At 44.8% G+C, this 72,089-nt stretch overlaps 1 protein-coding gene across 1 annotated transcript; it reads right to left on the bottom strand.

The window, feature by feature from the left end:
- Positions 1 to 4,036: 4,036 nt before the first annotated feature.
- Positions 4,037 to 48,006, bottom strand: KIAA1210 (KIAA1210 ortholog). Its single transcript, XM_058659155.1, has 12 exons — positions 47,929 to 48,006; positions 45,947 to 46,017; positions 43,227 to 43,392; positions 33,842 to 33,968; positions 33,252 to 33,386; positions 28,515 to 28,670; positions 17,177 to 17,338; positions 15,075 to 15,180; positions 9,937 to 13,338; positions 8,735 to 8,934; positions 6,617 to 6,710; positions 4,037 to 5,494 (listed from the first exon to the last, which is right to left on the bottom strand). The coding sequence occupies exons 2-12, from the start codon at positions 46,005 to 46,007 to the stop codon at positions 5,259 to 5,261; spliced, it is 4,845 nt and encodes a 1,614-aa protein (XP_058515138.1). The 5' UTR covers positions 46,008 to 46,017; positions 47,929 to 48,006; the 3' UTR covers positions 4,037 to 5,258.
- Positions 48,007 to 72,089: the final 24,083 nt, after the last annotated feature.

Below are 72,089 nucleotides of genomic sequence, written 5' to 3' on the forward strand. Positions count from 1 at the left end.
GGTGGTTTGGAGCAGGGAATCAGAGGGCATATTTGGGTCAGGCTAAGGCGCCCCAGCCATGATGTCAACACACTGCAAAGTGCTGGAATTGAGTGCCAGGCATGTCAGGCTGGACCACAGTACACCCTAGAAAACCACTCTAGGTTGGACCACAACATAAGCTCACATGAGGGACAGGACTGGAGGTGGGCTGGGCCGTGCTAGGCTGCTCATCCACTGGTGAGAGCTGAGACTGGGGGTGGGCCAAGATGAGCCAGGTTGCACCAACCTGCTGGTGAATGTTAAGATAGGAACAGGCCATGCTAGACAGCCACAGCACCCACTGACATGCACAAGACCCTGGTCTGGGAGTAGGGTCTGTAGGGGAACTTCAGAAGCTATCCTGCTAGGCCACTATTTCCACTGGTGAGCATGAGAGCTGTGACTGGGGGTGTGCCAGGCTGTGCTAGGCTGCTGTATTCACTGGCGCATTGAGGAGCCAGAATGGTTACAGGCTAGATGTCAATACCGACCGGCAAAGTGCTGGAATTGGATACCAGTCATGTCAGGCTGCACCATAGTACTCTGGCTAAGTGCTGGGACTGGGTGCCAGTCAGGCCAGGCTGGACCACAGTACACCCTAGAAAGCATAGGATCTGCACCTGGGAGTAGATCTGGTAGGGGAACTGTGAGCACTCCCATGCTAGGCTGTACCTCCTGCTGGTGAGTACGAGAGCAAGGGTTGGGGGCAGGCCAAGCCTGTATATGTGTGGGCCAGGTCTGGAGTGGATCGAGCTGAACTAAACCACAGCACCCATGGGTGTACACAAAAAGCAGACGGTATGTGGGATATACTGGGTAAGCCAGTATACACTGGCAAACCGGGCCTGATGGGAGTCATTGGGAGTCGCCTCAACTAGGCTGCAACACCCACTGTCGTGGTTGAGGACTAGTCCTGTGGCAAGCTGGGTTGGGAAATTTCCTTAGCACCCATGGGTCATTTCATATGAGATATTTGAGAACCACTGGTTTAGAGCAATAGGGAAGAGGCTGTTAGACACTCACCTAAGGTGAGGTAAGGCCGGAGTCAAAATTAACGGGCTTATGCCTGTTGCAGGTAAACTGAACAAGACATTGACAGCTGGGCAGGAAGTAAGCTAGAATTCATACAGGGAAAAAGACTGGTTGATGACAACAGAAAATACCTAAGGGGGCTAAAGGCATGCATATGAGATCTGCATGAAGATATGGTGTGAATAAAGGTGTACACTGGAAAGACAAACACAAGTAGGATGGTATTTACCTCTTAGGGAAAGAAAGGGGAAAGGGAGGATTAGGATTATATCAAGGGCTACATCTTGGATGTCAAGTACTAGTATTGTTACACGTTAAATTGGTGGATAAATAGATGTTTATAGTTGCATTTTTGTACAATGATGTGTAATTTTAAAATATTCCCAAAGGGAGAGGAGAGAAGACAACAGCCATTTCCAAGCCACTGAGGCGGAATCTAAAAGAGTCCATAAATTCTAAAACTCAACCTGACCTTTCAGGCCATTATGAAGATATCTTTGTCATGTAAGGAGATAAATCATGTTAAAATAGTTGGTTTAAACATTTCAGATATTTAGATATTGAAGCTTATGGATCTTGATGGAGCAAGGACACAAGCCTCAGCCTGCTTCCAGGAAAATAAATAGACAATCCAGGGTTGGTATACTGGTATAACAGACTAATCCTCTATCTGTGGTACTGGCATCACATATGAGAGCCTGTTCAAATGTTGACTGTTCCACTTCCGATCCAACTCCTTGCTTGTGGACTGGCAGCAGAGGATGGCTCAAGGCCTTGGACCCCAGCACTCACATGGGAGACCAGGAAGAAGCTCTTGGATCCTGGCTTTAGAGCAGCTCAGCTCTGGACATTGCAGCCATTTGAGAAGTGAACCAGTCATCAGATGGAAAATCTCTCTCTCTGCATAACTCTTACAAGTAAAAGTAACAATCTTTTTATAAAAGATTTATTGGAAGAAAAAAGATTTTATTGGAAGGGTAAATATTGAAAAGAAAAAGAGAAGATTTTACTGGAAAGGTAAATCCATAGAGAGAAGGAGAGACAGAGAGATCTTCCACCCGCTGGTTCATCCCCCAAGTGGCCCCAACAGCCAGAGCTGAGCCGATCCAAAGCCAAGATCCAGGAACCTCTTCCAGGTCTCCCACGTGGGTGCAGGGTCCCAAGGACTTACGATATCCTCTATTGTCTTCCTGGGCCACAAGCAGGGATTAAAACTTTTTTAAAAATGAAGAATTCCCACCAGGGACTCGTTCCTAGATTCCAAAAGACCAGTCTAATCTGTGCCTTGTGTTACCCCCCACCCCACCCTCTGCATTCCTTCCAACCCTCCATCCCCCAGGGAGCAAGGCCTACCAAGGTTGAAATGTCCAGAAAAAGCTACCTACTCCCTCATTTCTCTGAACTCTCCCACTCCTCAGAACATCAATAAGACCCTCAAATTATAAAAGTCCAGCTTGCAAAAGGTCTTAGCTACTGCCACGTATTCCTTCTGTTTAGATGCCAGCAGTTGGCTATCCTCTGCAGATTTATTTCTCTAATCAATTTGAATTGGGTTGTGAATTCCTACTCTGTCTCATTCTCTTTTTCTGTGTCTCTTTCCTAGCAGATTCCCAATTAAATTCTTGGTCTGAACTCTGAAAATGCTACGAGCAGACTATGCTAAATAAACCCCTTTCCCTTCCTCATTCTATGTCACTGTCACCTAAGCATGTGGGAGTCCAAATTTCTGAAAAGGGCTTATTCCAGTAACCCATCTTGTTATAGGACTTGGATCTAGTCTCTGAGCCAAGCTGGAGTACAATCACCTCTTCCTTCCGCTCACCCCTAACTGCACCCCTCTCCCACAAGTCTCATTTTACTTTCCAGGTGTTCATACGTATATCCTCTTCAGTAGCACCAAGCCCACCTGGAGGCTGTCAGACTTGTCAGACTCACCTGTGTGCAGGCCCCTCCTGTGCAGCATATCTCCAAGAGTATTTTGCTTCCCTGACCACCTTCAGGTCTGAGTTGTCAATACCGTATTTTGATTTCCCTCCCCCATGAACCAGACAGACTGAGATGATCTAAATACGCTTTAATGAGTATATTTGTTTTGCATATATGAAAGACCAAGAAAACTAAAATTAAAAGCTAAAAAACTTGACCAAGTATGTCATTAAGCATTTTAAACTGAAAACCTCATCAAATAAAAGAATTTTGTTAACCGTGGAAAATATATTGTTAATGCACAGTTATCAGAGAAGATAAACTAACAGATATACTCTGAGAAAAGGGGGAAGGAAGTATAACAGGTAATCTACCAGGATTACCTGGGTAAAGGCATCTAACTGGATGATTTGTTCACTACATAATACAAATGTAATAATATTCAATCTATCAAATCAAAAAACCTAGCTTTATCAATAAGGCAAAAGCACAGTATTAGAAAAAAATAGATGGTTTATAGAGAAAATGCAAAATCCAGCATGTTGATATTGTGTACATTATACCAGCTATCTGCGAAATCCAGAATGAGGTGTTTAAATTGGCTCTGGCTCCTCTGTGGGCTTTCTGGCGTGGGGCAGGACTCTATCTATTTCCTTAGAATGTAAAGACACATCCAGGCCTGCGTGTCTGTTTGAGCAGAATAGCCCCAAAACGACTGAGGCAGACACAGTGATAACTCTAATGAGAAGTCACTTCTGGGTCATCTAGGAAAATAAACCAGGCTTACTGGCAAGGCATCTAAGGGAAAAATCTCTCCATGTTTTGTGGGTTTGGGGAATAAAAGAGAAGTAAAAGGAAGACTTAACTAACTTCTGGTGACTTAGGGTGGCGTATGCCTCAGAAAGCAGCCAAATTCAGGGACTGATTCTGGGGATGAAGATGCTTATATCTTCTGCCTGGAAGTTTTCAGTGGAGGTGATGCTACCAAAGAAAAAGAATTCCTGGCAGGATGAAAAGGATAAATCATATTTGCTAGGCTACTTGCCCCCTATCCTATCACCCTGACTTTTCTTCCGCTGCTTTCCTTCTTCATGGTTGGGCTGGGTGGGGGGCTCTCCAGCCTAGTAACTTTTGGAGTATGTGCCTCTAGGATCAAGGGCATCCAGAGACCGACTTTATCACTTACGGTTTCCAGTTAGCAAGAAGCTCGTTTCTCTGCGGCTTTTGGGATTGCAAACTTGCTTTGGGCCAAAAACTTGTGAGGCAGAAGCTGCTAGGGATAATGGATGAAAACCTGCGCTACAAAGTAGAAGGTTCTCTAGAAGTAAGAGCCAGAGAAGGGAGCTCTCCTGTGGTCCCGGACTTGCATCAAGACAGTGAACTTGCTGTGTACTTGATGGTAAGTATGATTTTGATCTCTGTACAACATGGAATTTCAACAGGATCTTAAGCACTTAAACAAAGCGTGTATGAAAGGAGGCACAATTTTATTTCTAAGCAAATGGAGAGGACTGTAGTTATCCTGGGAAGAGAGGCCAAACACTGATAAACTAACCATCCAAAGGAGGGTGATCAACCTCCAGAAACATTGCACCTCTTGGATGGCACATGATATTGCCAGGCCTGCATCAGGTTAACATGTGGCATGTGCACAGGGCAAGCTCTATATAGGTGATCTGTGTATTGCTATCCCCTACCATTTTTGGAGGACTCCAAGGACACAAAAGGTGTTTCATGGGGTATTGGATTAGGAGACTGACTGTGCTAAATTATTCTTGGAGACCCAGATGTCTACTCACACTGTATCTTATAAGAGCCTTTATAAAGCTGAGTGAAGTGATCAAATAATTTTCAAGCATGTTCTCAGGCTCATAAATACTAAAAGCCAGTTTTGTAGCTAAATCACTTGTGTATTTCCATTAGCGTTACTTTATTTGGATGAGAAAAATGATAGCTTTTCAGTTGCCCCCAACCAAATGTTTTTGGTTTCTCTTTTCAAAAGCACATTGTCCAAAATTAAAACTTTCATGATTCTATTCCAGTGTAAGCACCTCCCATTGTTTTTATAGAGGAAATTCCAGGTTTGCAGACATTCTGGTAAGTGTACTGAAGGCTAGGCATTCACAGCACTCCTTTCAAATAAATCTGTTTTTAACTATCACTTCTAAGGCCTTTTGGTTGAATAAAAATGGTTGCAGTGAAGAAATCACTAACAGAATTAACACAGCTGCTGTCAACTAACATTTAAAATGTTGATACTTCACCTAGGACTTATTTCTTCACACGATCTCTTGTTTATGGCTCCATGCTTTGGCCTTCTCCTTGGCCATGGCGAACCAGACAGGCTCAGCTGATTTGACCAGCTCAGCTGACTCAACTGGCTCAACTGGCTCAACTGGCTCAACTGGCTCAACTGGCTCAACTGATTGTTTGGACTTGATTGGTAGAGCTGAAGATCCTTTAGTTTCCTTTTCCTTGGCAGGAGAATGCATTATCATTGGATCTTCACATGCAGCTGAAATCATAGCAAGCAACACACACAAACAGTAAGAAACCCCTGAGACACTGAGCATCTACAAGATGCAATAAGTGTTTCATCCTTTATAATTCCCCCTTACACTTGTTACTTTCCAGTTCCCTCTTTTGAGCTTCTAAAAGTCAGTGTCTGAGCCATACTACAGGTGATAGGTCAAAAGAGTAAAAATCAACATGACCACAGGGATATGGACAGGGGATGACTTGAAAAGTAAAACCTTTATCTGTTACTCCCAATATTTGTTTGCATGATTATTGGATTGTCTTACACTTTTAAGATAATATTTTTGCCTTACCAATTCATGGTGTCATGTGAAATGAAATGACTGATTAAAAACAACAACATAAAAAACCAAGGTTAGTGGGTAGCCCCACTATGTTCCTATTCCTCAGCTCACTGTCTCTTGCTTGATAGCTGATTGGCTCAGGGGCTTAGACTCAACTAGCATTTGTCAGCCATGACTACACAATAGAATCACTCAGGACTGTTTGTAAAGGACCAATGTCTATACCAACTCCTGACTAAATAAGAATTTGGTCTGGAAATCAAATTTGCTAAGATGACTAAGAATTTCTTGATGAAGCCAAGGCCCTTAGTAATTTTTTAAAAGTTTACTTGATTATTCTAACACACAGTGAGAACTGACAGCCACTCTACAGGAATATAGCGTCCATGTTGCCATTAATCACTATAAACAGGTCAACTGCTGGTCTGACAATGGGTTCTTAAATTCCTAGTCTAATTTATGCATGAGGGGAATTTTAAAAAACCCCTTGCCCGCAACTTACAGATTGAGATGACTTTCTCTGTGTCCCTGTACCATGCCTTTCCAATGGTCAACATTTCCCCACCTTTCACATCCCTGCTCAGATTACAAAGGAGCTGAAATAAAGTCTTTTAAATAGTTAAAGAATAATTCCACACCATCGAACTTTTATGGTGGATTATTTTCAACAGTGCCATTGGGGATGAGGAAGGCAAAGCTTTATTACAGACGTGAAAGCGGCTTGGTACTTTCTTCTTGAATCCCCAGCTATGAGAGCTGTCTGTGCCTAGACAGCTCCTTCAGTGCAGTAGGGGGATGGAAGCATGTGCTTTTACCTGATTTAATTTGTTTCGTCTGTGCCATCTTCTGTGGATGGACATTGGAACTCAAAATGTTTCTTGATTGGTTTTCCTTTTCAGGGCCAGCTCCCTTTAATCCAAGAAAATACAAACAGAAAAAAAGTGTGTAAGTCCTGACATTGAAACAATTAAAGATTTATTCAGGAGATTATAGATGCAAGCCCTGTCCTAATAACTTTGAGTTCATATTAATTAAAACACAACAAATAGATACACATATTGATACAGTTAGATAAGGAGAGATATCACAGTTTGTAATTTATGTTCACACACCCTAAGCTGGTTCATGTATACCACCTTACACAATCTGAAAGAAAAGGGTGCCTTGCAAATAGTATGTACAGAGTAACATAAAAATTAGTTAACTTGCAAACTTGCGAACTTTCTTTTCCTTAGCACTTTCCTGATGCTTAACAGTAAGATGACAGAATGTGGTGATTACAAACGAATCTGCTGAACTCACTGAAGTGAGTTCCATAGAATTTCTCTGCGTAAAATGTTCTGACATAACACTTGAAACATGCTTTGCATTAAAAAGTAATGCAACTGTAGAACTTTTCAAAATTTTGTACTTTAGGCTTTTCACTTCCAAAATGCCTCCCAGTAGCTGGGGCTGACCAAAGTTGAGAGCCAGAATGTCTATCCTAGTTTTCTCACATGGATTGCCAAGGCTCAAGCAATTGAGCCTTATTGTGCTGTCTCCTAGGTAAACGTTGTTAGGAAGCTGGGTCAGAAGTGGAGTAGTTGGAGCTTGAACCATGTGCTCTAAAGTGGGATGCAGACATCTTAAGCACTGGCTTAATGCCTCAAACAAACACCTGCCCCAGGGGCAAAATTTTTGCACAGAAAATTCCATAAATAAATGATTCAAGTGTTTTAAATCACATGCTCAATAGTGTGATGCACTCTCATGCCATCTATCTCTCTGTTGCCGGGGATATGAATCATCCTTTTGTCCAGAATATTTATGTCTTATGCACTACTGGCCTGTTACTCATTTAATAGCTGACTTGATCATCACATCAACTGTCATAACATCATAATGATCATGTCCAAGTCGCCCTTATTTTATTGAATAATGGTCCCAGGGCACAAAAGTAGTGATACTAGCAATTTGAATATGTTGAAGAGAAGCTATAAATGCTTCCTTTAAGTGAAACAGTGAAAGCTTTTTACGTAAAACGAAAAGAAAAAAAATCACTTGCTGAGGTTTCCATGATCTATGGCAAGCAAATATTTTCTATCCATTGAATTGTGAACAGGGTGGGGCCAGCACTGTGGTGTGGTGGGTTAAGCCACTGCCTGTAGTGCCATATGGACACCAGTTTGAGTCCTGGCTACTCCACTTTGTGGGCAACCCAGAAGAAGCTCCCAGCTCCTGTCTCCATGCCAGGCTTGGCCAGGTAGTTGCGGCCATATGGGGAGTGAACCTTGGATGGAAGATCTCTCTCTCAAGATCTCTCTCTCTCTCTCTCTCTCTCTCTCTCTCTCTCTCTGTAATTCTGCTTTTCAAATGAATAGAACTTTTAAAATGTGAAGAGGGAAAAAAATATGAGTGCTACTTTAGCTATTCCACCTAGGTTGCTGAAGTTATGGCCACAGAGCATAGTACATACTTAGTTAAGAGGCAAAAAAGGCATTGAATGACAGGATTTGTACTATCTGGGGTTTCAGGCATTCACTGGGGATCTTGGAATACATTCTCTGCAGAAATTTGAGACTAATATATTTATACCTTGATTCCATTTATAAGCATACATATACATAGTTATGAGCATAAAATATCTATAAAAAAATAATCATTTGGTTCTTACCCCAGTGGCTACATTTGCCATACATGGTACAACTTAATCCTTATCTCATAACTGATTTCATGGACCTCTGTTTGCATATTTAAAGTTTTGATTGACAGACTCTCCTCATGTCAATAACTTCCCACAACCCTTGAAGAGCATCAACTGGGACACATTTTTATGAGTATGAAATTCCCCCACCCCACTTCCAAAGAGTCCACCTGGCTTAATATTCCCAAAGAGGGGTCAGAGGTATGTTGGACAAGTTCCCAATGGAAGCTTAGTTGATGGCTCCAGAAACCTTTTGGAGTGTTTGCTGGGTGGCCCGGGGTCCTACCACATGACTAGGCTCCTTTGTTTCTGGCTCAGCTGCAGCTCCGATCTTGAATTTTGATTCCTTCATAGAGACAGAGTATGAAAAATCTCTCTGCTTCTGCTTTGCCACAGTTATCCAAAGTGGCTCGGAGACAGCATTATCTGCTTGTTGCCCAGGTGGCTTTCCTGGCAAAGAAATGAAAAGTGTTACAAGTGGAGTAAGTCAGTCAGAATCTTAGCCTAGCTAGGTTTGCCCACAGTCAGATCCTTATTAGCTGCCGAGTCAGATCCTTATTAGCTGCCAAATGGAAAAAAAAAAAAAACAGCTATGAAGTAGAGAAAGCCCTCCCCCACGTGAATCGACCCACAATCTAGCAAGGCAAGGGTTCTTGGGAAGGCTAAGGAGTTGAACTTCAAAATGGGCCTACTGTCCCTTAGTGAACCCTCCCTTTCCCTTGTCCATCTCACTTCCCATACCCAAATCAACATAGCAGCAGTGGTTGCCAATGGGGCTGAGGAAACTCCTCAGAAGCAAGAGGCTCTGGCCATGGATGTCATTTCTTTGACTCCAAGGAAAGTCTGGTATCTGTTACATAGTCATATCCCCTCAGGCAAGTGTGTGGTCACAGGTACACACAAAACTATATTGTGATTAATGCAAAGCTAAAAGTTTGGGGAGATATTAGTGTTCAAAATATCACAAAGCCCTAGATTCGTAGACATTTCAGGAAGTGGGAGAAGCTATGAACATGTCAACATTTCCAGTCAGTTCAGATTTGGGCTGAGAGTCTGAACATGGAGCTTTGCTAACGAGTTGCTTTTTCAAATGTAGATAGTGTTAGGGAGGGACATGACACACGTAAAAGTATTTTGAGAAATGCATCAAATGACAACCAAATGTAAGGAACACAGAGGTTAGGGAAAAAGCTCACGTCTGTTGCAGAATGTGAATGGCTGTGCAGAGGGAACCCACCTTCCCATTTCCCCACCCCCTCACCTCCTAGGAAAGGGAACTCTCAAAATTAACTACCTCCAGATCTACTAACCCAGAACAGGGCACTAGGCTGTCCCCAGATCCACTGCTGTATCAGTGCAGCCGGCAAGATTAGGGTGAATTTCAAGGCCCAGACAATGCTTTGCTTTCCGCGTCTTCCCCCCTCTTGGCATCTCCAGACAGAAAACTCTCACCTGGGATCTTGTAGGCAGCTGGGTTACTGGCCATAACTTCCGATTTGGGCCTGCTTGGCTGCTTCTGCACCAGGTCAGGTATGGCGGCAGTGCTGTCTGTGGTGTCCAGGATACCCTGGGAAGCACTTCTTTTCATTTGTTGTTGTCTGCCTTCAGAGAACGGCATGGAGAACGGGGACAGTGAAGGAAGCTGGCTGAAACTACTCAGCTTTGTACTGTCACACTTCTGTGCAGAAGAGGTTCTTCTCAGCTGGACTCCGAAATATCTTTCCCCCTTGATTTCATAGATGGTTAGTTTTGAATGGCAGTCACGATTGCCACCACCACTCTCAAGAATTTCCTTGTTGGAGTGAGTGTCTCCAGAAGAAGTAGGTGATTTCAAGGGCGGGTCCCCTCTGATCTTAGACCTGTTGGTTGGGGTGAAGGTACTCTTCAGGAGTGCTTCAGAGCCTGAGCTGTGTTTCTTGGTTTTGCTGGGGTGGGACTCGCTGCCAGACTTGTTCTCACACACAGTTCCCTTAGCAGAAGTGCTCAGGGACTTTGAACAGGTCGGTTCAGCATCCCCAGAAGCCGGAGCATTGCTGGAGTGCAGATGTGCTTCAGCAATGCTCTGCTTTCCACGTTCTTCCACTGAGCCCACCAAGGGATTCTGGGCCTGCCATGCTGAACCACTGGAGCTCTGGGCAAAGTGTCGGGAAGGCAGCACCTCTCTGGAACCCTTCCTCCCTTCGCTGGAGCTTTCAGAACCTTGGGAGACTTCTAGCATCTTCGAAGCACTGTCTCCCTTGGGGTCAGCGTTCTCTTGCCCCAAGACAATCTGGTGATCCATTTTAGACTTCCACAAAGGCTTGGAACGATGACTTGAAGGCGGAGGGTTCACACAAGTGCCTGTTTCGGTAGTAGGGCCCTCAGAAAAGATCTGCTGGGCCATAAACTTCACGAATGACTTGGATGGTTGTGATTTGACGATGGAATAACTGCTAAGCAGCGATTTCCCTATCTTAGCCCTGTTCATACTCGAGGACATCTCTTGTACTTTGGCCCTCACTGGGAACTGACTAGGCTGTTTCACAGGAAGCGGTTTCCCCGAACTGTGCTCCTCAGCTCTTGCTGTGGCTTGGGAAAGCGGTCCCCAAGGCAGGTGCTCTGTGGTCACGCCCCTTTCCGTGGCCACACCCTCTGGTCCTGGTGGCTTCCCTCGCTGCTGAGAAGTCTGCTCTTCCGCAGCGCCCTGCAGCACAGGAGAGACTTGGGGCTCCAATCTCAGCCTCCCCCGTGGCTGCATGGAATCACGCCACTCTGTGGAAGCACTCCCTGAACCTGCAGAGATGGGTTTCTTCATTGCTGCTCTCCTCGGGATCGGAGACTTCTTGAGAGGAGGCGCTTCTGCCAAAATGTGCCACTCATTAATGTTTTGCCCGCTTGTGGACATGGACTGTGGCTGCACACCCACGCGCCCCTCAGCCTCAACATTCTCTGGACCAGCAGAGACTTGCTCGAGGGCAGGCTTCCCCCTAGGCTGGAGACTGTGTTTGGGAGGCAGTGAAGTGCCGTGTGGTGTGGAAACATTCGCTGGGCCTAGCTTCCTGCGCAGCTTGAAGCTCTCCTTCACCACAGCACCTTCATTGACTTCGGGAGATGCCAGGGACTGCTCCACTGAAATGTCCCTCTCAGCCGGCAGTGCCTGTGACTCAGAGAGCATATCTTGTTGAGCTTGAGTGTCACTTAAGGGCTCGGAGGGACTCCGAGAAGGACACGGCCCCACGGAGAGCTTCTCCTCACCGGAGAGCTTCCCCTCACCAGCAGTGCTCTCTGCATCCGAAGCATCTTGTGCACTTGCTGATTTCAACAGGGGCTGAGAACGCTGCCTGGCAGACAGCATCTCCGTTAAAGTAGCCTCTCTCACAATCAAAGGGTGTTTCAAGGTCCTTCTTGGGGGTAGCGGCTCCATAGAAATGCCCCAGTCCATGGCTGCACTCTTTGGATCTAAAGAATCTTTCTGCTCGGATTTCTGACCCTCCCATGGCTTGAAAGCATCTCGGGCAGATACTGGCTCCCCAGAAATGCTTTCTTCTGCCACAGCGTTCGCTGATCTGCGGGAGCCCTGGTGCTGTGACACAGACTTCCAAGCAGAAGTGCTCCACTCTTTGGGGGCGTTGTGGGACATCCAGACGGCCTCTTGTTTGTCTTTGGGCTTCATCGCGGCCTGCCCATGAGGTCCAACAACGAGGTCTCCTTCCAAGCTGCTCCAGTCTTCAGCAAAGTTGTGCTTCTTGACGTGACTACTTGATCCTGTAGACACTTTCTCAACATCAGACTCCTCTGAAGTCTGGGAAGGGTACTGTGGAGCCGGCTGCTTCTCAGAACCGCTCAATTTCACAGTGAAATGCTTGGATTTTGAGATGACCTTTGACTTGTCTTCAGAACTGGACACAGGAGAGTAATTGGGAGAACCCAGTTCCCCAGAATTACTCTTCTCCTTTAGCGCCTTCTCTGAATTTGAGATTTCTGTAGCTTTAGGATTCCCCAGACACTGGGAAGGTTGTACATAATTACTGCTCTTCTCTGGAGCATTGGCTGAATCTGAGGGAATTTCCTTAGCTTCAGACTTCCCTGAGAGAGTAGAAAAGCATGGTGGCAGCAGCCTCTCTGTCAGAATGACTCCGCCTGCCTTACTGGGCATGCTGGAAGCACTTGGTGAGGCAGTCTGAAAGATGCTTGTGGGAGGATCATCTTTAAAGAGAGCTGAGACATCCTGGGATGACTCCACTTTGCATGGGGCATCCTGCAGAGCAAGACTAGAAGTTCCTTTGTCTTCTGACAAGATCTGAGAAGGCTCTGCCATCGCCTGCACTCCCTTTCTCACTGAGTGAATATTTTCTCCTGTGGTTGCAGGAGAGCTTTGCATCACTCTAGCTTGTGGCTTCTTGCCTGCAGAAGCTATATTTTCATAGAATAATGATAGGTCACTCACCATTTTCTTTTCCACATCTGCAGGTAGACGCTGGGGTGTTGATATATTTTTTGCCTCAAAATTGACTTCAGCACTTTTCTTTCCCAGGTCAGCTTTATTTGAGAACAACTCCTGAGCAGCAGTGGTTTCTACCTGTGGAGTTGTTTTCTGCTTTGTGACTTTGCTCTCCAAGTATAGGTTCCAGAAAGAGTAATCCCTGGAAAGCTTATTGGTAGGTGAGGACTTGCCTCTGTCACCCACATCAAATCCTTGGCTGGACTGTGTGACATTCTCACTCGTTCCTAAAGCATTTGATCCTATTCTATACCTTCTTCCATGTGCTGTTGATGTTGGATAGTTTAGGTTCTCAGAATTAGCAGTGTTTGAGGCCTGTTCTGTTATCTTATCAGAAACCTCTGTCTCACTGTTCTGTTTTTCGTTTGTGGGTCCTGTACCAAAGAGAAATCAGGAAAGGACAAATTTGTGTGCTGTTGACTTCATAGAATAAAAACACTCTGTTGTGACATAGTGAGTGGCTACTTGTTACTGACTTTTCTACTGTGAAGGCACAGCTACATAGAAGATAGGCACTTATTCACTATTCACCTGCTACAGTTGGAAAATTGTAATCAAAAGGAAATTTTAGTTTTATGAACTAATCCCAGGGTTGACTCATCACCATGTCATCAATTATCTGGTCCACCACTAGCTGAGATGCACTGAGAGGCCAAGTTTGATGAACTCTGAAGGAAACTGGGGCAATGGTCAGAGAAATTTTGACTTCCCGGTTAGCGTTTCTAATTTCTGCTTAATGTTTATGTGAGCTACTTAAAATTTCCTATTATGTGCACATATTTCTTTCTTTCTAGAAAGAAAGAGAGTTGGATTAGGGTCCCTTTTTTATTTTCTAGTATTAAAATGATCTGTTATATACCAAACAATCTTTGAATATATGCAGAAAAAAAAATCTTGAAATATCTGAATAATTGCATCAGTCTACAGGCTTAGGTTAAACACGTGGTAGCAGTTCTATAGATTGCTGCCCTTTCTCTCTGCTATTTTTTCTAAGGAACTTTGATCCACAGTTGGACTGGGCCCTTGCTGCCTTTCCTTCCCATCAGTTGTATCCCTGCCCCACTCAGTATTTTTATATCCAGCGCAAATACCGAGAATAACTGATTGTGCTCCACATCACCCTCATTATGCGGAAATATCTGCTCCCGTGAGAACTGATTCAGTTCTAGCCTCTGTGTAAAAAGTTACTTTCAATGTCTGTGTAAAAACAGCAAGGAAATAATAAAAGAGGCAACTATTCACAGATAAATCTGAAAACTATAGATGAAGGGTTACTCAGTTAATCTTCTTTTAGCAGGATGCTTGTGTTACTATTCATGGGGGAAATGTATTCAGGGATTTCCTGTTGTTAAACTCACACAGGAAATCTTCTGTGGCAAAACATGAAAGAATTATTGAACTTAATTTGTAGGACTGCAATTTTGCTTACTCAAAGATTGCTTGAAATTATCTTGCCATCAGCTGGGACCAACATCTGCCCATAGACACACACACACACACACACACACACACACACAGAGGCAGGTTTTCAGTCAGGTGGTGTTTGTTTTGAGGGATTTGACAGTTGTTGGCTGCCAAGGACATCTGTCTAAACTACTCAAGCCCTCTTTGCTCAGGGATATGGAAACTGAGCTCTCTGTTCACATAAGACCTCCTTTTTTCTACCAGAAAAGAAAGATAACTTTAACAAATTATTTTGGGGGCTGCTTCTGTCATCCCTGTCTGGTTCTGTTTTGAGGAACAACATTGCAGCAGAAATTGCAAGGTATATTCATATCTGGATTCATTGAGGAAATCACCATGGACACCAGTATCAGAAACGATTAAACACATCTAGAAACAAACCAAACTCGTCCTGGAAGTTTGAAATTCACATAGGTAAAGTAGCAATTCTTACATAATCTTTTATCTAAATGCCTTAAGTTTCAATTGTATTAATACAGCAGTCTAGACATGTGAATCTGAACATACTAGTATGCATCCTAAACGTAAAGTTCTCTGGGGAGGAAGAACAGCAGTCCTGAATAATCCTATCTCAAGTTCCTATCACATAGCACTGTGCAATAAAGCCTATAACATGTTTCTGGGGGAAAGATGAAAACATGCCAACCTTCATTGTCTTTTTTCACATTCTTCTGGTCAGCATCTTTCACTGCGGTCATGCTATTGTCTTCAGAAACCAGTGAAAAGCTTGGCTCATCCTGCACTGGTATCACCTAAAACAAGGAAAGAAACAGCTTCAAGTGATTTCTGTTCATTATTTTTTTAAAAAAAGATTTATTTATTTTTATTGGAAAGTCAGATATACAGAGAGGAGGAGAGACAGAGAGGAAGATCTTCCGTCCAGTGGTTCACTCCCCAAGTGGCCACAATGGCTGGAGCTGAGCCAATTTGATGCCAGGAACCAGGAGCTCTTCCAGGTCTCCCATGCGGGTGCAGGGTCCCTAGGCTTTGGGCCATCCTGGACTGCTTTCCCAGGCCACAAGCAGGGAGCTGGATGGGAAGCAGGGCTGCTGGGATTAGAACCAGCGCCCACATGGGATCCCAGCGCGTGCAAGGCAAGGACTTTAACCACTATGCTATTGTGCCAGGCCCCTATTCATTCTTGAATGTACACCAAGGAGTTATGCTATATTGGGAAAAGCAAGTCCTTTGAAGCAGGGTATTTAACAGCATCATTGAACATGAAAGTTATTTCCAATGCCTCCATTAGGAGATCCCTAGAAACCTTCTTACTTATTGGAAGTGGTGACTTTAGATCTGAAATTCCTAATCTGTAAATGACAGTAGGCAATGATCTAAAACACTCCAGAAACTATTGAACTAAATTGGAGAGCCATAAATCTGGAAAGTGGGCTGTTGCACCTGACAACAGTCTTGTGCCCTTGGCAACACTGTATTTCTCAGATTTTCTGTTTTCTTTTTTTAAAGGCAGAGTTACAGAGAGAAGGGAGAGAGAGAGAGAAAGTGTGAAAGAGAGAGAAATCTTCCACTAGCTGCATTGTTTCCCAAAATGGCCACAATGACCAGATTTAAGTGGATCTAAAGCTAGAAGCCAAGAAGGTTCTTCCAGATCACCCATGTGGGTTCAGGGGCCTAAGCACTTATTACATCTTCTGCTGATTTCCCAAACCATAAAGCATGCAGCTAGCTCACAAGTCAGGACACCATGGGATTCTGGCACCATATGCTGAAGCTTAGCCTACTATGCCACAACAGTAACCCAAAATTCTCAGATTTCATTCACCAGACCTGTGAGCCAATTCATTGTAGTGAAAACATGAACTCTATCTTTCCAACTCAAAAGAAGAAAACTGATAAGGGTTATGTTGGGGGTGCAGAGGCAAAAAGAAGTCCCAGCTGTTCCACTTCTGATCAAGCTCCCTGCTAATGAGCTTAGGAAAGCAGTAGGAGATGGTCCAAATGCTTGGATGTCTGCACTCATGTGGGATACCAGAAAGAAACTTTTGGATCCTGGCTTCACACTGGCCCAGCTCCAACCGTTTAAGCCATTTGGGGGGTGAACCAGTAGACAGAAGATCTCTCTCTCTCTTTCTGTTTTTCTCTCCTTTCTCTGTAACTGCCTTTCAAATAAAAGTAAATAAATCTTTTCCTAAAATTTAATTTTATTTCTTTGAAAAGCAGAGAGAGAGAGAGAGAGAGAGAGAGAGAGAGAGAGAGAGATAATATCTTCTATTCACTGGTTCATTCTCAAGTGGCTACTATGGCCCAAGCTAGGTTAGGCTGAAGCCAGGAACTCCATCTGAGTCTGCTCATGCATTGGGAGGGGCCAAGGTTGTCTTCCAAATGAGTGTAACAGTGATGCAATGTATAACTCAAAGATTTATCTGATCAATATAATGGAAAGAATCTTGATTGGGGCTAGGGTTGAATCTCTTCCTCAAAAGGGCTGATGGAATTCTCAGAGGATAACCAATAAGAAGAGTTTATGCAAGCATAAGTCATTGCTTCTACCTTCTTCAGTACCTTTTATATAAATTCCAATAGACAGGACACCCCACCCAACAGATGGAAGCTTTCTTACTCCTCTGGGGCATCAAGCCCAGGACAGTACCTTTCATTCTGCCATCTCCACTTAGGGTAGGAGTCTCATAAACCACACCAGTTCCACAGGGCCAGATTGCAAATGCTGGAAATCATCTCTTCCTACACAAGAGTTGACTCCAAGTCTTTAGAAGAACTCATAGTTACCTGGAAGTTCTTCTTTTGCTTCCGGGGATTCAAAGCCATCTTGTGTCGAGCAGCTGAAGAATCTAAGCAGCTCTGACTGGTAGATAAAGTGGGAAAGTCACTGAAATTCTGAGTGTCCAAGGACTTTAATACATCAGGTACAGATGATGACTCAGAGAAGTTCTGGAGAGAGCAGAAGAAAATAAACAGGTCAATTAAATGATCCCAAGAGTTTCAAATGCCTCTGTTCGAAGAATTCTTAAAGAAGAAATGCTTCATGAATTACTGTAAAATTTTGCTACATTTCTGGACAATATCTTGCAAAAGGGAAACTCCACATCTGTACAGGTTCCTTCTCTCATATTACAAGGATCTTACAGCTCTGGGCTTTTGGAACTAGATGGAACCGTTTATGTGCCTATTAATTTCATGTGATCTGTGGGTTGACCACATATGCTACCATTTTCTACTACAAATAGATACCACACTGGCTCACTGTTCTGCAAGCATTTCAGGCAAACTCTCCCCTCAGGACCTTTGCACTTGCCATTCCTGCTGCTGGGCAGGTTCTTCCTCCATGTCCATGTGAATAGCTCCTTCACTTCCTTTAGCTTTTAATTCAAAACTACCTTCTCATTGAGACCTTCCCTGGCCAAACTACTTAACATGTTTAGCCCTGACATTTAATAATCTCTCCATTGTTTTTATTCTTGTCACTTTCATCATCATCTAACATACTAGATGTTTCCTCTATTTATCTTCTTTATTATCCATATTCCCCACTGCAATATAAACTCAATGAGAAAAAGTTTTCATCTGTTTTATTTATCACTTTATCTCCAGCACACTGAATGGTGGGTACTAAATAAATGAGGTGTTTGTTGCATCGGTGAATTAATTCTTTACAAGCTTCCAGTAGAAATTGTCTTTCTGGCTTCAGAGCAATCTCCCTTATTTGTGAATCATTTTAATTGTTCCTTTTGAGTCCTGACTAGTAAATCTAAAAGGACAACAGGCAGATTGGCTTTGCACGAAATCTAATGTTTGATTACTAGACAGGAAGCAAACATTTATTTAACAATGATTTTCCACTAAGTTGGCCTTCCAAGCCTTAGAGTATAGACACTGCAAATAAAAGCATTGTTAATTGTCATGAAACTAATTCCATATTATTATAACAGAAACATCAGGTTCATAATAAAACTGTTGATTTGTGTATTGAGTGTGTGCAGCAGAGAACTTATCTATTCCCAATCACTGCCTAAGCCAAGAGTGCCTCCAATTGAATAGCAGCTACTTGTCCTGTGATAGCTTGATGTGCATTAACTATTCCTGGAAGTTGATATAAACATAGACACACAGCTGTCCTCAAACCCCAAGCTAAAATAAGAGGGGAAAAAAAGCCATCAAGTATCATCCCAATGAGATCATGGAGCTCAAGCCCAGACACGAGATTCAAAACAGCCTCAAGAGAATCTCATTTGTTGGGTTTCGAGTATGCTGTGAGTGCAGTATATATATACTGTATGAATTAAACAAATTATACAGTGTTCTTGAACTCCAAGCAGAAGTTCAAATATGGTCTGGGAACCTCCCAACATCAAAATCAACTGGAATGATTGTTGCAAAAGCACATTTTGGACCTAGCTGTAGGCAACTACCTAGGTTGTCTTGTACCTAAGCAAATGTTACATTACTGGGAGAAAAGCAGCCAATAGCTGGCAGGCATTCTGGGCCTGGGAAATGCCAAATTTGTGTTAACAATACCAATGTGCCAACATAATTGCTAATTCTTCCCCCCCTCCTTTTTTTTTAAAGGGGAACTGCATTTCGGTTTTTTTTAATAGCTGAGTAGTATTCCATGGAGTAAATGAACCATAGCTTTTTTTATCCAGTCCTCTGTTGATGAGCATTTCGGTTGCTTCCAAGTTTTTGCAATTATTGATTGTGCTGCTATGAACATAGGGTTGCATGTTGGTTTCTCATGTAACAGGTGTTTTGGATAAGGCCACAACACCTGTCAGTGTTTGTATGGACCAGAACTGGGGACAGGCCTGTCAGGGTCAGGCCCTAGCACCCGTTGGCATGCATGAGAGCCAGGATAAAGTGTGGGTCATAACCAGCTGCACTAGGCTGCAACATCTGCCAATGAAAGCTGAGACTGTGGGTGTGCCATGCCAGGCTGGTTGCAATACCCATAAGCGTGCACAAGATCTGTGCCAGGAACAGGTCTTGTAGGAGAGCTCTTGGGACTACCCTGCTTGGATGTAGCTCTACTGGTGAGTGTGAGAGCTGGGGCTGTAAACTGACCAGGCTAGGCAAGGATATAGCACCCATCAGCATGCATGTGTGATGGGTCTAGAGGTAGGCCAAACTGGGCTGGGCTCTAGCACCTGCTGGTGCTCATGAGTGCCAAAATAGGTGCAGGAAAGGACAGGCTTGGACACAGCACCCACTGGGTCATACAAGAGTTGGGTCTGGGCATGGGCCAGCCTAGACTAGGCTGTAGCATCCATTAATGAGAGCCAGAATGGGTACAGCCAAGTGGGGCTAGGTGGCAATATCCACCAGTGAGTGCCAGGACTGCAGACCGGCCATGTTAGTCTGGGCAACAGGACCCAATGGCACACATGAGATCTGGGGTTTGGAGCAGCCTTGGTGGAGGAACTTGGGCAACTCTACTGCTAGGCACAGCTTTCACTGATGAGCATGAGATTCAGGGCTGGAAGCAGGTTTGACCAGGCTGGGCTACAGCATCCAATAGTACATGTATGAGCTGGGCCTGGGGACAGGCTGGGAAGGGTCAGTCCATAGCACACAGAAGCATGAGTGAGAGCCAGGACAGGATGCAGCCCAGGCCTGGATGGAACTTAACACTCACCAGTGCACATGAAGGCTGAGGGTGGGCCAGGCTGGGGTAGGCTACTGTACCCACCTGTAAGAGCTGGGACTGGGGGTGGGCAGGTTAAGTCAGGCTGTAGTACATGCTGGCAAATGCCAAGACTGTGGCAGGCCATCTTAGACTGGACCACATCATCTGCTGGCACACATAGGACCTGAGGTTGAAAGTAGGCCTGGTAGAAGAACTTCAGGGACTCCATTGCTGGGCTGCTGTTTCCAATATTGAGTGTGAGAGATGGGATTAGGGATGGGCCAGTATGGGGGCAGGCCAGGCTGAGTTAGGCTGCTGTGCCTGCTGACATGCATGAGAGCCTAAATGGGTGTGGGCCAACAAAACTGAGTTGTAGCACCAGCTGGCAAATACCACAACTGGATGTGGTTTGGGCTGAGCTAAGCCACAGCATCCATGGGTGTACATGAGAGCTGAATGGAATGCTGGCTGGGTCACACTAGCCTATAGCAGAAGATGGCATATGTAAAAACTGCGGTTGAGGGTAGGCCTGGTGGGGTCTATCTGGAGTCGCCCGATAGACTCCCGATGTATGTATGAGGAACAGGTCTGTGGCAGGCTGGCTGGGCTGTGCTGGGTTGCAGCACCAGTTGGTTCATGTCAATCAATAGACCTTAGAAAGATTTTCTTAACCTTATAGCAACAAAACCAACAACATCTCTGATCTATCAAAATCACTGAAGTAACACCCTCGGAACACTCTTTCCGACATCAGGGTCTCTAAGGCATCATCAGGTGCTGGTGTAGTTTGACAGTAAGGAGTGGTCCCCTCCTCTCCTCCTCTGCAGACACAGGAGAAAAAAAATACTGAAACATGTGTCCCATCCACCTTCCTTCATACCTGACCCTTCCCACCCTAATCAGAGGCCCACATGGGCATGCATGCATAGTAAAAATGAAATTTTGAAAGTACATTTTTTGGGACATATCAAGACCCAATGAGTAAGAATAACAGAGGAAAGGCTTCAGGGTAGGCTTAACAGACTGTACATGTGAGCCTTTTAGGGGCCAGGGCTGAGAATCACAGGGCTGAGAATCTGGTATGAGGTCCAACACCCTCATTGCCAAACAAAGGCAGATATGCTTAAATAAGCCCATCAGTTGCCTTAGAACAGGAGTCCGAAATGTGGATTCCCAGTGAGAAGCAGGACACCCTCTTAGATACACTCTTTCTCTCAGCTCTGTTGGTTAGGAACAACCTAGAAAATGTACTGTGGAAGCCAAGCACAGAATTTTCTTACCCAAGAAAAGCAATCAAATCCCTTCCTGACAACTTCCTAAAAGAAAAGTAGGTGGAGGAAATGCAGTACCTTTCTCAACTTCTCTTACCCCATCCTGTCCAACCTACTTCTCCTTTAGTGAACTCTGAAAACCAATACACCCATTCTTGGTTCAGTGATCATATTGTAAAGGAAGGCCTAGATATTTTCATTTTTTCTTCAGTGTTTTCCAGGGTGTTCAGAGCAGACAGCTTCTGACAAAAAAATAGGCTCACTTTGCCTCAACATCTGAAAGGTATGCCAGGTCTGGCACATGCTCACTAGGCCTCTTCCTGGGGAAGGCACTTGAACTGGGCCTTGGGCCAGAGGAAGAGATCCCTTAGTAGTGCCTGATGGAGGTCAGGACTCCTCTTTCCTGTTAAGCTGGAGTGAGGGATGCTCTTTGTGAAATGAAAATACACATTAGCACTCTTTTTCCTTCCATCAATTTCCCAGATCCAGCACAAAATAGTTAATCATACACCTTTTGGTCATCCCTTCAACGATTCCTTTTTCTGTGGAATGAGACTAGGATTTTTCCCTTTCCATTTAACTGGTAAGTCAGCACCTGTGCAGGACTAGAAAACAGTTCAGTGATCTTCTTGGAACAAAGGAAAATACTGGTTATGTCATAAGAGCATTATCTGGTGGCTATCTAGGCCCAGGATTCATCAAACATTGGTTCACTCTGAAATTGCTGTGGAGCAGTGACTCTGGATGAGCTGTTCTGAGCTTTCAAATGTCTCCAAAAGTAGCAGCAACCCTTAGTTGGAAAGGTGGTCCTTGATGGGAAGTTTCAGCACTAAGAGGCACTGGCTCAGAGTGTGAAAGCCACCAATACTGGCTGTTAACACTTTCACTCCCTGGGTGGGTTAAAGTGGCTCATGTACTCATTCCTGAAGCTTCCTGTGAAGTTTCTGCTCCAATTCAAACCCTTGGTATGTAAAAGCTGTCATGGGGGAGGATGGGGAGGGGCTGGCACTGTGGCTTAGTAGGCTAAGTCACCACTTGCTACACCAGTATCCCATATGGCTGCTGGTTCAGTTCCTGGCTGCACCGCTCGTGATCCAGCTTCCTGCTTATGGCCTAGGAAAGCAGCAGAAGAGGGTACAAAGCCTTGTGCCCTTGCAATCAAGTGAAACACCTGGAGGAAGCTCCTGGCTTCAGACCGGCCCAGCTTTAGCCATTGCATTTGCAGAGTGAACCAGCAGCTGGAAGATACCTCTCTCTCTCCCTCTCTCTCTCTCTCTCTCTCTCTCTCCCCCCTCTGTCTCTATATATATACATATATATATAATATTTATTATTATATATACTTTTTTCTTTGTTTCTCTCTGTGTGTGTCACTCCTTCCTTCTATAACTCTGCCTTTTAAATAAAATAAATCTTAAGGGATCTGGCACAATGATTCAATTGGTTAATCCTCCTCTTGCAAGTGTAGGGATCCCATATGGGTGCCAGTTAGTTTCCGGCTGCTTCACTTCCCTTCCAGTTCCCTGCTTGTGGCCTTGGAAAACAGTAGAGGATAGCCCAAGGCCTTGACATCCTACACCTGTGTGAGAAACCTGGAACAAGCTCCTGGCTTCTGGCTTTGGATCAGCTCAGCTCTGGTCACAGCAGCCATTATGGGAAGATCTTTCTCTCTGTCTCTCCTTGTCTCTATAAATCAGCATTTCCAATAAAAATAAACAAACCTTAAAATTTTTTTTAAATCTTAAGGAAAATGCTGTCATGACCATAATTTTGGCAACTTAAAGTGTTATTGTGAGATTCAAGGGCACCTATACCAATAAAATTGCTGTGTAGGCTGCAAATTTCTATGCAACATTAGGGACTGGGGCATTATGTATCAACTTTTAAAAAAATTTCTGGCCTGTACTTCAGACACTTATTTGTAAAAATACTAGTAAGAAGACAACCTTACAGCATCATAAATGAAATCTTCAATGACTAATACAATGGGACAATTAACTGCTACTTAGCTCCCAATACGGTAAGTAGCAACATTTATCTCACAGTAAGACTAAGGCCATGGCATTTAATCAGCTCAAATGTTGAGCTGACCCACTCTTTTCCAAAAAGTGGAAGCAGATTTGGATGTATATTTAAATTGCTTCTTTTCCACACTGTTATTTTTAGCCTTAAAAGCAACACTGAAGAAAAACATTCTAATTACACAATATGAAATACAGACAGAGGTCCCTGAACTGTCCAGTTGCTGGGACTCAGGCAAAGGCAGGGCAGGAGCATCCTCTGATCCGAGACCCCTAGCACAGAGTACCTGATGGAAGAGGCCTGTACTTATCTCTCTGGGTGGCAAAAAGTTGAGGTCAGAGAGCATGGAGGCTCCTAATGTCACATGTGCCATTCAACAATATCTATTCATTCCCCCAGCCTGTCTTAGAGAAACAATGCCACTGCACTGGGACTCAGAGGGAGAGCTCACCCAGGGAAGCAGCGCTAAGCTTAGCTAATTAAACCTGAAGGGGACCAAGTACACAATTCATCAGCCGAGGAAACAGGCAGCCAAGGAAACTTAAGGCAGCCCTTCAACTCTTTCCCAAGGGATTTTGAGGCCTAAGAATTTCCTAGGGGAGAGGCTGAACTGGGACCAGAATGGGTAACTAAAGGACACCTCAGAGAGTTAATGGAGAAAATGTAGTTAGAAGATGCTAGTTTTGTTCTGAAATTTTTTAGTATGCACACAGCTTTTGCGTAATACAACATTTCCATTACCGTTTTGAAAACACAACATATACACAGATTTCAACTTTTTGCACCAAAACAAACCTATCTTTTAATTCCATGCTTTATGAAGCTTTTGAGGCACCCTTGTATACACCACCAGTAGGAGGCAGCAGCTCTGAAGGTTAAAAATAAATAAATAAATAAAAAACCAGCAACCCTGAAAGACACCTCTGAGAGGATATTTAGTTATCTTTTAATCTGACATTCCTGTTTTGATGCTTAGGTTCTCTGCTTAAATCCCCAGTTGCTGTTCAGTAAAAAAAAATAGGTTCCAGATTTATAGGGAGGTTCCCTGCTTATGGCCAAGGAAAGTAGCACATGATGACTCAAGTGCTTGGGCCCCTGCATGCACATGGGAGACTCAGGAGAAGCTCCTGGATCTTGGTTTTGGATCCACTCAGTTGTAGCTGTTACAGTCATTTGGAAAATGAATTGGCAGGTGGAAGATTCTCCTCTCTCTCTTTCCTTTTTTCTGTATAACTTTGCCTTCCAAATAAAAATCAATAAATATTGCTTAAATGATTAAATAAAAAAGAAAGGAGCTAAATTAAAATTAAAGGAAAACATTAAAACTTAGTGGGTGTAAAAAAATAGTTCTCAAAGAGAGTTATATATCTTTATGTCTTCAATACATTTATGGAAATTGTGTGTTATGAAAAAAAAATAGATACAAACATTAAAATTTTTCACATTAAAACAAACTTATCATTTATTTCTACTTTTCGTGAACTTTTTGAAGTACCCCCGTATATTGCTATGTCAAAGAAGATGAAACTTCTCAAATCAATAATTCAATTCCCACCTCAAGGAACTGGAAACTAAAAAAGTAAGAACAAATAAATCCAAGGATAGTAGAAAGAAGGACATAATAGAGACTATTTCTGCTAATAGCAGAAATGAATGAAATGTACATACAAAATTAATAAACAGAGAAAATCCACAAACCCAGAAATTGTTCCTTTAAAAAGATCAGCAGTTCGGGCCTTGGGTTTGGGGGCAAGTGCCGCTCCTCACAGTGTGGCGGCTGTGGGGGGTGCCCCTGCCGGGTCGGACCCAATGCTGAGGGCTCATGCCAAAGACATTGCCGCAAGGCAGTGAACGAGTCCTCGGCCTCCCCCAGGACCCAAGAAAGCTCTTTCCTCAGGGTAAGTGCGCCATGAGGGAACTTGGGAACTGGGTTAAAATTCCTAGCTCCGCCCAGCTGCTAATATCTTGTGGCTGGGTGAGTTTGGGAGGGGTTCCGGCCTTGGGTTTGGGGGCAAGTGCCGCTCCTCACAGTGTGGCAGCTGTGGGGGGTGCCCCTGCCAGGTCGGACCCAATGCTGAGGGCTCACGCCAAAGACACTGCTGCAAGGCAGTGAACGAGTCCTTGGCCTCCCCCAGGGCAGCCAGTGCACCAAGTGGTGCCAGGCTTTGCCTGCTGGCTGCCCGGCGGCAAACTCTGGGGTTTTTTAAGATATGTTTGCTGTTTGGGGACACCCATGACTAAGTCCAATTTTAGTGTAGGTGAGTAGTGAATCTTGGGTGATTCCCAGTGACAGGGTCATGAAAGTTTTAGGCATGCGTGGGGACTGAGACCTGGTGGTTTGGAGGGAAGTACCCAGGAGACAATTACGGTTAGTCAAATACACCAACCCAATTCAGAATACAGAAATGTTCTGTTTGCCTAGAACATCACTGATCGTCACACACCAGCCCACACCAATGCTATGGATGGGGGTCTCTTTGGCAGTGATGGGTACCATTACCCAACTGTTTGGAGTGGTGGAGTGGTCACATTTGGCAGGGCCAAGACTGTATCCAGCACGCGAGAGAACTTGGTCTGGGGGTAGACTCTATGGGGTTGTGTGGGCCCAACCCTGTGGAAATACAAGTCCCCCTGGTTAGCTCGCAAGCTGGGGTTGGGATGGACTAAGCTAGATGTGACCATGCCACCTGCCATCACACACGGGTGCAGGAACCCAAAACAGTCAGCGCAGGTCAAGGCAGCAGCACCTGAAAGTGCATCCTTTAACAGGATGTGGGGTGGGCCATGCTGCCACTGGAAGGGGACAGAATGGGCAGGGCTGAACAAACCTTAACTCACAAGAAACAACAGATATCAAGTTGGAGCACAGGTCATGCCAAGTAGGTCCTTGCACCTACTGATCTGCGTAAGACAGGAATGCTAAGCCACAGCATCTAAGGGACAGGACAAGAGAGGGGCTCTACCAAGTTGAATCAGAGCAACCACTGACCTTCACGAGATCTAAGGCTTTGAATAGGCCCGGTTGGGCAGCTAAGGGGATACTCTAGCTGGGCTGAGTTTCCCACCAATGAGCGCATGGGCTGTAAATGGGGCTGCGTTCCGATCAGGATACGAGTGTAGTCCCACTTGGCACAAGTGTGGACTGGGAATGGAAGCACCAAGCCAGGCCACACTCCAACAACATCTGGTGCTCTGCAGGACCAGGGGAAATGTATGACAGACTAGGCTAGGTCTCAGCCCTTACTGAACCATGTGTAAGCTGTATGGGGGTATGGAAGAGCCATGGCTGGGTTGAAACATCCAACAATAAGAACCAGATTGGGTTGAAGAACAGTCAGGAAACACCACTGTTCCTGCTAGGACAGGAGGTGAACTGAACAGGGCTGGCTCATGGACCCACTGGTATGCACGAAACCTGGCACTGGGAGAGTTTCTGATGGAGGAGCCTGGGCAACTCCTCTGGCAGGACACAGTCCCTGCAGGTAAGCGCAAGAAGCACAGTAGGAAACAGCCCAGAACAGGCTATGGAAATTATCCCACTGGTATACACATGGCATGGATTGGGGGCAGACCAGGCTGAACCTGTTCACATCACCCGCTGGTGAGTCCGAGCGCCAAAACAGAGTGTAGATCGAGCCAGGTTCGGCTGCGACACATACTAGTACACAATAAGGAATGCCAAGGTGAGATGAACCGTACCAGATGTGGTTGCAGCGCCCAAACAGCACATGTGATAATCAGTGGGAGGAGGCAAAGCTGACAGGGGAATGTGGGCTCCCCTGCTGGACAACTACTTCCATTGGAAGGCGTGAGTCGGGATGGGGGCAGATCAGAACAGGCAGGGCTGTTACACCTGTGGGCCTCATGTGGGCTAGATAAGGGAAGGGCCACGGTGGGCTGACTGTTTCGACTGGTGCAAGCAAAAACTAGAGTGGGTGAGGGTTGGTTGGGCTAGCCGCAGTACTAGCTGGCAGAGGCTGGCACTTGGAGCTAATTCTGTCAACTCAAATGCCAGAACTACCTGGAGAGTGCATAATCTGGGAGTGAGTGTGGCCTAGAAGGGAAATAGTGGGCACCTCCTTCGGGGCTACCACTCTCATTCATTGGACAGCATGTACACCAGGACAGTGGCAGGGGTGGCTGTACAGAAGGGCACCTGCCAGTAGGTGTGTGGGCTGGATAGTAGGTCGGTTGGGTTGAGCTGGGCTTCAATGCCCATCGACATGTGCGAGAGCTAAACAGGATATGGGACAGACTTGACAAGCCTGCGGTGTGTACTGGCAAGCATGGGAACCAGGGTAGGGGGCAGAACTGGTGGGGGTTATGGGGAGTCGCCCCAACTAGGCTGCAGCTCCAACCGGTTTGCGTGAGGACCGAGTATGGGCAGGATCGAACTGGACTACGACACCTGTTGGTTCACGAGGAAGACAGGCCTGGAAACAGAACGAACCCAGCAATCCCAATGACCAGCATGAGCATAAGCTGATTGGTGTGACGGACGGTGTTGGACTGTGTACTAGCAAACTCGAGCAAGAATCAGGCCTGGGATCATCTCAGATGAAGTTTCTTTGGAGATCCCTCCAACTGAACTGCTGATCTCAGAACCCCAACCATGAAGAGACTGTCAGCCAGTGGATCCTGAATAGGTTTCATTGCGATTGGAACTGAGAGATTGGCAGCAATCCAGAACTGATGAACTATCAAAACTGTATGAGCAGGACCCTCAGAGCGCGCCTCCCGTTGGGGATCTGGGATGGGTGGGAGGTTGGGTGGGAGGTTGGGTGGGACTTTTCCCTTTGTTTTTTTCCCTGACCCCAGATACAGGGTAAAATGATATTGGTGTGGAAACAATGGTATTACCCACTTTCACCCTGTAGCCCTTGACACTATGTTCCCTAATCAACTAAGTGAGATTATTAAAAAATAATTTAAAAAAATTAAAAGATCAGCAAAATTCACAAGACTTTTCAAATAGCTAAAATCAAAATGATATGAGTCTGAAGTTTTTTCTGAAATATTATTTTGCATTGCCTGTAAGTGAAATGCTTATTATTTGATTTCTAGAATTGGATGGAAAATATGAGCAACCATACGGAACAAAAGCTAAGAATGGCATTTCTTCTTCCACAAACACTTCCTCTAGCATCAGGATGAAACAGGAGAAAAAAGAATTCCCATAAGATGGGATGAATACCTTATTCAGTGTCAAGGTCTTGTATGATGAAGCCTTCACTGGTGAACTGTCAGTTGGATCACTGGCAATAGGGAGTTCTTTAAAGTCCTCAGAAAATATGTCAGGTTGGATAAGCGGTGGGCTGATGCCTGCTTTCCGTGGGGGTACTGGTGGAGGCTATCAAAAGGCAGAATGAAAGGAAAAAGTTAAAACCTGTGGGCTTTCATTTGGTGATCAATGCTCTCTTGCTCCTTAGTGGTTCAAGGACTTAGAACCCAAAGTGGGGGGGAAATAGTCCCAAGAAAGATTCTCCTGCCACCCAACTTTCACTTCTGGTACCCAATCCAAAAGCATACTAACAGCCTTGGGTTACTCTGGAGGTGTGCACTGCCAATCTCAATCACAGAAACTCCAAATAGTTTTAGCAAAACCAGAATCTTGGTGTTACCTCCCAATGGATGTTAACTTCAAATTGTACTTGACTGTGAGCTTTGTTTTTCATTTTGACCATGTCTTCTGAAGTTCGCTTCTTGGAGAACTGAACCTTTGGGTTGTGGTCTAGGGATGACATTGAAACTATAATCCTTGCTTCTATTATTTCAGGAATTGTTTGCACTGAATCTTGACTTATTTTAATCATTTCAAGACTGATTTCCTGGGGTTTTTGTTTGTTTTGTTTTGTTTTGTTTTTAGGAAAGCTAAAGAATTAGTTCTGGCTTCCCAAGGAGCTCAAATTTGGCCATTTCTTTTTTCTTGGGGAATTCAACAAACCAGTTGATTTCATTTGGAATATCGTGGTAAACTCAGTTTTGAGGCATTGATCCTTGCTATGACTCCTTCAATGCAGCTAGAATCCTTGATTTTATCTTTTAGAACTACTAGCTAAGTATCTACAAAGTATTACACTCTATTCTATGAACTGGGCCTACAACAATGAACAAAACAAAATTTTGGCTGTCGTTACTTCAGTGCTTGTTTCTGCTGTGAAGTTTTTAAATTGGGACCAATACCCTACAGAAATGGTAGCCAAAGAAAAGGGGCCACAATTAGCTCTTCCTGAAGTTTTGCCTCAGAACATTCCTGTTAGGAGTTTCCAGTGCTCCCTTATTAGTACCAGGCCCCGCTCAGGGATCTTGGGACGAGGCCAGCTCAACCATTCCTAATCCCAGCTCTAACAATGCAGCAATGGAAACAAACTTCTACTGAGGGTTTACAGTGTGCAGGCAAGGAGTGCTTTCCATTGAGGTACCTCACTGAAACCTCACAACAATCCTATGACATATTGTAGTATGATGGCTTCCATTCTATACACAGGGAGGACAAAGTTTTAGAGATGATATAAGTGACCCTATAATTCTCCAGTGGCAGACAGGCAGTGCAGGCATTTGAAAAGCTGGCCCAGCTTTATTTACCTGTGTTCTTAACCACTGCACCCTCCTATCTTCAAACTACAAGGTCAGGAAGAGGAAACTGATACTGAAGGTCAAGTTCAGAAGATGTAAAGGCAACAAATGGAACAGGTGATAAGCCTGCTTCTTTAAGGACAACATGCAGCAAGCAGGGCCTGAGGGCAATAAGAACAGGACCTTTCTGTCTCACTTTCTTCTTAAAAAGAAATTTTTACTTTTGTATTTGAAAGGCAGTTACAAAGAGAAAAGGAGAGAGAGAAAGTGGGGGTGGGAGTGGAGGGGAGGAGAGATTCTACCTAGTGGTTCATTTACCCAAATGGTCTCAACAGCTGCAACTGAGCCGATCTGATGCCAAGAGTCAGGAACCTCCTTGGAGTCAGGAGCTTACTCCAGGCCTCCCATGTGGATGTAGTCTCAAGGTTTTGGCTCTTCCTCCACTGTTTTCCCAGGTCACAGCAGGGGGGTGCATGGGAAGTAGAGCAGCCAGGACACTAACCAGCACCTATATGGGATGCTGGCACTGTGGGTGGAGGCTTCACACACTAAGCCATAGTGCCAGCCACTCTCTTTCTTAAATAACTGAATTCAATTGTTTTAATAAAAAAATGAAAGGTAGAATGAGAAAGAGAGGGAGAGGAAAATGCAAAATGCCTGCAATAGCACCCTTGCCTTAGTGCAATACTGGGAGCTGTCAGCTTGGTACTTACGGGAACTTGTCAACCTGGTGGGTAATGAATGATCCAGGTCTTATTCACACATTGTGTTGTCTTCAGTCCTGTTTTCCAGGGATCAGGCCAAAGTTCAGAGGTGCAGGCCCAAATCAAATATGTAAGGAAACTGACCAAAGGGCTACTATAGCCTTCATCACCTTCTTCAACGTGAAAATTAATGCCCCTGTAATTGTTTCCTTTAGTATCTCTTTCTCTCTCTCTCTCTCTCTCTCTCTCTCTCTCTCTCTCTCTCTTTCTCTCTCATACACACACACACACGCACATGCACGCACACACATCTAAAAACGGAATGTCTCTGCTTTAAGAGTCTGTTTCAGGGATTCTGAGAGAAGAAAAGAAGTCAACAGGTTTCCTTTTTCCTAATATGAGCAGTAGTCATGTAGCACCTCACTGTGCACATGAGTGTGGCCATCAAGCACATGAAAGCTGGTACTAATGTTGAAAGCTGAGGGCTGAAAAGCACATGACTGTGACTTTTCAAAGGTGCAACAGAGCAACAATCTGCTGGCCTAGGAGGCTGCAGTACAACCACGGGGTCAGCATCATTGGCCACTGTCCTGCTGTGTTTTCTATCTTTCATGGCTGATGTAGAATGTCCACATATCTGCAGAAAGCAGAGTGAGACATCTGGAGTCATAGGCACACATGTCAGAGACAAGCCTCATTTGCCATTTGAGGTCTTTTGATCCTCACGAACATTTGCTCTTTTTTGACTTTGGCATAATAGCCATTCCAACTGGAGTGAAATGATACCTCATTGTAGTTTCATTTGCATTTCCCTGATGGCCAAATGAAATTGTAATACAATGTTGGGGACAGTATGGGGATTCCTTAAAAAATTAAAAATTGAGCTACCATGTGACTCAGCTATCCCAATTTCTGAGAATATATCCAAAGGAAATGAAGTCAGCATATCAAAGACACACCTGTACTCCCATGTTTGTTGCAGTTCAAGCCAAAGGCCTGACGTTAACCTAGATGCCTGTCAACTGATGACTGGGTAAAGAGAATGTGGCATATAAACATGATGGAATATTACTCAGCCATAAAAAGAATGGAATCATGGTATTTGCAACAAAAATTGATGAACTAGATGATACATAAAATACGACAGACATAGAAAGACAAATACTATGTGTTTTCTCTCATAAGTGTAAGTCAATAAAAATATGTATATATATAACAGTATAAAAATGTGTGGATGCCATATTATGTGGTACTTGGATATTTTATAAATGTTCTCACAGAATTATATCTCTCACATAAGAACATAGCCTTCTTTCCTCACTTTATAATCCTTGTCATGAATTTCTTACTAGTGTGATATTAATATCCTTGCTTTCAAGAAACGTAATGTGCCTGTTACATAATGTTTCCATATGATGTGAATATGATCAAAATGCTAAAAAAAATTATTAAAATAGAAAAAAATCAGATCAGTGGCTTCCAGGGGCCAAGACAGGAAGAGGGAACTGACTACAAAGGGCCATGAGAGAGATCTGAGGGGTTACGGCAGTGTCCTGCATCACGACTGTAGCGATGATTTCACACTGCAAGCATATATCAAAATCGCTCAGAATTTGAAAAGTGACCAATCAGATGGAATACATATCATTTCTCAATAAAACTGATATTTAAAATGTAAGGAACTGCATTAAAAATAATGATCAGGGCTAGTGCAGTGGCATAGTAGGCTAATCATTCTCCTGCAAGCACCATCATCAATGTGGACACTGGTTCAAATCCCAGGTACTCCATTTCTGATCCAGCTCCCTGCTAATTGCCTGGAAAAGTAGCTGAGGATGATCCAAGTTCCTGGGCCCTTGCACCCACATTGGAGACCCAGAAACAGTTCCTGGCTCCTGCCTTTAGATGAGCTCAGCTCTGGCTGTTGCAGCTGTTTCCAAAGTGAACCAGCAATCGGAATACCTCTTTCTATCTCTCTGTCTCTCCTTCTCTCTCTCTCTCTCTCTCTCTCTCTCTCTCTCTCTCTCTGTAATTCTGCCTTTCAAATAAAAAATACTGAAAAATGATTAGTTCTCCCAGTGGGGAAGTGGCTTGTCTTTGTGTGGCCTTCCTGTTGACACAGGCTCTTTGTGTGCAGTGCTGCTGCTACAGGGTTTCTCCCAGGCAGTATCTTGCGCTCCCCCAGAGACCTCGTCTATCAGAGCTCCAGGTGACGCAGCTGGAGCACCACAGAATTCCCATCAACTGAGAGCTTGCTGGAAGAGACAATCCTATGGACCGGCTACCTTGTATGGAGCTAAGGTACAGAGAAATCCAGACTGCTAAAAGAAGCTGAGCATCTTAGAAACAAGGACGGTGGAAAGACCATGGCTTTAGACCTCAACATATCTGGGTGAGACTTCCAAATTTGCAACTCACAATTTCAGTGGGTCTGAGTAATTTCCTTACCCTCTCTGAATCTTCATTTGAGTTCCACAAGCAACATCTCAAGACAGATCTTATTATATTTATTGCAGATTATAAAAAAGAGAGACTCAGATAGGTGAGGCAATTAGCTAAGGGTCACACAGCCAGTAACAGGTAGAATGAGATTTCAAACACAGATCTGTCTGATTCAGCTGCCCAGATTCTGACCAATTGCATTCTGTTACCTCAGCAGCCCTGGAACTTTTCACCCAGATTCCATTTTTGGGCACAGGTCGAGAGGCAGGTCCAAGGTCAGATCCAGACATGACTCCCCATACACTAGTGCCAGTTCTAGGGAGAGTTCTGTAAACATGAGATCTCTATGGAAGAGAAAGATAAAAGACTTTGGCAGCTGCTTTGTCAGCACATAAACAATGGGATGTCATTACCAAAATAATTATTCTTGAGGTATGTTTAAAGAAGTGAATATGGTCATACTGATCAACACTGTGTGCCAGGCAATAGATATGCATGATATCTATCAATCTATCTATCTATCTTCATACGTATCTTATATAAGCATATATGTATGTGTATAAGTATAAATATGTATAGGAGAGAATACATGTCTATCTATACATATATACATGTATATATTATTATTTAAGTATATAGCTAGATATGTATTTTTTCATTTAATATCTACAATAGCTCTGTCTGGTGGAATCAGCTGCAAAGCAGGAGCGAATTCTGCTCTCCTTTTTGGTTCACAGAAGGGCAGGAGGAACGGAAGAGCAGTCTTCCAGCCAGGCATGGCAGTTTTGAGTACTCTTACCTGGAGAAGTGTCTCTCTCTGAGGCTCCAGGTTTGAGAGCATCTTACTTGCTGCCCTCTCAGAATCTGGATCCAATAAGAAGATGCTGTCATGAGATATGGCTTTGTTGCCCATGCTGCTCTTGGCCCTGCCCAAGAAAGAAGACATCATGTAAAAGCAATCCAGGAGTCATAGAAACCAAAGACACATATATATTCATGACACAGCCTACCACATACTTCAATAGGAAGGTGGGGACATCTATGTGCTGACACAGAAGGCTGACCATGAGATATAATGTGAAAAAATAGAAATGGAATGGCCCCAATGAACTTATACATACAAATATCACATCCACATATAGTTTGTTCCAACGATAATACAGAAGGATAGACATCAAATTGTTAGTGGTAGCTCCCTCTGAAGAATGGCACCAGAGATAGGAGGAAGAGCTGAATTTTCTACTTTATGTACTTCTGTGTTTCAATGGGCATTATTTAAAACAAAACAAAGCAACAAAACAGTGTTGAGGCAGCACGGGTGCATTCATCTGGGTCACATGGCTCCCTGGGGGTGGGGGAGCTCTCAGTGGGCCTTTGAGTTCTCCCTGGCCTGGAGACTTTCTAACTGGCACAGGTCTGGAGAGCCGAGCAAAATGGCTCCTTGAGGAAAGGGAGGCTCAGGAGGCTTTTGGGTTCTCCCCGGCCTGGAAGCTTTTTGACCAGCATGGGTGCATTCAGCCAGGCCATGTGGCTCCCTGTTGGAGGGGATGGGCGGCCCATGATCCAAAAAGCATTGGGGTGAAGCCCTTTGGCTGCCCAGTGGCATGCTCAGGGTGGGCGAAGCTTGGGGGTTTGGATTTGCAAGGGCACAGGAAGATCACACAGGTGGTAGTGAGTGATGACCTGTGTTTATGCCCAGGTGAGCATTATAGCTGAGGCACTTCCGTGGATAAGGCCACAGCATGTGCATATAAGTAGGGGGCTGAGACCCAATGGCTCGGAGGGGGCAAATAAAAGGGCCTTTAAAGGTCAGATTAAAGTGTGAGCACAAGTTGGATACCGGAGCTGGGGTAGTTAGCATTGACCAGCACCAAGCACCATCCAATTGCACACTAAAGCCAAACCTGGGGCCTACCAGTGAGAGTCAAAACAAGGGACTGGTGATGTTAGGATGGGCCATGGCAATAGCTAGCCTGGAGAGAAGTGGGTCTGATAGCAGAATCTGTGGGGGATATGTGGCCTCACCCTTGTGGAACTGCAACCTCTGCTGGCATGCCCAAGAGCAGCAAATGGGAACAGGCCTGGCTGGGGATGCCCTAGCTGGGTTGGGGTTCCCACTGGTGAGGACGAGAGCAGGACTGGGGACAGCAGGTGGGGCTGGACATGGCTATAGCCTCCCCTGGCACAGGTGTGGACTGAGCAACAGATTGAGCTAGACTCCAGCACCCACTGGTACTTGTGAGAGCCAGGTTGGGTGTAGAACGGGCTGGGCTAGGTCTTGACTCCTACTGAACCACACAAAAGCTGTGCATGGGCATGGACCAAGTGTGGCTGGGCTGCAACACCTAACAGTAAGAACCAGAATGGGTGTGGGTCAGTTGAACAAGGACAAGAGGTGGACAAAGTCAACCTGGGCCAAGGACCCACTGGTGTGTGCAAGATTTGCCACTGGGAAGAGACCTGAGAGAGGAGCTTGGGAAACTCCTTCATCAGGATGTAGTCCCTGCAGGTAAGCACAAGAATCAAGGCAAGGAACAGCCCAGACCATGCCAGGTTACAGTAGCTGCCAGCATACATGTGGATCAGGTCTGGGGACAGACCAGTCTGGACCAGTTCATAACATCCACTGGCAGATCTGAGAACCAAGACAAGGTGCAGCAGGAGTCAGATCAGGCTGCAAAACCAGCCAGCTCACATTAGGGCCAGGACAACTATCAGGCTGGACTGAGTGGGGCTGCAGCACCCACCAGCAAGAACTGGAACAGGGGGCAGGCTAGACTGGGCCAGGCTGCGCAACATGATTATGGATGCTGAGGTGAGGTGTGGTATGCCAGCCTGGGATCAGTGGGGGCCGAATTCATGAATCCCAAGGGTGGGAAATCTGGTGTGGTTTGGGTCGTCTGGACTGTGTCCTGGGGCCTGTATACTAGATGGTACTGGGTTTGTGAGCCCTGGGGGCAGGGGATCTGGTGGGACTCATATAGCTTGGCCTGGATCCTGGGGCCCACCTGTGTGGTGGGTGCTGGGTTCGTGAGCCCCGGGGATGAGGGATCTGGAGGAGCTCGGGTGGCCTGGCCTGGGTCTCTTGGCCCACCTGCAAGATGGATGCCGGGTTCATGAGCATCAGGGGTGGGGGATCTGGTGGGACTTGGGTTGCCTGGCCCATGTCCTTGGGCTCGTCTACAAGAGTATGTCCTCCTCAGTGAAAAAGGCGGAGCAGTAGACACAGACCCTGATGCAAATGGGGAATATGGTGGTTCATTTGGTACCATAGCAGAAAGAGAACAGAACAACTGGATAACTACCCCAGCAAAGCTATGACAGCAAAAAATCTCAGCGAATGGAGATTTGAGGTTGACTATGTCAGCCAATGGACATTGGGAGGGCTGCATCATCCTTGGATCAGCAAAACTGACAGCATTTCAGAACTATTAAATCACTTGGACAGAATCCTCAGAATATACACACATCGGGACCCTGGTTTGATATCAGGTGGTAGTTCCCCATCCCTGGGTACTGGGACATTTGGAAATGTCAGGTGTGGATTCCTGCTTTATTTCTCCCCTTCCCCCAGAAACAACAAGAAGAAACAGCAAATTTGGAAACAATGAGTTCACCCACTTTTCCTTAATCCTTGATCCTTCCTACCCTGATCAGCCATGTCATCATTACAAAAATTAAAACGATCACATATAAAAAACAGTGTTACTGAGATCCAATCCCTACTGCTCTCGGCTAAAGTCCTGGCCTTGAACGCCCCGGGATCCCATATGGGCGCCGGTTCTAATCCCGGCAGCTCCACTTCCCATCCAGCTCCCTGCTTGTGGCCTGGGAAAGCAGTGGAGGACGGCCCAATGCATTGGGACCCTGCACCCACGTGGGAGACCCGGAAGAGGTTCCAAGTTCCCGGCTTCGGATCGGCACGCATCGGCCCGTTGCGGCTCACTTGGGGAGTGAATCATCGGACGGAAGATCTTCCTCTCTGTCTCTCCTCCTCTGTATATATCTGGCTGTAATAAAATGAATAAATCTTTAAAAAAAAAGATTTATTTTTATTGGAAAGCCAGATATACAGAGACGAGGAGAGACAGAGAAGATGATCTTCCATCTGTTGATTCACTCCCCCAAGCAGCTCCCAGGCCACAAGCAGGAAACTGGAAAGGAAGTGGAGTAGCCAGGATATGAACCAGCACCCGTATGGGATCCCGGCAGTCGCAAAGTGAGGATTTAGCCACTAGGCTACTGTGCTGGGCCCAGAATGGCTGGCTTCTAGTCTCAGCTCCTGTACTTCTAATTTACTTCCTGCTAACGTGCATCCTGGAAGGCATCAGGTGATGGATCTAGTACTTGATTTTCTGTCATCCACATGGGTATCTGGATTGAATTATGAGCTCCTGCCTTTAGTCCAGTCCAGCCCTGACTGTTAACATATAGAAAATGAATCGGAAGATGGAAGATCTCTCTCTCTCTCCTCCTCTCCTGCCACCTTAAATCACATGAAAATAAATAAATAAACCTTTCAAAATCTACTGGAGTAGACAAATTCGGCTCATTTTCAGTATACACCACCAACATACAAAACTGTATCTCTACATATTTGTGATAAACAACCTGGAAGTACAATTAAGAAAATACTTTCAATTGCACTAATATTAAAAAGAACAAAATACTTAGGAACAAATTTAAGACAAGATTTATGAACAGTGTAATATGCAAGCTATATATTTGTTTAAATTACTGAAAAAAAAAGTTAAAGAAGGCCTAAATAAATGGACGGCCATCCACAGTCATGGATTGAAAGACTTCATCTTGTCAAAGCAGCGATACTCCACAGATTTATGTAGAGACTTAATGCTACCTCTGGAAATTTCAGCTGCCTTGTTCCATTGCACCCAGATAAGTTGATCCTAAGATTCACAGTGAAAAAGAAGGGACTATGACTAGACTAGCTACAACCATCTTGAAAATGAGACATTAACTTGCAGAACTCATACTGTGGCCAGGAGCCCCAGGGAGTACCCCCGCCCCTTGAAATAGGAAAAAACTGACTCAAGGCAAAAATCATAGCAGTTTTTAAGCAGAGCCCTCCTGAGAACAGAGGATGAAGGAGGAGGCTTTTTAGCAAATGCCACAATGCAACCAGGTCAGCTAAAGCAATGCTATTAGGTCAGCAGCAGAGATTTGGGACATGCAGGTGTGACCTTATGTAACGGTTGTGTGGGCAGTCCTGTGGCACTAAATTACTCAATCCAAGTTGCAAACCTGAATATGCAGTAGGAAGCTTCAAGTTGTTTGTGCTAGGGTGTATGAAACAATGCCCTGCTTTGCTCAGGGTCCAGAATTTGAACAAAGAATTCTCTTCTGGGTCTGCCAGTGTGAAAACTGCTAAACTGTTAAAGAGCCTTGGTGTGTTCCACCTGTCTGTCCAAGTATCCCACTACAAAGCTTCCTGATTTCAAAACTTACTACAAAGCTACAGTAGTTAATGCTAACATAAATATACTCAAGTAGATGAACAGAACAAAGTTAAAAGACCAGAAACAGACCTATATAAATAACTGATGAGCAATAAAGGTGCCAAAACTATTCAGTGGAGAATAATTAGGCTTTCCAAACCAATGCTTCTGGGGCAGCTGTACATCCACATGGGTAAGAAGGAGGTTGAACCCTTATCTTATGCCAAATATACAAAAATCAACTGGAAATGGATTAAACATTTAAAATATAAGGGACCAATCTTCAGACCTCGGATTTGCCAATGGATTCTTAGCTATAACAACCCAAAGTCAAGTCACAAAAAAATAGGTAAATGCATGTTAGCAAAATTAAAAATGCCTGTAATTCAAAGCTATATCAAGAAAATGAAAACAATACAAATAATAGGATAATACATTCACCACTATAGTATGATACAAGATTTGCTTTTGCATTTTAAAAAACTCTTTAAGAATATCTTTAGATTTATAAAACCAAAATTGTACAGCTGTGCCAAGAGTTCTCACATGCCTCACACCAGTTTCCCCAACTGGTATTTTATATTAGGATATTTGTCTCTATCCATAAATCACACTCAACTTGTCCTCTTTTGCATCTAAACTCCTTCCAGGCTCCTAGCAGTCGACACTTTGTGTCAGGGGCATTTGTCTTTCTGTGTCTCATTTCTTTCTTTTTTTATTTTAGATGATGTTAATATAGTTGATCAGAGTGGGACAGATCAAGGGTTAGGGAAAAGTGGGTGTGATCATTGTTTCCAAATTTTCTTTTTCTCCTTCCTGTCTCTGGGGTTGGGGCGGGATAAGGGGAGAAGCCATATCCAGCTTCCCAACCACCTTAATACCCAGGGATGGGGAATGGCCACCCTATATTAACCCAGGGTCTCAATGTGGTGCACACTTTGAGGGTTCTGCACAGGTACTTTCGATAGTTCTGAAATGTTTTCAATCTTGCCAAACCAAGGATGAGCGAACCCTTTCAATGTCCATTGGCTGTGTGTCTGACTTATTTCACTTAACATAATGTCATCTCACACATGTAAAGAACTCTTACTAATTTTTAAGGCATTCAATAGCAAGACAATCCAACTTAAAGATGAGAAAAGGGACTAAAAAGATATTTATCAAAACTATACAAATGACCAGTTAGCATATATAAAGAACTCTTATGAATTCTTAAGAAATTCAATAAATAAAAAAGATGATCCAATTTCAAATGAAAAAAAAAGGTCTGAATAGCTGTCATATAAAAGGGGAAGAGGTAGACAAATGGCCAACAAGCACATGGGAAAATCTTCAGCATTGTTTGCTAATGGGAAAATATAATTAAAAACTGTGGTGAGATGCTATTTCACACCCACTAGAATGGCTGTAATAAAACATTCAGATAATAACAGGTTTGATGAAGTTTCAGAAAAATTGGAACCCCCATATGCTGCTCCTGTGAATGTAAAATGGATCCCCTTCTAAGCTGGCTTGTGGGATAGCAAAACAGGCTGATGTCTTCCATTGTGTGTTAAAATCCTACTCACCTGACCCCATATTAAACTCTGCCACTACCCAGCTGGCCCTGGTAGTAAAAGCAACACACACTGCTTTATTAGAATAGCATTCACGCAAAAACTTAATATGATGATCCATATAAACTCCTCCTGGACAGACGATATTGAAAATGAATTTATTCTTTAATTCTGTTTTCCCTGAATTTACTTATTTTCTTGAAGGCATAGTTACAGAGAGAGGGAAAGTTGAGAGAGAGAAAGATTCCACCCAGAGGATCACTTCCCAGATGTTCAAAGCCAGGAGCCAGGAGCCAGGAGCTTCCTTTGGGTCTCGCATGTGAGTATAGGGACCAAAAGACTTGGGCCATTCTCTGCTGCTTTCCTAGGCTGTAAGCAGGGAGCTGGATCTGAAGCAGAGCAACCTGGACTCAAACTGGCAGCTACATGAAATGCTGGTGCTGCAGGCAACAGCTTTACCCACTATGCTACAGAGTGGATTCCTCCCTAAGTTTTTCAAGTACCTTCATATAACTGAAGATTCTTCCAGACATCTCCATATGCACACCAATGTCCATCATGCACACATATTTTCATATATATGTTCTGCTAACTCAAATCAGTCTCAGAATTACTGTAGCACCTACAACTACCTGTCCACTCCACTTTCTACAGAAAAACAGAGGACATCTCAGGCTGTGAGTGGGCTTGAAAGCATAACTTATTTCCCTACTGTGCATCAGCCAGACCGCAGCTGTGGAACTGGCTGTGCAGTGTAAGCCTTCCTTGATCAAAGGATTACACTGACACTGGTTGTGCCTGAATTTGTTAGAAACTGCAAAGCTTGTTCATAGAACATATCTGGTGCTCACTGATCTGCTGCCTGGAGGCAAAGACAGAAAAAGAAAATAACAAAATTTCAAATGGAAGCTTGGCTTTAATTAAAGCAATAAAGTACATTACAGCATATATCTGTTAAGAAATCAAATGAAGGAATGTGATTTACTTGTTGTGTCAGCTACAGCTTATTATAGTCTTACAAATAGATACCGGCCCTATTTCATAAGCCAGGGGAAGGCTGGCTCTATGTCTAATTGAGGTTGATTGATTACCTGGGTGGCAAAAGCTGAACCTCCTCCATACCTCCCATATGATTCTCCCATGTTCTTCCCTTAGCATGGTAAGCAAAGGGTGTGATCTTCAAACCCCTTAGTCATATCCTTTTGATTAATTTATGCTATATTAACTTTCTCTGACTCTTTCAGGTGCACAATGTGTGGGCAATCCATCAAAGCGAATGGACCATTTTGGACTGGAAGGAACAAATAAGATAGGACAATGGTAGCACAGTGGGAGACAGTCCTTGTCAATGTGTAGAGACATTGCAGGGTAAACCTGAATGCCTCTCCTTCACCCCAGCCTCTGATTCTTCATATGGCTGGTCCTAGTCTTACTTAAAGTGTAAGGCAAGATCAGTATGATGGCTGAACTGGCTAATCCTCTGCCCGCAAGTGTCAGCATTCCATATGGGTGCCAGTTTATGTTCTGACTACTCCCTTTCTGGTTCAGCTTCCTGTTTGTAGCCTGGGGAGGCAGTGGAGTACAGCCCATGTCCTTGGGACCCTGTACCCACGTGAAAGACCTGAAGTAGACTCCTGGCTCCTGGCTCCTGGCTTCGGATTGGCTCAGCTCCAGCATTGCAGCCACTTCGGGGGTGAGCCAGCAGATGGAAGATCTTTCTGTGTCTCTCCTTCTCTCTCTGTAAATCTTCCTATCCAATAAAAATAAAGCTTTAAAAATGAGACAATGGCCTATCAGGTAAGCCCCTTTGTCCAAAAACCACCTCCCCCCACAGTGAGGCCATCTGAAATTCTTCATCCTGGACATGCTCATTAAGGTGCTTCCAAAGCAACTGTGTATATTTCCAGGCCATTCTGTTACAGGAAGTCTGATGGGAGCAGTAGGACATGGTAGCTAACTGTCCCATTATCACCGAGCAAAGCCTTGGGAGAGTGGCCAGCAGTCATGACAAGCTCTGTGAAGAGTCCAGATGAGTCTGGAGTTTAAGTCCAGGAGAATAGGCCCAAATGGAACTCGCTCAATTTGAGGGGGATCTAATTGAGTCAGGGACAGCGAGGAGTACTGGGTGTCAAGGTGAAAGAACCAAATAGGACATGGAAATTGGGGCAGCACAGATGAAAATTAGAATAGAGAAAGCACCATTGGCTCAGAACGAATCTTCCTTCCCAGTCCTCCTATAGGTAATCATGGCAGTTCCCCCAGTGTCCTGGGGTGGAGGGAGGGAGAGAAGAAGGGAACTGGGTCATTTGTTTGCACGTGTGTGTGTGTGTGTGTGTGTGTGTGTGTGTATGTGTGTTACAAAGACATTTTGAACATACCCTCTCTTCAACCAGATGGCTTTACAATCTGAGGCTTCAGTTACTCATTACAGAACTGGCTCCTTTTATCCATATTTGAACTTTGGGGGCTGTATATGGAAAGCAGACCACGCCTCTGGAATGATGAAAGCCATTCTCACCATATGAAACAGGCCTCCAGCTCTAGCAGGAGGCTCTGAAGCTCATGTTATTTTAGCTATGATTAAAAGGGTTTCTCAGGCACAGCATGATGGCTCAATGGCTAAATCCTCACCTTGCAAGTGCCAGAATCCCATATGGACACTGGTTCATGTCCCGGATGCTCTACTTCCTATCTAGCTCCCAGCTTATGGCCTAAGAGACCAGTAGAAGATGACTCAAAGCCTAGGGGCCCAGCACCCACAAGGGAAATCCAAAAGAAGCTCCTGGCTGCTGACTTCAGATCAGCTCAGCTCCAGCCATTTCAGCCATTTAGGAAGTGAAACAGAAGACAGAAGATCTCTCTGTCTCTCCTTTCCATATAAATCTGTCTTTCAAATAAAGTTAAATAAATCACTTAAGGTCTTTCCCTCATGTATCTGTACCCTCTTCACCCAGGACTCTTGGGAGATAAGGTGTGCATTTGCTACCCTCAAACCCACTGAGCCGTGCATCCCAGGCAATGCACATGTGTATACACACAGCAAAGCTCCCAGATAGAGCTGTACTGGTAATGGCTGCAAGCTCAGCCTCCACAGAAAGGAAGTGAAGAACCTCCAAGACCTGAGGCCCACTGGTGATCTGGCTGCCAAAGGAGGACCTAGGTCTCAGCTTACCTGGGATGAATTTGTTCACCTTCCTGAATCTGTTCCAGAGAAGAGGTGCTTGTATTATTGGACGAGCTTGTTTTCAGCACCTTTGTTCCCTGACCATCTTCGGAATCTTTTTTCTTCTTTTTGCCAAAGAAATTTTTCAAGACTTTAAATTTGGATTTCTTCTTCCCTGTAAGTGAAAAAGGGGAGTGAGTCAGAGCGTGGAGGAGAGGGGGAAGACCAGAGACGGTACAGCATCTTTCTAGACAAGAGCTGGGACCATGGAGCCTACATGCCCTGCAGAACTCAGTCCTTGTCCTCAGTGCCCACTGCACAATCCATTTGTTTTGTTCCCCTCCTAGGAACTTTAATCACATAGCACCCAAGTTGCTGGTGAAAGCAGAAGCCCAGGCCAAGTCTAAGCAGCCTCTCTTCAGGCCAAAGTGACAAGGTTTTTCACTTGCCTTTCAAGTTCAGGTATTGAGACACACACCTCTTCTCTTGTCCCAAGAAATTCATTGGTGTGAACCTATTATCAAGTCACTGTAGTGCTTGGTATCCCCTGACCTCAACCCAGCAACTGGAATTATTACAAAAACGGGATTTCTGGCCTTGCATGTGCGAAAAGTACTTAGGAACCCTTAGAAATCCAAGTGGTAGTCTATATTGCCCTGCCTGAAGCAAGAAGGCTGCAGATCTAAAAGTTGAGTGTAGTTGGCCGGTGCAACCAGAGAACACTTCAGTGAGGAGACAGTTGAGCAAAGGAGACGGCTGCTAGTTGAAAGGAAGAAAAAGCTGCCTGGGCAAAGAAATTGCCTCTGCAAAATGCAATGTCAAAATCAGATATTAATAGGTTTTTCAAGGTGTGAGTTCATGTGTGCGTGCATGTGTGTGAGTGTGTGAATGTTTAACTCTTGCCAGTTTCTTTGGATTAGCTACAGGGCTTCTGCTATCTGCACATGCAGATGAATGATAATGCTTTATCTATAACAACTGCCAGGCAGTAGTGAAGAATGTTAGAGAGATTTGCCATCTGCTGGCTCACTTCTCAAAGGACTATAGCAACCAAGTCTGGCTTAGCCAAGAGCAGGAGCTAAGAACTTCATCTTAGTTTCCCACATGGGTGGACAGCAGGGGCTCAAGCACTTGAGCCATCCTGCAGTGCTTCCCAGGCACATTAACAGGAAGCTAGATCAGAAATAAAGCAGCTGGGACTTGAGCTAATGCATGATATAGGATGCTGACATCACAAATGTGGCTTAACTGGCTGTGCTGTAGCACCAATCCCATACAAGTTGTTGAGAACAAAGAGAAGGCATTTCCTTACCTCTACCCTTCTTCAGAATGTATTATGCTGCCATCTTTTGTAGGCATCTTTTTAGCTCAATTCCAAAGCAGTAAGCTAGTTGGTTTGATATTTGGGTCTGCCATTTATCCATTCATTCCTTCATTTTTTAAGAACTTTGGAGAGCCTAATCCCTTTCTCTGAGATGCAATACGAAAGCATTATAACACAGATGAAGAGGCAAGCTTCCTTCCGAGGGATCCACCACCAGGCTCCGCATTCCCTGTCACTCATCAGTGGAGTCAGGCATCTAGGCAGCCACAAAGAACCTCTCTCTCTCTCTCTGTCTCTCTCTCTCTCTCTCTCTCTCTCTCTGTGTGTGTGTGTGTGTGTGTGTGTCCTTCTAGATTAAGTCTTCTGCATCATACATTACTGGAGAAAATTAATCCCAAAGCAACACAATTAAAGACACATTTAGTTCTGTCTTTAAACTCAATGCTTCACTTTGTGTCTTATGGTTCCCTCCTTTTATTGTGCATGTATGTCAGTAAAGCTTATCATCAATTTAAAAATATTTATTTAGTTAGTTGAAAGAGTTACACAGAGAGAGGGAGAGACAGAGAAAAATCTTCTGTTTCACTTCCCAAATGGCCATCAATGAACGGCTGAAGCTAGGACAGTCCCAAAGCCAGGACTGGGAGCTTCTCCCAGGTCTCCCACATGGGTTCAGGAGCGTAGGCCTTGAGCCATTCTCTGCTGCTTTCCAAGACCACAAGCATAGAGCTGGATGGAAAGTGAAGCAGCCGGGACATGAATTGGTGCCCATATGGGATGCCATTGTTGCAGACAGTGGCTTTATCCACTATGCCACAACACCGGACCCAAGCTTATCATCATTTAAGGTCTTTTGTGTGTGTGTGTCCCTTCTGTTGTTCCATTCATGAGTACATATAACCCATAGATGGCACCACAACTTAGCTGGTGGATACACATCTGAGTAAGTTTTGTGAAACAGAATTTCTATAAATTGAATCTTACTTAACAGAAACCTGTGGTAGGTATCTTGTTTTTCCCCGCACCCTTTCTTTTTTACTTCTCAAATTACAAATCCCCATGTTTGTTAAATTTTATTATTATCTACAGTGAAATTTAAGTTGGATTTGTCAGAGTCTGTTCTGTTCTGATTACTTTTTCTGAATAAGTAGAAACACTTTTTCCACCTTTGTTGGTAGAACCTGGTGACCATCTCCAAAGAAGATTGCAGGGTCTCAGATAATCTTGATTTTCAGATTTAGAGATGGCAGAGAAAAGGTTAGAGAACTAAAGAGTAAACATTAATTAATTGAGTCTAATGCTATTAGAAATCTGTTATAAAGTTCGTTTCTTGTGGCTAGGCTCTTTTCCCTTGGGATTAAGCACAGTAGACACATCTAGCTTTTGGTATCACGGTTTTCCTTACCCTCATCACTGGGGTCCAGCATTTCCAGATTGCCAGGAACTTCACTTACTGACTCATCCATGATCAGCTCACTGAAATACAATGCAAAGTGAAAACAAAAGATCACTATTGGTAATCCAGGGCATAACACAATCATTCACTCACCCTCTTCTTTATCCTTCTCTTGCATTTTTTTTTTTTTGGAAAATTTATTTAAAAAGCAAGGAAACCACAGACACACCTGGGCTATATTCAGGACTAGAGTGGGCAGGGAGGGGAAAAAAATGGAGGCGACATATTTCTACTTTAATCTTCTCTCCAGAGGGAGAGAAAGAGAAAGAAAGAGCGAGAGAAAGAGAAAGAAAGAGCCCCTCCCCTGTTGCCCAGTTTCTTATGAGCCTGAAAATGGGTGTGGTTACATGATACCACTCCCAAGTGCTGGGTGAGAAGGAGCACATCATGGCGGAAGGGTCATTTGATTGACAAGTAGGCATAGAGTATTACGTAGGATGGAGGAGGTATGGCTTCCAATTCATGACTCTAAGCTAGCTACCTGCTTGTCCGATTTTATTTTCCTCTCAGAGACTTTCGACCCTTATGTCTAAGAGTTGCTGAAGGATGTAGATTCATTTCATCTTCTGTAGTTACTTCCGGTTGTTTGAGGGTGTAGGCCTTGCATGTCCCGGATTTGGAAATTTCTCCCTATCTCAGCTCATGGGTACATTTCATGAGCCAATTTCAGTTGGTGCCAGCGGCTATGTCCCCCACATCATCATCACCACCCTGAGAAGACACTGCCCTTTTTTGTCTTTTGGAGAGGCATCCGAGATTCTCCACTAGTTCATAGGAGCAGGCTGACTCATCACTGGTGTGCATTGGGTATAGTCCTCCTCCCTGCACAGCAGTCAGCATGGGAGGTGGCACAAGCACTGTGTGCTCTGATGCCAAGGCACACAAGCCCGGGCTCTCATCCCCCAGATCCTGTTGCATCTGAGAACAACTGGACATGAAAGCCCAGGTTTCTTAGCCTTGCCGAAGGCCATCAGTGCCGCCCCCTCAGGCCACTGGCCTAGTAACATGTTACTGGTGTATCCTGCCTTAGGACCTTGGGACATGGTGTCATGCTCCAGGCCTGCCAAAGACTATCAGTGGATGCTGCCCCCAGGACATTGACTTTAGACCCCTGATCTAGCACAGTGGCATCTGCAAGTGTGGCCTACCCAGGATCCATGAGGCCCCTGGCCTGCTTTCTCCCAGACGGACATGCTGGTGTGCCATGGGTGCCACCTGCCTAGGATCCATAAGGCTTATGACCTGCCCGTTTCTTCCATTACATTTCTAAATCATTCAGGAAGATATGCAAATGAAATTCCCATGAGGGTTAATTATACCTCTTTCAAAAAAATTGATACAAAATATCCAGAATAGAAAAATACATAGACACAGGGAATATTTTGCTTGGGGTCAGCAGAATGGGTGGGGGTGGGCACGTTGCAGAGTTTTTGGTAAGTTTCTATCAACCCTCTACCATTAAGAAAACCTCTCTCCCATTGGGGAGATAACTATCCCTAAGTTTTGGGAAATCCAATGCAAAAGGAGTTAGGCTGTTGTCTAAAACACCAGGTCATGGTAAGCTAATACTACGTTTGTCAGGGGTAGAAGAAAAGGCAAAGACTAGCCACTAAAGAGAAAAATGTTGGAGACAAAAGGATAACAAAGAGGATACCTTGGCCACACCTGAAATCCTAAGCACTATCAGGAACATTCACCATAACCCTAGAGTTTGAAAGTCTCTCCAGCACACTGAATTCAAAAGGCCCCCGAGGACACCACAACCATGAGCCACCGGGCCGGCACTTTTCTCCTCACCTAAACAAACCACTAACTATAACAAAATCCATCCACCTCCCCTTGACTTCAAATTTTTTTTCTTGTAGCCCTTCATTTCTCCGATATCTCTGCATCTCTTTAAAGCAAAATTCAAAAAAGTTTTCTTTACTTACTCTATTTATGCCTTCTCCCTTATTCTCTTCAGCTCTCTCCAGTCAGGCTTCCAAACCAGACTGCTTCCAAACCACAGGAGAAACTGCTCTTATTACCCCGATCCCCCTCCTCCCCGCACAAGGCAGTCAAATCGAATTTGCCAGTAGCATCTGACACAGTTGAACACTCCCTCTTTTTTGACTAATTTTATCACTTGACTTTCGGAACACCATATTCCTCAAATTTTCCTCCTACCTTATTGGATGTTTCCTCTTAATCTTAGCTGGGTCTTTTACTTGTCCCTCATTTAGCAATGTTGTAGCGCCACAGGTTCTGTCCTTGGCCCTCTTATTTAGCTTCAATCATTTTCTAGACAAGTGCCATTACATACAACCATTAACATTAACATGCACACAAATGCAAACCATATATATTTCTGCAAGTTTTCTATTAGCTACATTTCTAAAAATTAAAAGTAGGGCCCGGCAGCGTGGCCTAGCGGCTAAAGTCCTCACCTTGAACGCCCCGGGATCCCATATGGGTGCCGGTTCTAATCCCGGCAGCTCCACTTCCCATCCAGCTCCCTGCTTGTGGCCTGGGAAAGCAGTTGAGGACGGCCCAAGGCTTTGGGACACTGCACCCGCGTGGGAGACCCGGAAGAGGTTCCAGGTTCCCGGCTTCGGATCGGGGCAGCACCGGCCTGTTGTGGCTCACTTGGGGAGTGACTCATCGGACGGAAGATCTTCCTCTCTGTCTCTCCTCCTCTGTGTATATCTGGCTGTAATAAAATGAATAAATCTTTTAAAAAAATTAAAAGTAAAATGGAGGAATTACTTTTTAAAAAGATTTATTTATGAGGAATTTGTCTTGGTAGAGGCATTTCTTTATTAAAATTTAAAACTTTTTAATTTTCTTTTTACAATTATTTACATAGTTGAGAGGGATGCACATCCATGCGGGCCTCTGATTAGGTGTAGAGGTTCGGGTACAGAAGAAGATGGATGGAACAAATGTTTCAATTTTTTTTTCTCCACAGGAAAGGAGGAAGAGATGGCTGCACCTTGCTGTCAACTGCAACACCACCCTTGAGACCTTGATGTGGGGAAGAGTGTTCTTGAGGATATTACTTGAGTGGTTTTGACAGTTCTGAAAAGTTTTTTGTTTCATTGCTCCAGGATTGAGAAGTTCTTTTTAAGGTCTTTTGGCTGACAAAGTTCACCTTAGTACATCCAGACTCAGGAACATGCTACAAAGCTTGGCCAGGAGAAGTGTTCAACCTGCTCTGCTTTCCATCTTCTGACGAGGCAGTTTACGCCCCCTGCTGGCCCAGGATGAGCTGATTGTGATATCCTCCATGTGCATCTGGACATACTACAATCCACCACGCACGCATCAGCAACTGAGGAGGCCCGTTTCAATACATGCACTCCAAGGCTGTACCACATAAAGAAATTGCTTTTAATGATATATTTTATTTAACTTAATGCAGCCAAGATGTTATTATAAAATGTAATCACTGTCACATGTTAAATTGTTATATGCTTTATTTTTGTTAAAATTTATTTATTTTGAAAGTCGGAGTTACACAAAGAGAAGGAAAGACAGAGCTAGCACCTCCACCTGCTGGTTCATTCCCCCAGATGGCTAGACTGGCCAGCTCTTGGCCTGGCCAAAGCCAGGCCCCTGGAGCATCATCTGGGTCTCCATGTGGGCACAAGACTCCAAACACTTGAGCCATCTTCTGTTGCTTTTTCCAAACCATTAGCAGGGAGTGAGATCAGAAATGGAGCTGCCAGGACACAAACTGGCACCCAATATTGGATGCTGCAACCTCCTATACTGCAATGACAGCCTCTAATGATATGTTTTATATTAGTTTTTCACACTAAGTGGGCAGATAAGTTGCATCAGCTTCCCTTGCTTAAAGTCCCTCAGTGGCTTTCCTTTAAACTCAGAATGAAATCCCAGCTCTCTATTGTAAATTGTATGCCCCTCTGACTACCAACTCTGGCACTCTCCTACGTTCCCTGTGTTCCATTCTCAATGTCCTTCATGGGAATCCAAAGGGACCAAACCCCTTTCACTTGCAAGCTGTCTGCATCTGCTGGTCCTTCTGCTAAGAGGGATCTTTCCCTCCACTCACTACATAGATGACTCCTCTGGATTAGATGTGTCATGGGATGTGAATGGCAAACTTTCAGTAAATATTTGCTCAAGAAATACAGAAATTAATAAGAAAAGAGGGAGTAATGCAACAGCCACACTTATAATCAGAAATAGAAGTTGAGATGTGCTGTAAGAAGCAGAGGAAGACTCAGGCTTGGTAGAGAAACACCCATGGTTCCCAGCTTAGCAGGACTTGTCTTCCCTCCTAGCAGGTAGGCCGCAGCCCTGGGTTATTCATCTGTATGGAACCAAGTTCTTGTAGACCCCTATAGTCTTCCCTGCATAGAAGCCCATTCCTAGGCAACTCAGTCATGTGCATCTGAGGGTAGAGCCTTGCTCACTTGGCTATTCCTTCAACTTCACAAAGGAGCCTTCTCTTCTGGTTTAGCCACCACCAGCAACAGAACTTTCCTTTTACCTTCAGACTCAGCTAATTCAACAGAGCTTTGCTACCCAAGGATCTCCTCATACAATAGGCATGGAAGTTATTTTTTTCTGTTCAGGCCATTTGGATATTGGTAACATCATTAATGGGCCACATAGAATTATCAACTTAAAAACGATAGATGTAGGGGCCAGCAAAATGGCTCCACAGTCTAATCCTCCACCTTTAAGCACTGACATCCCATATGGGCACCAGTTCATGTCTTGGCTATTCCACTTCCCATCCAGCTCCCTGTTTATGGACTAGAAAAGCAGTGAAGGACAGCCCAAGTCCTTAGGATCCTGCATTCGTGTAGGATACAGAGAAGCTCCTGGATCCTGGCTTTGGGATCAGCTCAGCTCTAGCTCTTGTGGCCATTTGGGGAGTGAGCCAACAGATGAAGATCTGTGTCTCTCCTTCTCTGTAAATCTGCCTTCCAAAAACTAATAAATAACTGTTAAAATTATAGATATATACCCATGCTATAAGCAACTGCCTAGGTTACCTTGTATCTAGGCAAGTGTTACATTGCTGGGAGAAAAGCAATCAACATCTGGCAAGCATTCTAGGCCTGGTTAATGCCAACTTGTGTTAACACTCACAGGCAGGCAAGAGAGCCAAGGCATAATGGTTTAGGGGGGGGAACTGAAGGACATAGCTGGGTCATACCAAGGCACTAGCCCACATGAAAGACCTTGACTGGGCTAAATAGCATTTAGTGCTTGCTAGCATTTGGAACAGCTGGAGCTGGGGGGTGGGCAGGGGATATGCCTGGCTGGGTTAGCACACAGTATCTGCCTGAGAGTGTCACAGCAGGAGGTGGGCCACATCAGGCTGGGCCAGAGCATCAACCAGAACACAAGAGAACTGGATCTGGGGCAGATTATGTAGGGTAGATGTGGGCTTGCCTTTGTGGAACTGCAGCACCTGCTGGTTTACACAGAGAGCAGGAGGCAATGATGGGCCAAGCCAGGTTGGAACATGAACACACCTGACAGGAACCCATCTGACACTCATGGGGGCTGGGACTGTGAGAAGTCTGGGTAAGGCCAGACTGCAGCACCTGCCAGCACATGCAAGGTCTGGGACTAAGGGCAGATCATGCCAAGCAGGGTAACTGCCCCTGCTGGCACATGTGGGATCCATGGCTGTGAGTAAGTGTAGTAGGAGAACTTGGTGATCTCTCATACTAGCCCACAGCTCCCTGTGCGAAGCATGAGACCTGGGACTGGGGGCGGCCCAGGCCAGGAAAAGCTGTAGCATTTGTCAGAATCTGTGTGGACTAAGTCTGGAGACAAGCCGGGCTGGGCCATGTCTTAGCATCCACTAGCACTTATAAGAGCCAGGACAGGGTGTGGGCCATGCTTGCCTGGCTAGCCTGTAACACCCAACAGCAAGAGCTGAGACTGTGGGTGAGCCATGTGGGCTGGGTCAATGCACCTGCCAGCATGCCTAAAACCCAAGGCTGGGAATAGGCATGAGAGGGGAACTCTGAGGACTCTCCTGCTGGGCTGCAGCTTCTACTGGTGAAAGCAAGAGCCAGGGCCAAGGCTGGGCATACATGTGGGCTGAGTTGGGCTCCAGAACCTACTGGTAAACGTGAGAGCCAGAATTAATGTGGGACAGACCAGGTTAGGCCATAGTACCCACAGAATCACACAAGAGCCACATCTGGACACGGGTCAGGCTGGGCTAGGCTGTAGCACTCATCAGTGAGAGCCAAAATGGAGAACTAACGGCACTCCCTTGCTAAATTGCTACTTCCACTGGTGAGTGTAAGAGTCTGAACTGCAGGAAATTCAGTCTGGGGGTGAGCCATGCTAGGCTAGAGGCATCTCTGTATTTCTCTCAAGTGTCTCACTGGGGATGATAACAAAGTAAAATAAATTTGCTCCTTAATTATACCAGGGCTCATTAACAGTGCCCTTGGAGCTGCCTCCTCTGGCCTATCCTTCTAGTTATTATATTTACCACAAACAAAAAATGCTGTCATTTTGCTGGATATCTAAAAAAAAATCACAATGTTCTCTTTAAAATACCTGAGTGTCAGGGAGAGATTTAAAATGCTTTGGACAACTGCATATCCTATTAATCTGAGTGTAAGTTCAGGCTCTACTTCTGATTCCGGCTTCTTGCTCTCATATGTCCTTGATAGCAGCAGAGAAGATGTCTCCAGTACCTGCATCCCAAACACCTACATATGACAACCTGATTGAGGTCTTGGTTGCTGGCTTCAGCTTGGCATAGCCCTAGCTGCTTCACACATTTGAAAAGTGAATCTGCGATACAAGACCTCCACCACTCTGTTTTTCAAAAGAAGTGAAAAACAAAGTGACCATGAACTTCCCCTGCTGAAACGTATTCTGCAATTTCCTGCTGCCTGTGAGATAAAAGTAAAATTCTTAACATGCAAACCCTCAGTAATCTATGCTCCCTGACCCCTGAAGTCTCCCAGCTGCCCATTCCCACTCTCACCCCCACACTTCGGGCTCCCAGAAGCACCAGTCATCTGCTAAATATGCTGTCCTTGTTCTTGGCGCAGGATGTTCATTCGGTCTGGAACACTACCTCCCTAATCCCCACATCCTTGAAATCTTACACTATCTTCAAGACCCAGATCAAAGGCACATGACCCACGCTCTCAGCCCTTAGCACTGTCAGTGATGCAGGACAAGGCCTATATTTTGATCGTTTGCATGTCACCCAGCATGATTCTTCCAGCCACAACTAACGTGCTCACAGATGGACAGATGCATGTAGGAAATGGCAGGTAGAGGTAATGCATTTACAAGTAAAAGTCAACAGAGACACTGTAGGTGGAAATGCAAGTTAGTACATCTGCCATGGAAAACAGTGTGGAGATTTCAGCAACTAGAAGTGGTATTGCCATATGACCCAGCAATCCCACTACTGGGTATATACCCAAAAGAAACAAATGCAATGTATCAAAGAGATCTACACCACCATGTTTATAGCAGCACTGTTCCCAATAGCCAAAATATGGACTCAACCAAGATGTCTATTATCAGATGAATGGATAAAGAAAAAAATATATATATATATAGTTATGAGAAATAAGCCAGGCACAGGCAAATACTGCATGTTTTTCCTCATAAATAAAAGCAAGAATCAAAGAATACTCAGTGTAAACACTGTTCATGAATACAGACAGAGACTGGAAGGATTGGGAGGTATAAAAGGAGTATGAATAAAAAAATTATAACCTAGGTGTGGTTCATTAGTAGCAACAAAGATGTTAATAGGGTAAATAGGGTAAGGGATACATGGAAACTTTTTGTTTCTACCTCACAACTTTTGTTGGGCAAATTGAGAACTATCCCACAACAAAATGTCAAAAAAGACAAGAAGGAAGTCAATGGGGAAAGCTGTTTCAGACACACTTCTAGCAAAGGACCCCTCTGTTGAAGTCCATTCAGAAGCTGGTGAGCCAAATCAGGAAAAAAGAAATGGAAGATTTTATTCAGAGATGACGAGAGGTCTTCAGAGTCCCTTCCAAGGAACATAAAGTCACATGATGATGATCAGCAAGGAGTGTGGCCCAGCACAGAAAGATTCATCATGAAGCCATTGTGAAAATGTTTGCTTGCTTTTCTGGACCACCCCAGATTCAAGGTCCCAGAGCTGCCTTTTCCTTCTCAGACTGTCCTTGCTTCAGGGCTGAACGAAGGCCCTGGGCTGTGGGTGGGTGGCGGGAGAGAAAGAACGAGAGAAAACAGCTTGTTTTCTCAGGCCATTCAAATTCTTAAACCACAGTCTGAGGTTCAAGGATTTAGATAACTTTGCTCAATGGTTTTGCTGCCTTCCCAGAATGAGGAATGCAGCTAGCCTTTTTTTTTTTTTAACCAATCTAATAGGATGAAGTGGTTTTCATAGAATCCATTGTGAATAGAATACTAAGATGGTCCTCAAAGCTTTCACCCCTTTGTACATGCTTTACAAACACCCTCCCTTTAGGAGTGAGTGGACTTAGGTTCCTAGGAGCACTAAGATGTGAATGTTCCCATGGGAAACTGGATAGAGGAGAAATAACCTTGCAGGCCATTCATCCTGATTCTGAGAGCATTGGGGGAACATCTCTCCAAAGCAGAAAGTACTTACTGGCTCTGGTGATATATTATTTGAAATGACATGTGATGCTATAAAGCTAACCCTATGAATACCCATGGATGATGAGAGTGTTAGGCACACCAGGGAGACAGGATAGGATCACTTCTGTACATTCCACATCTTCCACCTGGCTCACTGAACACATGCCCAAACCTGCTATAGAGGACTGCTACCTCAGATCCCGGTTCCAGAGCCATCATCACTCAGGCAAAAGAACAACGGATGACTACCCTCTCCACTTCCTGCCCCAGAGAAGCCTGTTGCAGGAACACCTCTGAGTAGCTGACCATCATCGGGGGCATGTTCTTGTCCTAGAGACTAGCCATTGCCTGAAAATATAGATAGATAGATAGATAGATAGATAGATAGATAGATAGATAGATAGATAGATACAGATATAGATAAAGATAGATTGTCTTAGCTGGACAATTGCTCAAAATGTGTGTGCAGATAAGACCCCACTATTAGGAGAAGACAGCAATAGGGAAGATCTGCTCCACCGGAGAGCAAATGCTATTTGTCCTTATCCTTATATGTCTGTGATTGGCACACACTGCTGTAACAGAAGATAAACAGGAGGGAAACAAGCCAATTTATTGCCATGTGCAGTATATATCACAAGAGCGGAAATCTCAGTGAAAGCTAACTCAAACAGTGCCTTGGACCTTTAATGTATATAATACAATGGAAAACACTAACTTTCCAGAGAAGTGATGACAAAGGAAAAGGACTTTGGATCTTTACTGGCAACAATTTGCGGGAAAGGGACACAGATGAAGCTTAGTAAAGTTTGCTACTGTAAGTTCCTCTTGTGTCATCTCAAGACCCACAAGGATATACAGCTGACTACAGTAGTTAGCAATTGCCTCATGTGGCAGAGTGAGGGTGGGGTGGGGCAGGTAGGATACATGTATGCACCACTTTGAGGGAACTAGAGGCAGGTCACACAACTCCCTGAATTGGCGTCTTTGTGATTATATTCAGATCAGCAATCATGAATGTTTGGTAGATTCTGACCCCCTATGGTTCCTCAGTTGAAACTTTACTTTCAGAACATTTCATGTGTTAAAGCAGGATTGACAGCTAAGCAGACGTACGGACTAGAAATGTCAAGAGCTAAGATTGACAAAGGTGTGTAACAACGCTGGTATAGACAGAAAAGGACAGACTTGATACTGAATCCTCTCTGAGTCCTGACTAGGTCAGCTCAGCTTGTTAAACAGCTATTTCAGATGGTGCTGTGGCAGGTGGGTTCCCATGCAGGTGAAGCCTCCATAATGGCACAAGAAGACAGATATTTAATAAGATGCATGCCTATGGAAACAAACAAGAAACAAAGCAGCTGCTGTAACAGCCTCACAGGCTGCAGCTTCTCTCTCCTGCATCTCTTCCTTCCCCTACTCCTCTCCTCCACTCCCTCTTCCTCTCCCCTTTCGCTGCTTTGTATTTTGCTTGTTCTAGCAATTTTGTTTCAAAGATGCTTAGCTTCCCCTCCAGCTCTTCCTTCCTGACCTCCCCATTACACCCCCAGAGTAACTCAGAAATCTAAATCACATCTCATACCACTCTCAACACCTTAGATCCTGGGAGTTAGGGACAATGCATAGAAGCTGGTCTAGCAGGTTCTTTCTGCTATCTCTCTAGTGGCCTCAAAGTCTAACCAATAGGGAGTCCAGTCTTCCTATCCATGTAGCCTACGTGTACAAGCTCTGTTCTTGCACAGTCGGGGAAACCAGCACTGCACTACCTAGTGAATTAAATTGCCGAGTCCTCTTTTTGTACCGGGCAGGCCCTTTGCAAAATGATTTGGTAAACATTAACTTGTTAAATATTCACAGGGGCCTGATGGAAACAGGCATTTTTTTAATTTTATTTTTGCCTCCATTGCCCAGATGAGGAAACTGAGTCTTGCCAACATCAGGTCATCTGTGCAAGGTGACACAAACTGTAGAAAAGAGCTAGGACTCAAACCCAGTTCTGGCTGATTTCAAAGCCCAGGATTCACCAACTCCTCACTTTTCCCTCTGCATGTGACAAAACCTGGTAACCATGCAAGGTCTACCCATTCCTGCCCCAGCAGATCTCCTGTACTGGCCTATTATTACAGGGCCTGAAAATACCCTGCATCTCTGATTATTTTACATTTCTGGAGCCTACACTTTTAAAAGCATTTTAACCATGAACACAATCCTGTCAGTTACTTTTTGGAGGGATCTTAATTTCAAGAATTTGTGCCTATAGTCTGGTGACCCTCTGATGGGCAGGTTGAAGTGGTGAGTGCCAGCCTGGGAATGGGGAAGAAAAGCATGAGAACACTGAGAAGTTAGAAGAGCCAGAACTGAGGGGCCCTAAAGCAGCTTTCACAAGTTCAAGTGTGTTAGGTGTTAACAACCAGGTTCTCGACTCTCTGCTAGCTCTCAAGCCTATCCCAAGCAGAGGGGGGTCAGAGACTCTCTGTTTTAGCTTTTATTTGCTTTCATTGCTGTTCATACTACTCCCAAGAGTCAATAATACATCAGATGAAGGAGGGAATGACAATCTCCAAAGGAGTGGGGACAAGGGTAAAACCAAAAGTAGAGCATGGTGAGGGAGGGGTGCTGGTACAGGGTATGAATTTTACACAGCTCACTGAATTCTAAAGGGTGTGACACAGTTATTTCCTGCCCTTGAAATTCCACACTAAGGAAAGGAGACACCAGTAGTTGCTCCCTGGCAAGTGGAGGTAGCAGAGATAAAGGAGGAAGAGAAACTGGATTTTAGGAACCTGCTCCCAACCCAGGCTTAACAATTCCATGCCCTTTGTAAACCTAACTTGTAGCTTTTTGGTTTCATTTTAAGATCAACAGGATGGTGTCTGGAAGAAGCAACCTTAGGGTAGAGATAAGTAACCTTTGTTCTCTGGGGTTCTGGGTTGAATTTGGGAGCATGACCCCAGTGAACTTTATCTTCATAGGGAGGGCAGGGCCATAAGGCAGAGGGGTGTCAGTGTGTGTGTGTGTAATGGTGCTGTTCCAAAGGGCATGCAGCCATGAAAATAAAAATTCCTCCGAAAGGCTGAAAGCTCTGGACATTCTCAGAGAGGAGTCTAACCTTGCACCCAACTCAGCACCCAGCTGTGGGAAGAGGGTATCCAAAGGCTGTATGGCTCCCATCTTCTCCTTGTACTCCAGCCATGGGACAGCATTGCCTACTCTTTCCACCTGGTCTAAAATATCCACTATTATAATCACTCCATTTGACCTAGAGAACTAAGTCAGAATATCATGTTTCAGGGCCTCTATCTCTTGGGTACCTCCAAAGTTTTTATGCAAACCTGCCATGAGTTCAGACCTATCTTATGTACCAATAGAGTCAATGACAAAATGAAATAGCTAACATTTGCTGGGCCCCGAGTATGTACATGTACTATTGGAAGTGTTTTCTGTATGCATACATCATCGTATTTAATCCTCAGAGCAATCCTATGAAGTAGGTGCCATTTATTCTCACTCTTCCATTTACAGAAAAAAATATTGATTTTATTTGAAAGACAGATTTTATAGAATGGAAACAGGAAGAGAGAGAGATCTTCCATTCACTGGCTTACTACCCAAATGGCCAAAACAGCCAAAGCTAAATCGAACCAAAGCCAGGAGCTTTTTCTTATCTCCTACATGGGTGAAGGGGCCCAAGGACTTGAGCCATTCTCTGCTACTTTTCCAGTGTATAAGCAAAGAGCTGGCTCTGAAGTAGAGCAGCTGGGACCTGAACCAGTACCCATATGGAATACTAGTGCTAGCAGGCAGAAGATTAGCCAGCTACACCACCATGCTGGCCTCCCTCCTCCAGTTTTAGAAGAGCAAATTAAAAGGCTAAGTAACTTCCCAGGGTCACATGGCAAGTTCAAACCAGGAGCCCACGGTATTGTATAAGTGACTCGTTGTTCGATGTCAAAAGAAAAAAGACACACATGAAAATTTTAAAGATAATGCCATATGAACAGTCAGAAGACCCAGATCTTGATCTGTTCTACCAACACAGTATCCTTGCAGCTTTGTCCAACCATAGCCCCTTTTTGGGTCACAGTCCCCATTTTAAGACCAACAGGATGGTGTATGGAAGAACTTAACCTTAATTATAAAATTAAGAGGTAAGACAAATGATCATGTGCTCACTATGACCAATGTTTTTGGGGTTAAACTTGAGGCTGTTGACTATGTATGTAGGTGGGGCCTGAAGGTCCAAAGAACTTACAGAACAGAAAGCTGGAGTGTACAACCCTTGAATGTGTGGTACGGGGGGGTGGTGGCGGGGCGAGGGTAGAAATGAGGCCAAGGGCCAAGGTTAACCAGAGAAGTAAATCCAAATCACATCGCAAAATCAAGTATTACAGGGAGCAGCAAAGCAAGGCCAGAATGATGAGATTTAGCAGTAAATGAGATCATAAAACAAGGAAAGGTGACAGTGAAGGGGAGCAACAGATGATACTCAGCAAAAGGGGCAGGCTAGCCACAGAGGGCCTTTTGTTGGCAGCTCTATTTAAAGCAGCAGGGGGACTAAAAGGAACCTCTCAGTGTAGTCTGGATTAATCATAAAAGGCCAGCTGGAGGAGGCACACCTCAAGGTGGATCACAAATGAGAGTAGAAGTGGCTGGCTCCTGGACCAGCAAGACTGTGCTTTGTTATCCAGTTGACAGTGAGAGGGAAGTACGTACAGAACAAATCAACAAAGCATGCAAAGCAGCTCAGCGCCTGGTAGAAAGCAAGCGATGAACTGCTATTGTACCCCAGCTATAGGCAACTGCCAAGGTTGCGTTGTACCTAAGCAAGTGTTACACTGCTGGAAGAAAAGCAACGGACATGTGGCAGATATTCTAGGCCTGGATAATGCCAAATTTGTGTTAACTATACCAGTGTGCCAGCATAGTTTCTTATTATTTTATTTTTCCTTTTTTAAAAAAGATAAATGAGGAAGGCAGGGAACTCCTGGCCAGGACACACCACCCCAGCCCACAGGTGGGGGCACTGCAGATTGCCTGGAGAAGGGGCTCTGGGGACACATTTAAGTGGGAACAGCTGAGGGCATGTTTGACAGGGAAGCACTCCCTACTGGGGTCTTCCACAAAGCCAAGGCATAATGGTTTAGAGGGAGGAAACTGGAGAATATGTCTGGGTCATGCCAAGGCACTAGCCCACATGATAGACCCGGGCTGGGCTAAATAACATTACCTGCCACTCGCTAGCATTTGGAACAGCTGGAGCTGGCATGCCTGGCTGGGTTAGCGCACAGTATCTGCCTGAGAGTGTCACAGCAGGAGGTGGGCCACATCAGGCTGGGCCAGAGCATCAACCAGAACACAAGAGAACTGGATCTGGGGCAGATTATGTAGGGTAGATGTGGGCTTGCCTTTATGGAACTGCAGCACCTGCTGGTTTACACAGAGAGCTGGAGGCAATGATGGGCCACGCCAGGTTGGAACATGAACACACCTGACAGGAACCCATCTGACACTCATGGGGGCTGGGACTGTGAGAAGTCTGGGTAAGGCCAGACTGCAGCACCTGCCAGCACATGCAAGGTCTGGGACTAAGGGCAGATCATGCCAAGCAGGGTAACTGCCCCTGCTGGCACATGTGAGATCTGATACTGGAAGCAGGCCTGGTAAAGGAACTTGGTGAACTTCCTACTAGTCCGCAGCTCCTGTTGGGGAGCATGTAGCCAGAACTGGGGGTGAGCTGGGCCAGGTAAGGCTGCAACACTCATCATCATTTGTATGGACTGGGTTTGGGGAGAAGCCAGGATGGGCCATGCCAGCACCAGCTGGCATGCATGAGAGCCAGGACAGGGTGTGGGCTGTGCCTGGCTATGTTGGGCTGCAACACCCACCAGCAACAGCTGAGACTGTGGGTGGGCTATACAGGCTGGGTCAATGCACCTGCCAGCATGTCTAAGACCTAGGGCTGGGAACGGGCCTGGTAAGGGAATTCTGGAGACTCTCCTGCTGGGCAGTGGCTCCTGCTGGTGAGTGTGAGAGCCACAGCTGTGGACAGACCAGTCTAGGCAAGGCTACAACACCCATTGGCATGCATGTGGAGGCAGGTCAAACTGGGCTGGGCTCAAGCACCTGCTGGTACCCACGAGAGCCAGAATGGGTATGGGAGAGGCCAGGCCAGATCACAGTATCCTCCGGGTCACATGAGAGCTGGGTCTGGGAGTGGAACAGGCTGAGCTATGCTGTAGCACCCATCAGTGAAAGCCAGAATAGGTATAGACAAATAGGGCTAGGTGGCAATATTCACCAATGAGTGACAGGACCAGGGACTGGCCACATCAGTTTGGGCAGCAGTACCCAATGACACACATGGGATTCAGGGCTTGGAGCAGGCCTGGTAGGGGAACTTGGGGAACTCCCCTGATAAGCACAGCTCCCACTGATGAGCACAAGAGCTGGAGCTGGGAGCAGGTTTGACCAGGCTGGGTTGTAGCACTCATTAGCACATGTGTGAGCCGGGTCTGTGATCAGGTCGGACAGGGTCAGTCCATAGCACACACTGGTTCAAGTGAAACCCAGCATGAGTTCAGGCCAGGCCAGGCTGGACCTCAACACCCACCAGTTCACATGAGGCCTATTGTGGCCAGGCTGAGCTATGCTGCTGCACCAGCCAGTGAAAGCTGAGACTGAGGGCCAGCCATTTCAGACAGGTTGTAGTACTTGCTGCCATACACAAGACCTGGGGCTGGGAGTGGGCTGGATAGGGGAACTTTGGGACTACCTTGCTGAGCTGCTGCTTCCACTGGTGAGCATAAGATCTGGGAATGCGGGTGGGCCAATCTGGGGGTTGGCCAAGCTTGGCTAGGCTGCTATACCGATGGTAGGTGCTAGATCTGGGTGTGAGTCATTTTGGGCTGGACTGTAGTGCTCCTGGTAGACTCAAGTCTGAGGCTGAGAACATGCCTGGTGCTAGAACTGGGTGTGCTCCCCAGCTGTGTTGTGCCTGTGGCTGGTGGAAAAAGAACTAGGGATGAGAGCAGCCCAGGCTGGACAAGGTGGCAGCACTCCTAAACATATGTGAGAGCCAAACTGAGCTAAGCTGCAGCACCCATGGGTGTGCACAAGAGTAGGATGGGATGTGGGCTGGAGTAGGCTGGGCCACAGAAGAAACTGGCATACACAAAAACCGGGATTGGAGGTGGGCATGGTGGGAGTTGTTAGGGGTTGCCCCAACCAAGCCATGGCACTGCTGATACATGTGAGGACTGGTTCTGTGGCAGGCTGCTTGGGCTGGACTGGGCCACAGCACCTATAGGTTCGCATAAGATATAGGGTTGGGGAGGAACTGAGTAAGCTGCATCCACCAATATGTGCATTTGCTGGTACAGATGACACACTACACCTGACCCTACACTGGCTAGTGCACATAAAAGTCAAGTCTGAGGTCATTCCAGGTGAGATTTCTCAGGGGAACTTTCCAACTAGACAGGGTAAATCACAGAATGTGTAGTAAACCTTGTAGTGCATGTATCAAGCCTGGGCCTCCTCAGTTGCTGATGCCTGTGCAGGGGAAAGTATGTCCAGATGCACACGAGAGACATGATGGCGTGGCCAGCTCATCTAGGACAGCAGGGACTATCAACTGCTTCATCAGAGGATGGGGAACAGAGCAGGCTGGGCAATTCTCCTGGCCAGGCTTTGCAGCATGTTCCTGGGGCTATGGGTGCACTAAGATGGACATCATCAACCAATAGAACCTGGAAAGATTTTCTCACCCCTGGAGCAATGAAACTGACATCTCAGAGTTATCAAAACCACTCAAGTGACACCCTCAAAATACCCTTCCCCACATCAGGGTCTCTGGTCAAAGGACTCTCCCCCTCCCTGGGTGCTCATGTAGTTTGATAGCAAAGAGTGACTCTCTCCCCCTCCCCCTTTGCAGACACAGGAGAAAAAACAAAAGACTGAAACATGTGTCCTATTCATCTTCTTCTGTACCCAAACCTCTCCACCCTAATTAGAGGCCCATATGGGCATGCATTGCTTGCAACTATGTAAATAATATTAAGAGTATTATTCTACAGGGAAAACAGTACCAACTTGGCATCGTACAGGTTTCACCCAAAATAGGTCTGAGTGGCCCCCAGGTTCTAGCAAAACCAGCACCACTGACAACCCTGCGATTTGGGGAAGCTGGTGTGTCCCTAATTCCTGGCACTGCTCAGACCAGGAGTGGGAGAAAGGCTGTGCAGGCAATGGTATGGCCACAGCACACGATCACAGGGGCTGGAGAGTGGTGAGACAGGAGCTCACACAGCTTGTGAACCCAGCCCTGAAACTCGCTGCAGAGAGTGGCACAAGTGACTGCAAACGACGAACTGGGTACTGAATGAAATCAGTAAAATTGACCTGTAGACTTGCAGGCAACACAGCTTAGAAGCAAATCCTAAAGAGAAAAATTCTGCTAACCAGAAGTGTGATGACCAAGAACAAAAGAAGAGACAGAAGTACAATGAATGTTACTGCTGCTTCCCCCACAAAGGAGCAAAAGGCTCTGTCAACCTCAGAGTTAACTAACGAAGTCATTGAAGAAATGAGGGACAAAGAATTTTAAAAACTTGTTATAATGCTTCTTAACAACAATGAGAACCACATATGGGAGTTCAAGAAATTTAAGGAATATGTAACACAGGAAATAGCAACAATAAATCAAATGAAAGCTGATGTATTAAAATTAAGAATACAATGGAACAAATTAAAAATTCAGTGGAAAGCCTCAATAATAGAATGAGTGAGGCAGAAGAATCTCAGAATTGGAAGACATTTCCTTTAAGAGCAAATGGCTCAAACTAAGGAAAATTTTCAAGAATTAAAGGGCACTGTTAAGAAGCAAAATATAAGAGTTATGGGAGTTCCAGAAGGCACAGAAAGAGAAGCGGGTTTTTAAAATGAATTCAATAAAATAATAAATGAAACCTTCTCTAATCTGGAGAAAGAAATGAGAAGCAAAATATAGGAGGGGCACAGAACTCCCATTAGGATTGACCAAAAGTGATCTCCACAACACATGATAGTCAAGCTCTCTTCAGTTGAACATAAGGAAAAGATCCTTAAATATGCACGAGAAAAAGTCAATTAACATAAAGAAAATCCCAAACTCACAGCTGACCTTTAAGAGGAAACTCTATAGGCCAGAAGAGAATGGAGAGACATATTCTAGATTCTAAAAGGACTACTGTTATTCAATATAGCATTGGAAATCCTCACTAGATGCACTAGGCCAGAAAAATTAATTCTGGGAATATATCCAAAGGAAACGAAATCTGCATATGAGAAAGGTATCCGTACCCCCTTTATTTATAGCAGCACAATCTACAATAACAAAGATATGGCAACAACCCAGATGCCCACTGGAAGAGGAATGGATAAAGAAACTGTAGTGCATCTACTCCATAGAATACTACTCAGTCATTAAAAAGAGTGAAATTCTACCATTTGCAACAAAATGATTCCGACTACAGACTATTATGCTCAGTGAAATAAACCAATCCCAAAAGAACAGATATCATATGTTCTCTCTGATACTAGGCAACCTTCACGCAAAATACAAGATCAACAGATACACAGGTAAACATGCATGTATAGTCATCTAGCAAACTGTATAATAGATACTATCATAACAAGATGTGAAGATACAGTGCAGTATGCATCTCTACTTCCAAATCAAAATGAACTCCCAACGAAATTGTTACATATATACCTACAATGTCAGGATACACTTAAATGGCAGATTGATGGTTATGACTGTTTTTGAAGGGCTATACTATTGTAATAATATAGAGGAAATCAGAGGAGGAGAAGACTTGGGAAGGGGGAGGGAAATCCCAGAGCCTATGAAACTGTATCATAAACTGATAAATTTAAAAAGAATTTAAAACCTGCTATTGTAGATAAAGACAATGCTGTGAGGAAGGATTCAGGAAGGAAGGCTGGGAGTCAGCATCATGCAGAACAATCACTGAATCCTTGGATCTTACCTCCAGGATTATGATTCTTCATGAGGGAAGGACCTACAATCCTGTTGTTCCAGTAGCTCCCAGGTGATTCTGAGGTTAGGACTCCGAACACCCCATTTTACGGAAACTCTGCTCTATGTCATGTTAGGTGCTGGGCATTGCTAAACGGCAAAGCTGAACTGGGAAGCCGTAAGAAGTAGATGGCAGGTCAATGGTGGCAAAGTAAGGAAGTTGGTATCTGGAAATAATTTCAACCTCAAATGCAGGCTTTGGGGGGGGGGGGCTTGTGCTGTGGTACAACAGGTTAAGTTGCCACCTGAGACCCTGGCATCCCATATTAGAGAGCTGACTGTAGTTTAAGCTACTCTGCTTCTGATTCAGCTCTCTGCTAATGCACCTGGGAAAGCAATGGAAGATGTTCAAAATGCTTGGGTCTCTGCCACCCACATGGGAGACTGAGAATGATTTCTGGGCTACTGGATTTTGCCTGGCCCAGATCCAGTCTTTCAGGCCATTTGGGGAGTGAAACAATATATGCAGAGAGTCTCTCTCTCTCTCACACTCAGCTTTTCCAATAAATAAAACATATTTATTTTTAAAAAAAAGTTACCCTTGAGCCTCCAGTGAGGCCTATAGCAGTTTCTGGATATTATGGACCCCAGCTCTGCTATTCATTAGCTGGGAGGCCTTAAGCATGTCAAATTGTTGCTCTGGGCCACAGTTTTCTTATCAAAGGTCTAAAAGGTGAAGCTGGATTTGGACCTCAGTGCTCATTCTGACCCCAGTTATCTAGAATCCCATGATTCACTGGGACTATCTCAGAAAGCTCCCAATTGACCAGAGAGAGAAAGAGCTTTAGCAGAGGCTCACTGTGGGCCCTGTGCGAGTTGGTTCCAGGGAGCCCAGTCCTCTCGGCAGGCTCTTCAGAAGCCTGTCAATATTTTCAGAGCATTCTCTTATTCTCATATTTGGAGACCTACGCTAACCATTATTCTCCTTAGGAAAAAAATATATAAGGCTTCAGGGGACTTGACTTAAAATCCCATACTTGTTCTTGAATATAATTACAAAGAGGTTTCTTTTTAAGAACCTTTCCAGGGGCTGGCATGGTGACTCAAGAGGCTAATCCTCCAAATTCAAATATCAACGTCCCATATGGGCACCTGATCATGTCTTGGCTGCTCCAACTCCCCTTCCAGTTCCCTGCTTGTGGCCTGGGAAAGCAGTAGAGGATGGCCTAAGACCTTGGAACACTGCACCAACTTGGGAGACCTGGAAGAAGCTCCTGGCTTTGGACTGGCTCAGCTACCGCCATTGTGGCCACTTGAGGAGTGAATCAGCAGATGGAAGATCTTTCTCTTTGTCTCTCCTTCTCTCTGTAAATCTGAATTTCTAATGGAAATAAATAAATCTTTAGGAAAATGAATCTTTCCAAATCAGTTCATTAGTAACAGCGAAGGATCTCCTCCCAGTTTCTTCTGTCCCTGTGGTTCCAGAAACCAAATATCAGTGACCCACCCCCAGATCTTGTTTTATACAGAAATTGCAGTTATGTTTGCCTATCCAGAGGGAAGAGCAGCCTTGTGGCACAGTGGTGGAGCTGATGCCTGGGACAGCCAACCTACATCTCCCATCAGAGAGCCTGGGATGGATTTCTGCCCTTGCTTCTGGATCCACCTCCCTGCTAATGCACCCTGGGAGGCAGCACCCACATGAAACACCTGGTTGGACTACAGGATGGAGTTCCTAGCTCATGGCTTCAGCCTGGCCCAGTCTTAGCTGTTGGAGACATTTGGCAGATGAAAAAGCAAAACAAATGAAAGCCATCTCTCCCTGTGTGCTTTGGCTCTAGCTATGACTTTCAAATATATATATATAAAAATCAGGGCCAGCACCAAGGCATAGCAGCCTAACCTTTTGCCTACAGTATTTACATTCTATATGGACTCTGATTGGATCCCAGCGGCTCCACTCCTGAGCCATCTCCCTGCTTATGACCTAGGGAGGCAGTAGAGGATGGCCCAAGTCATTGGGACCCTGAACCTGCATGGGAGACCTGGAAGAAATTCCTAGCTCTTGGCTTCAGACCATCCCAGCCCTAGCCATTGTAGCCATTCGGGGAATGAACTAACGGATGGCAGATGTGCGTGTGTGTGTGTGTGTATAAACCTGTCTTTAAAATAAAAGTAAATATTTTTTTAAAAGCCCAAAATGAAATCCTTCAAAAATGGGTGGTGGCAGTTGGCTTTCTTGTGGAGACAACCTCCAACTATCACAAACGAGCTGTGAGCCACCACAGAGAACTCTTATCTACAGGCTGTGTGGCAAACTCAGGTTGAGCTCTGCTCAGCAGGCGGCTGGGAAGACGCTTCTGGTTCCCAGAACCTTTGCCTTTCCCAACACAGACAGGTCTTAGAAGAGTCTCCCTTTGGTGATACTCCCCTCTTTTCCCACAGGGTGATTGGACTTACAGAAAGAGAAAAGGATGATAAGTAACATTTGCCACATAGGCTGGTCCTTGACTGTAAACTCTAGGGGCGGCAAATCAGTGATACAAGCCTTAGGACATCAAATGCAACTTAACTTCATCAAGCTTTGGTAGCAATATTTTTTTCTAAAAGACAATGCCTGTTGTGTCACTGCTCTTATCTGTATCTAGACCTCCTGTGTTTGTATCTCTTCTTTCTCTTATTTGGTAGAGTGAATAAATAAACTCTTTTGTCTTCTGTATGTTTTTTAAAAGAATGCAGTTCTCAATGTTCGTTAAAGTAACAAAATATTTTGTTTCCAACCTTTAAAAATTCTAGCAAGTTTCTTTAGTATTCATAAGCCCTTTGTTTATTGTTCTTGCTATTGAGCCTTAGCCCTGTTAAATGAAACTCTCCCTGGGTTTATGAAGTTCCAAGTTTTTTGAGGCTCACAACCTCAAACCACTATAGATCCTGACAAGCTGTTTGAACTTAGATAGGTCATATAATCTGACCATGTCTCAGTTTGCTGATGTGTAAAAGAAATACCTGCTTGGCGACAGAATTCGGGAGATGGGGGAGCAGGTGGGATGATGGCAGTATGGATGTCATGATGTCATGCCTTTTTTGTAATTTTCCTGATTCTCTGACCTGGTAGTCAGAAATGTGCCTTTGTCACAGAGAAATCTGACAAGTTGACTTTCTGAAGAGGAACCACAACATAGCTACAAAGGGTTTGGTTTGTACAATGCAATGAATCTAGTTTTGAATCCTGCTTCTTGCTAATTATTAGGTGTGTGATTATGGCAAGACCCAAAACTGTCCAAAATTAAATGTTCCTTATCTGTTAAGTATGTTACCTTTATTCTAGGTTGTGATGGCTCATTGCTTTAATAACTGCTTAACGGAGTACTAAGAAGTACTCGGAGGGAATGGCACTGTGATCTAGCAAGCTAAGCACCCTGCCTTGGGTGATAGTATTCCATATGGATGCCAGTTCAAGTCTCAGCAGCTCCACTTCTGACCCAGCTCCATGATAATAGCCTGGGAAACTAGTGGAGGGTGACTCAAGTCCTTGTTCCCTTGTACCCATGTGGGAAACCCAAATAAAACTCCTGGATCCTGGCTTCAGACCAACCATTTGAGGAGTGAACCAGCAGATGGAAGATTTAAAAACAAAATACTCAGAGTAGTAGTCAAAAAACAGAAAACCCTTGCACTCCTAATTTGGCAAACAAACTCACATAATGCTCTTGGCATGAGGTATAACACATACTGAGCTCTTGATACAAGTCAGTTATTATAATTATGATTATTCCCCCTTTTCATATTAATGACCTATGCTCCCTGCTCTTCTAATTTCTCCAAAGCAAGGGATGTAACTTCTTGCAGTTGTCCATAACCTCAGTAGCAGCCCCTGGAGACCAGCAGGTTTGTAACATGGTTATCTTCATCGAGGGCTGGGGCCTATGGCTATGTGAGGGCAAAGCCAACCGGAATCAGCCTGGGTTGCTGGATCCCTCACTGCCATTGCAGCAACCTGTCACAGCCATGGCTGGAGTCTTAATTCCGGACACTAAGGAATCCCACCACCCCAGAAATCCTGTCGATGAGTATGCAAAGTGGCTGACAACTTGAGGGGGGCACAAGACTGCACTGGCTCGTCATTTACTGACTTTGTGACTGTCCTATACTCTTTGCCCCAGTCAGCTCCCACACAGCTCAGAGTGTTCTCTGTGGCATGGTCATGACACAGCAAGGAACTCCTCATTTACCAAGGAAAACCTACATGCAGCTGCCATCTACCTAATTCAGTCTTCACAACAACCCAATGAGGCGGGAATGCAGAAAAGTGATTGGTGGCTGGAGAGCTGCTGATCCTGACATCTCCATAATAAATCTATTGTGTCCGTGAAGGAGCTGTGCTCTTTAGAACTTCACAAAAAATAAGCAAGGAGGTGACAATTTAGTACAACAGTGGTTACCTCCCCTGGCATCCGTTTTCTGTGCTTAAAGTTCTCTGGGGTGGGGATGGTGGGAATTGTGTGGATTTGCAAACAAATCCAGGTCTGAGAGCTGATCAAAAAGTCAGCCCAACAGACACTTCCCTCCAGGAGAAATGCAACTCCTGGTGAAGTGAACTTTGCCATCCAGGGTCATGCTCTTGGATCTCTCTAAGAGTTACTATCCAGTCATTAAATGTTTATACTTCATTCCTGAGAGCTCTTAGCCAGAAACTATACTTGTTTTTCTGCTGACAGCAATTGGCTTTCATCTTTGACCTGTACTTTTTTTGGTGTGTTCGTTTTTATCTTTTTTTATTCTTTGAGGGGCTCGAGAAGGCTGCTGGAAGGAAGGATTGGCAAGAGCTCAATGGCTCAATGGCTTGCAATGTCCACTTGTTGCATCTTTAAAGATGCAGACACAGTGTAATTCTCTTCCTATCCAACAAATCTGATACGAGAAGAATACTGAGAATTTTCTCATGGTTACTCCCAAATATAGGTGATAATACCAGTAAAATAGGGAGGAAATGTTTCAAATGGAGCATTTATGAATGTTTGAAATAATATGATCATTCCTTTCTGGGATGAAATGCTGCCTTCCTGGGCACTTTGTAAAAAAATTTCAGAGATGTTTAGTATTTAGTAAAATAATTTGAACACCTCATCTGTGATGGAGCAAAGCAAACTAGTGCCTATGTTTTACGCTTGTTTGTTGATAAATGTATGTGTATGAAAAAAAAAGAAAATTCTTTTTTGGGCAAGGAGTGTAATCTCGTGTATCCTAGAATATTTAGCAGCATCTCTGACCTTTCCCCATTAGATGTCAGCAGCATACCTGGTTCCCAAGTCTAGACAACACTGTCTCTAGCCACTGCTGAATGTACTCAAGTCTGGAGGAGAAAGCAAACTTGTCCCCCAGCCCTGAGTTAAGAACCTTTACGTTAACATTAACATATGCATTTGAAGTAATCACTTGGCAAACCTTTGACTAACTTAACTTGGATGTCTGAAAGCATTTCATCTTACTGAAACTCATTGCTCTGGTATACAGCAACGAGTATTGAATGGGCAGTGTTAACGGTCAGTCCTTTAAAGCAGCAGAATGAGAACAAAGACAGCAAAAAGAAATTGCTGTAATGTATTATGTAACCAAGTCCTCAAATTTGCTATCTGTCAACCTTGATCATGAAATCTTCAAAAAGGTTAAGACAGAAATTGGTTTTAAAAAGCTAACACAATGAGCCCAGTGCAGTAGCCTAGTGGTTAAAGTACTCGCCTTGCACACTCAAGGATCCCATATGAGAGCCAGTTCTAATCCTGGTGAGCCCACTTCCCATCCAGCTCCCTGTATGTGGCCTGGGAAAGCAATCAAGGATTGCCCAAAGCCTTGGGACCCTGTACCTGCATGGGAGACCCAGAAGAGGCTCCAGGATCCTGGCTTTGGATTGGCTCAGCTCCAGACATTGTGGCCACTTGGGGAGTGAATCATCAGATGGAAGATCTTCTTTTCTGTTTCTCTTCCTCTCTGTATATCTGACTTTCCAATAATAAATAAAATAAGGAGAATCAAGATGGCGGAATAGGGTAAGGACACATTTAAATGGACAGAGAAACATTTAATCAGAATGAAGCAGAGAGGACATGTTCCAGGAAATAGGAGAGGACAGAACAACAGCAGAGGGGTACCTGGAAACTGACAGACACAGGAAAGCAGCGAAGACAATAGTGTGGTGTTGCAGTGACTGATAGTCCAGCAGCATTTAGTTATTGGTGATCTGAACTCCACCAGCAGCCAGAACTCTACCAGCAACCAGGTGGGAAGAGACTTTCACTGGGAGCTTGGGAGGTAAACCCAGACAAAGAACTGTCCGTCCTGCTGGTCTGTCTGATTTGACCAGGAGCAGAGACAGAGCAGCAGATCCCAGATGGTTAGCGTGAGAACAGGGTGGATTGCACAGCCCAGTCAGTCCCCTAGAGCCGAATTGGGTGCCATTTTGCTTAAGGAGGCAAAAGCTAGGAAAAGGACTGAGCATACGCTGAGCTGGGAGTGAACTCATTTCTGACTCAGCGAACTGCATCAACGTGGCATTCTACTTGTTCCACCCAAGACAGGTCTGGGTAGCCCTCAGACCTGACAGCTAGCAGATCAAGAACTCTAGTAGGGTCACATCAGGCGCCATTTTGTACAGTGTGGCAAAAGTTTGGGACTGCAGGGACAACAGTGAACTGCGCATGTGCTGAGCTCGCGAGAACTCACTGGTCCCACAGGAAAATAATACCAACTGTCGCATCATACGGGTCAAAATAGGTCCATGTTGCACCCAGACCTAATGTCCAACAGGTTCCGGCAGATCAGCACCACCAACAACCTAGCTATATAGGTCCCTGCTCCTTCTCCACCCGGAAGTGGGAGAAAGGTTGCAGAGACAACAGTGCAACCTCAGCACGATATCACAGGAGGTGGAGAGTGGTGAGCCAGGAGTTGGGGCTACGGAGACCATGGTGGAAATCTAACATAAGAACCCAGACCTGGAACTTGCTGGAGTGAGTGGCACCATTGGCTGCAAGCAAAGAACTGTGTACCAATAGCAATAAGTAAAATCGAACTGTATACCTGTGGGTTACACAGTTTAGAAACCTGCCCCAAGGAGAAGACTGCTAACCAGAAGTACAATGACCAAGAGCAAAAGAAGAGACAAAGGCACAATGAATATTACCAAAACTCCCCTGCAAAGGAGCAAAACCCTTTGCCAACCTCAGAGTTAACTGAGGAAGACATCGAAAAAATGGGGCATACAGATTTCATAAAACTCATTTTAAGCTTCTGATCAACAATGAGAAGCACATACAAGAGTTCGAAGAATTTAAGGAATATGTTACGCAAGAAATAGCAGCAATAAAGCAAATCAAGGCTGATACCTCAGAAATTAAGACACAGTAGAGCAACTTAAAAGTACAGTGGAGAATCTCCAAAGTAGAATGAAGCAAGCAGAAGAAAGAA

This window comes from Ochotona princeps, chromosome X (genome assembly GCF_030435755.1).
Source record: "Ochotona princeps isolate mOchPri1 chromosome X, mOchPri1.hap1, whole genome shotgun sequence".
Lineage (NCBI taxonomy): Eukaryota > Metazoa > Chordata > Mammalia > Lagomorpha > Ochotonidae > Ochotona > Ochotona princeps.

Bases quoted from the DNA above. Each gene is read 5' to 3' on its own strand.
- KIAA1210 (XM_058659155.1), bottom strand. From the start codon at position 46,007: ATGGATGAGTCAGTAAGTGAAGTTCCTGGCAATCTGGAAATGCTGGAC. The intron at 33,969-43,226 runs GTAAGCTGAGAC...TTTCTTGGGCAG, and splicing joins GGTGAACAAATTCATCCCAG to GGCCAAGAGCAGCATGGGCA. The intron at 28,671-33,251 runs GTAACAGAATGC...GCCTTTTGATAG, and splicing joins AAAGTTCCAGGGCTGCTGAG to CCTCCACCAGTACCCCCACG.